The sequence below is a fragment of the Oncorhynchus tshawytscha genome, linkage group LG20 (genome assembly GCF_018296145.1).
Source record: "Oncorhynchus tshawytscha isolate Ot180627B linkage group LG20, Otsh_v2.0, whole genome shotgun sequence".
Classification (NCBI taxonomy): domain Eukaryota; kingdom Metazoa; phylum Chordata; class Actinopteri; order Salmoniformes; family Salmonidae; genus Oncorhynchus; species Oncorhynchus tshawytscha.
Genome location: NC_056448.1, coordinates 29,723,554 through 29,787,154, shown reverse-complemented (window position 1 = coordinate 29,787,154; position 63,601 = coordinate 29,723,554). Strand labels below are relative to the sequence as shown.

At 43.7% G+C, this 63,601-nt stretch overlaps 4 protein-coding genes across 5 annotated transcripts; all 4 read left to right on the top strand.

Annotated features, from left to right (window-relative positions):
- Positions 1 to 7,755: 7,755 nt before the first annotated feature.
- Positions 7,756 to 13,437, top strand: LOC121840203 (astacin-like metalloprotease toxin 5). The gene is made up of 11 exons (XM_042302467.1): positions 7,756 to 7,923; positions 8,069 to 8,134; positions 8,300 to 8,356; positions 8,504 to 8,572; positions 8,697 to 8,746; positions 11,139 to 11,220; positions 11,314 to 11,428; positions 11,579 to 11,751; positions 12,579 to 12,660; positions 12,941 to 13,062; positions 13,172 to 13,437. The coding sequence occupies exons 1-11, from the start codon at positions 7,890 to 7,892 to the stop codon at positions 13,174 to 13,176; spliced, it is 855 nt and encodes a 284-aa protein (XP_042158401.1). The 5' UTR covers positions 7,756 to 7,889; the 3' UTR covers positions 13,177 to 13,437.
- Positions 13,438 to 25,411: 11,974 nt separating this feature from the next.
- On the top strand, positions 25,412 to 27,624 carry LOC121840156 (zinc metalloproteinase nas-6-like). The gene is given in 6 exon segments (XM_042302026.1): positions 25,412 to 25,541; positions 25,720 to 25,892; positions 26,882 to 26,963; positions 27,250 to 27,286; positions 27,289 to 27,370; positions 27,480 to 27,624. Coding segments are annotated over 6 exon segments (459 nt in total). The 5' UTR covers positions 25,412 to 25,461; the 3' UTR covers positions 27,485 to 27,624.
- Positions 27,625 to 40,914: 13,290 nt separating this feature from the next.
- On the top strand, positions 40,915 to 46,520 carry LOC121840202 (low choriolytic enzyme-like). 2 transcript variants are annotated; one of them, XM_042302466.1, is made up of 11 exons: positions 40,982 to 41,007; positions 41,153 to 41,218; positions 41,384 to 41,439; positions 41,587 to 41,655; positions 41,782 to 41,831; positions 44,221 to 44,302; positions 44,396 to 44,510; positions 44,661 to 44,833; positions 45,662 to 45,743; positions 46,024 to 46,145; positions 46,255 to 46,520. In XM_042302466.1, exons 4-11 carry the CDS (start codon positions 41,601 to 41,603, stop codon positions 46,257 to 46,259), a joined length of 684 nt encoding a protein of 227 aa, XP_042158400.1. In that variant the 5' UTR covers positions 40,982 to 41,007; positions 41,153 to 41,218; positions 41,384 to 41,439; positions 41,587 to 41,600; the 3' UTR covers positions 46,260 to 46,520. The 2 variants fall into 2 exon arrangements, with proteins under 2 accessions (XP_042158399.1, XP_042158400.1); XM_042302465.1 differs by lacking the exon at positions 41,384 to 41,439 and having other exon boundaries at positions 40,915 to 41,007.
- An 8,377-nt stretch (positions 46,521 to 54,897) lies between these two features.
- On the top strand, positions 54,898 to 60,601 carry LOC121840201 (astacin-like metalloprotease toxin 5). Its single transcript, XM_042302464.1, has 10 exons — positions 54,898 to 55,086; positions 55,232 to 55,297; positions 55,666 to 55,734; positions 55,859 to 55,908; positions 58,309 to 58,390; positions 58,484 to 58,598; positions 58,749 to 58,921; positions 59,749 to 59,830; positions 60,106 to 60,226; positions 60,336 to 60,601. Exons 1-9 carry the CDS (start codon positions 55,053 to 55,055, stop codon positions 60,197 to 60,199), a joined length of 765 nt encoding a protein of 254 aa, XP_042158398.1. The 5' UTR covers positions 54,898 to 55,052; the 3' UTR covers positions 60,200 to 60,226; positions 60,336 to 60,601.
- Positions 60,602 to 63,601: the final 3,000 nt, after the last annotated feature.

Here is a 63,601-nt window from a genome sequence, read left to right as displayed (position 1 = left end):
AAATGACTTCATTAGTCCCTAATCGATGGATTTCGCATGACAGTGCAAGGGTGCAGCCATGGGGTGGGCCTTGGAGGGCTCTTGCAGCCAGGCCCGGCCAATCAGAATGAGTTCGTCCCCACAAAAGGGGCAATATTAGATGGAAATAGTAGCCAGCGGGGTTACAACTTCTCTAAAACGATGTTTGAGGCAGCTTATGGTAGAGAAATGAACATTCAATTCTCTAGCAACCGCTCTGGTGGGCCTTCCTGCAGTCAGCATGCCAATTGCACACTCAACTTGAGACATCTGTGGCTTTTTATTGTCCCCAGCATAAGGTGCACCTGTGTAATGACCATGCTATTTAAGTTTCTTGATATGCCACACCTGTCAGGTGGAAGGATTATCTTGGCAAGGAGAAATCCTCACTAACAGCAATGTAAACATGTGTGCACAAAAGATGGCAAAGTACTTAAGTAAAAATAATTTAAAGTAGTACTAAAGTCATTTTTTGGGGGTATCTGTACTTTACTATTTATATTTTTGACAATTGACTTTTCCTCCACTACATTTCTAAAGAAAATATGTACTTTTACACCCGTACAATTTCCCTGACACCAAAAGTACTTGTTATTGAGAATGTTCATGCAGGAAAGCATTATGGTCCGATTCAAGCGCCTATCAATATGTATGTTGTCATACTTTATTTTTTATTTCACCTTTATTTAACCAGGTAGGCTTGTTGAGAACAAGTTCTCGTTTGCAAATGCGACCTGGCTAAGATAAAGCATAGCAATTCAACACATATAACAACACAGAGTTACACATGGAGTAAACAAAACATACAGTCAATAATACATTAGAAAAATGAAAAGTCTGTATACAGTGAGTGCAAATGACGTAAGACAAGGGAGTTAAGGCAATAAATAGGCCATGGTGGCAAAGTAATTACAATATGGCAATTAAAAACTGGAATGGTAAATGTGTAGAAGATCAATGTGCAAGTCGAGATACTGGGGTGCAAAGGAGCAAAATAAATAAATACACTATGGGGATGAGGTAGATAGATGGTCTGTTTACAGATGGGCTATGTACAGGTGCAGTGATCTGTGAGCTGCTCTGACAGCTGGTGCTTAAAGCTAGTGAGGGAGATATGAGTCTTCAGCTTCAGTGATTTTCGCAGTTCGTTCCAGTCATTGGCAGCAGAGAACTGTAAGGAAAGGCGACCAAAGGAGGAATTGGCTTTGGGAGTGACCAGTGAGATATACCTGCTGGAGCGCGTGCTGCTATGGTGACCAGTGAGCTGAGATAAGGTGGGCCTTTACCTAGCAGAGACTTGTAGATGACCTGTAGCCAGTGGGTTTGGCGACGAGTATGAAGCGAGGGCCAACCAACGAGAGTGTACAGGTCGAAGCGGTGGGTAGTTGTTAAAGGAATTTCATTCCTATATGTTCAACCAATTCAATTAAAACACTCTGCCCATTTCTAAGAATTTGTAAGATACTTATTTGCATAAAATGGACAGAAACCAGTCTCCAAATCAATCAATAGCGTTTATTCTCGAGAGTACTACATATAAATCATGTACATTACTTTATATACCTCCTATTTTGTCATAAATGCTCAAGGTACTAAAAGATATAACGCCATCGATAAAAGACAGTACTGTGCAGCCGTCTTCATCGACCTTGCCAAGGCTTTTGACTCTGTCCATCACCATATTCTTATCGGCAGACTCAGTAGCCTCGGTTTTTCTGATGACTGCCTTGCCTGGTTCACCAACTACTTTGCAGACAGAGTTCAGTGTGTCAAATCGGAGGGCATGCTGTCCGGTCCACAGGGTTCAATTCTCGGGCCGACTCTGTTCTCTGTATATATCAATGATGTTGCTCTTGCTGCGGGCGATTCCCTGATCCACCTCTATGCAGACGACACCATTCTGTATACTTCCGGCCCGTCCTTGGATACTGCTATCTAACCTCCAAACGAGCTTCAATGCCATACAACACTCCTTCCGTGGCCTCCAACTGCTCTTAAACGCTAGTAAAACCAAATGCATGCTTTTCAACCGTTCGCTGCCTGCACCCGCACGCCCGACTAGCATCACCACCCTGGATGGCTCCGACCTAGAATATGTGGACATCTATCAGTACCTAGGTGTCTGGCTAGACTGTAAACTCTCCTTCCAGACTCATATCAAACATCTCCAATCTAAAATCAAATCTAGAGTCGGCTTTCTATTCCGCAACAAAGCCTCCTTCACTCACGTCGCCAAACTTACCATAGGAATACTGACTATCCTACCGATCCTCGACTTCGGCGATGTCATCTACAAAATAGCTTCCAATACTCTACTCAGCAAACTGGATGCAGTTTATCACAGTGCCATCCGTTTTGTTCTTAAAGCACCTTATACCACCCACCACTGCGACCTGTATGCTCTAGTCGGCTGGCCCTCGCTACATATTCGTTGCCAGACCCACTGGCTCCATTTCATCAACAAGTCCATGCTAGGTAAAGCTCCGCCTTATCTCAGTTCACTGGTCACGATGGCAACACCCACCCGTAGCACGCGCTCCAGCAGGTGTATCTCACTGATCATCCCTAAAGCCAACACCTCATTTGGCCACCTTTCGTCCCAGTTCTCTGCTGCCTGTGACTGGAACAAATTGCAAAAATCGCTGAAGTTGGAGACTTTTATCTCCCTCACCAACTTCAAACATCTGCTATCTTAGCAGCTAACCGATCGCTGCAGCTGTACATAGTCTATCGGTAAATAGCCCACCCAATTTTACCTACCTCATCCCCATACTGTTTATATTTATTTACTTTTCTGCTCTTTTGCACACCAATATCTCTACCTGTACATGACCATCTGATCATTTATCACTCCAGTGTTAATCTGCAAAATTGTAATTATTCGCCTACCTCCTCATGCCTTTTGCACACAATGTATATAGACTCTCTTTTTGTCTACTGTGTTATTGACTTGTTAATTGTTTACTCCATGTGTAACTCTGTGTTGTCTGTTCACACTGCTATGCTTTATCTTGGCCAGGTCGCAGTTGCAAATGAGAACTTGTTCTCAACTAGCCTACCTGGTTAAATAAAGGTGAAATAAAAAATAAAGTATGACAACTTGTGACAATATACATATTGATAGGTAAATTGATAGGCGCTTGAATCAGACCATAATAAAAAATAATAAAAATAATAAAAATGTATCTCCTCCTCTCAGATACAATGGCAATATACACTGCTCAAAAGAATAAAGGGAAGGAGGAGGAGGCCGTAGGAGGGCAACAACCCAGCAGCAGGACCGCTACCTCCGCCTTTGTGCAAGGAGGAGCAGGCGGAGCACTGCCAGAGCCCTGCAAAATGACCGCCAGCAGGCCACAAATGTGCATGTGTCTGCTCAAACGGTCAGAAACAGACTCCATGAGGGTGGTAAGAGGGCCCGACGTCCACAGGTGGGGGTTGTGCTTACAGCCCAACACCGTGCAGGACGTTTGGCATTTGTCAGAGAACACCAAGATTGGCAAATTCGCCACTGGCGCCCTGTGCTCTTCACAGATGAAAGCAGGTTCACACTGAGCATGTGACAGACGTGACAGAGTCTGGAAATGACGTGGAGAACGTTCTGCTGCCTGCAACATCCTCCAGCATGACCGGTTTGGCGATGGATCAGTCATGGTGTGGGGTGGTATTTCTTTGGGGGGCCGCACTGCCCTCCATGTGCTCGCCAGAGGTAGCCTGACTGCCATTAGGTACCGAGATGAGATCCTCAGACCCCTTGTGAGACCATATGCTGGTGTGGTTGGCCCTGGGTTCCTCCTAATGCAAGACAATGCTAGACCTCATGTGGCTGGAGTGTGTCAGCAGTTCCTGCAAGAGGAAGGCATTGATGCTATGGACTGGCCCGCCCGTTCCCCAGACCTGAATCCAAATGAGCACATCTGGGGCATCATGTCTCGCTCCATCCACCAACGCCACGTTGCACCACAGATTGTCCAGGATTTGGCGGATGCTTTAGTCCAGGTCTGGGAGGAGATCCCTCAGGAGACCATCCGCCACCTCATCAGGAGCATGCCCAGGCATTGTAGGGAGGTCATACAGGCACGTGGAGGCCACACACACACACTACTGAGCCTAATTTTGACTTGTTTTAAGGACATTACATCAAAGTTGGATCAGCCTGTAGTGTGGTTTTCCACTTTAACTTTGAGTGTGACTCCAAATCCAGACCTCCATGGGTTGATAAATTTGATTTCCATTGATAATTTTTGTGTGATTTTGTTGTCAGCACATTCAACTATGTAAAGAAAAAAAAGTATTTAGTAAGAATATTTCATTCATTCAGATCTAGGAAGTGTTATTTTAGTGTTCCCTTTATTTTTTTTAGCAGTGTAGTTCACAAGCCTTCCCACATTGTCTGCCACCTGTTAAACAATCTACTACTAGCCCAAGGTCTCTCCCTCCCTGGATAGAGACAGGATGTCCTGTAAGGAATACAGCATTCCAGCCTGTCTGACTATAGTTCCATTAGTTTCCAACAAGGAACAGAAAGTCCTTCTAAATCTTGACGAAAACTACACACATTACATTCAGTATTATGATTATAATAAATTTCATACATCCATACAGTAACATAGTAGTATTCTGTTTAGTTATAGTTCTGATTTAAATGTATTTTTTATTTTTTATTTCACCTTTATTTAACCAGGTAGGCTAGTTGAGAACAATTCTCATTTACAACTGCGACCTGGCCAAGATAAAGCATAGCAGTGTGAACAGACAGCAACACAGAGTTACACATGGAGTAAACAATAAACAAGTCAATGACACAGTAGAATTATTATTTTTATTTTTATTTAAAAAAGCGTCTATATACATTGTGTGCAAAAGCATGAGGAGGTAGGCGAATAATTACAATTTAGCAGATTAACACTGGAGTGATAAATGATCAGATGGTCAGGTGCAGGTAGAGATACTGGTGTGAAAAAGAGCAGAAAAGTACATAAATAAAAACAGTATGGGGATGAGGTAGGTAAATTGGGTGGGCTATTTACCGATGGACTATGTACAGCTGTAGCGATTGATTACCTGCTCAGATAGCAGATGTTTAAAGTTGGTGAGGGAGATAAAAGTCTCCAACTTCAACGATTTTTGCAATTCGTTCCAGGCAGCAGAGAACTGGAAGGAAAGGCGGCCAAATGAGGTGTTGGCTTTAGGGATGATCAGTGAGATACACCTGCTGGAGTGCGTGCTACGGGTGGGTGTTGCCATCGTGACCAGTGAACTGAGATAAGGCGGAGCTTTACCTAGCATGGACTTGTTGATGACCTGGAGCCAGTGGGTCTGGCGACGAATATGTAGCGAGGGCCAGCCGACTAGAGCATACAGGTCGCAGTGGTGGGTGGTATAAGGTGCTTTAGTAACAAAGCGGATGGCACTTTGATAAACTGCTTCCAGTTTGCTGAGTAGAGTATTGGAAGTCATTTTGTAGATGACATCGCCGAAGTCGAGGATCGGTAGGATAGTCAGTTTTACTAGGGTAAGTTTGGCGGCGTGAGTGAAGGAGGCTTTGTTGCGAAATAGAAAGCCGATTCTAGATTTGATTTTGGATTGGAGATGTTTGATATGTATATGTATACATAATTTAGTCATTATTCATAAAAATCCCTTAACATATCCACCCTATGACTAAATCTTATACATCCAATCACACCTCTATTTGTATTAGAATATTAAAAAGCACACATCTATTTTTATTAGAAATATTTCTTGTTATCCAAATACAACCTAATAGAAACCAATATATGCATTTACACTAGCTTCTCTAGGCCTACATCAGAATCATAACTCTTCTGGTCGCAGTGGTGGGTAGTATATGGGGCTTTGGTGACAAACTGTATGGCACTGTGATAGACTGCATCCAATTTGTTGAGTAGAGTGTTGGAGGCTATTTTAAAGATGACATCGCCGAAGTCGAGGATCGGTAGGATGGTCAGTTTTACGAGGGTATGTTTGGCAGCATGAGTGAAGGACGCTGTGTTGCGATATAGGAAGCCGATTCTAGATTTCATTTTGGATTGGAGATGCTTAATGTGAGTCTGGAAGGAGAGTTTACAGTCTAACCAGACACCTAGGTATTTGTAGTTGTCCACGTATTCTAAGTCAGAGCCGTCCAGAGTAGTGATGCTGGACGGGCGGGCAGGTTCCGGGGGTGGCCGATTGAATAGCATGCATTTAGTTTTACTTGCATTTGAGAGCAGTTGGAGGCCACGGAAGGAGAGTTGTATGGCATTGAAGCTCATCTGGAGGTTAGTTAACACAGTGTCCAAAGAGGGGCCAGAAGTATACAGAATGGTGTCGTCTGCGTCGAGGTGGATCAGAGAATCACCAGCAGCAAGAGCGACATCATTGATGTATACAGAGAAGAGAGTCGGCCCGAGAATTGAACCCTGTGGCACCCCCATAGAGACTGCCAGAGGTCCGGATAACAGGCCCTCCGATTTGACACACTGAACTCTATCAGAGAAGTAGTTGGTAAACCAGGCGAGCCAATCATTTGAGAAACCAGGGCTGTCGAGTCTGCCAATAAGAATGTGGTGATTGACAGAGTCGAAAGCCTTGGCCAGGTCAATGGATACGGCTGCACAGTAATGTCTCTTATCTATGGCGGTTATGATATAATTTAGGTCCTTGAGCGTGGCTATGGTGCACCCATGACCAGCTCTGAAACCAGATTGCATAGCGGAGAAGGTACGGTGGGATTCGAAATGGTCGGTAATCTGTTTGTTAACTTGGCTTTCGAAGACCTTAGAAAGACAGGGTAGGATAGATATAGGTCTGTAGCAGTTTGGGTCTAGAGTGTCACCCCATTTGAAGCGGGGGATGACTGCGGCAGCATTCCAATCTTTGGGAATCTCAGACGATACGAAAGAGAGGTTTAACAGGCTAGTAATAGGGGTTGCAACAGTTTCGGAAGATCATTTTAAAAAGCGAGGGTCCAGATTGTCTAGCCCGGCTGATTTGTAGGGGTCCAGATTTTGCAGCTTTTTCAGAACATCAGCTATCTGGATTTGGGTGAAGGAGGGCTTGGGCGGGTTGCTGTTGAGGGTGCCGGGTAGTTGACCGGGGTAAGGGCAGCCAGGTGGAAAGCATGGCCAGCCGTAGAGGAATGCTTATTGAAATTCTCAATTATAGTGGATTTATCGGTGGTAACAGTGTTTCCTAGCCTCAGAGCAGTGGGCAGCTGGGAGGAGGTGCTCTTATTCTCCATGGACTTTACAGTGTCCCAGATCTGAGTGCACCCTGTCAGTCCATAAATACATTTTTAAAAACATGCGGCCTTATAAGGAATTTGATGTATAACATTTACTTTTGACCTCTGGCAGTCTCTATGGGGGTGCCACAGGGTTCAATTTTCCACCACTGTACTTAAGTACAATTAAAACCAGATACTTTTAGACTTTTACTCAAGTAGTGTTTCACTGGGTTACTGTTACTTGAGTCTATTGAAGTATCTTTACTTTGACTCAAGAATGACTATTGCGTACTTTTTCCTTTTAACTACAACCAGTTCGCATGTCTGACATTTCAGAGTTTCCTAGTTCCGAGTAGCACTTGAACACGGCATATCACTGCCACGTTTTTACTGTTTAACAGCGAGGCACATTCTTCTTCTTCCTTAGGTCGAAATGGCAGGAAAATGAGTCGAGAGACACTTAGCGCCATATGTTGTTGAGGTTGAGAACTTAAAAGCAAGTGACCACACCAGCACCTGTTACTTTGTGATTGCTGCCCCACCCACTCTTTGACTGGAAAGAGAGCAAGTGTGTGAATTTGTTTGTGCCGTTTCTTTGGTTCTTTTCTCCCAAATCCTGGGGGACGATCATCGTTGCAACATGGTTTGGCTTTTGATTCTCTGGGTTGTCCAAGGTAGGACCAGTAATTTTGTTGTGACGTCCTACTTTTGAGTGTTTTCCAATTGAGGTACTGTAGGCCAGGCCAATTTCACAGAGGCCAATTGGTTGACCATGTTATTATTATGTCACATGTATTATGTTTCCCTTGTGTGTTTCAGTGGGCAGTGTTCCCATAGCCAATTTCACAAATGCTACTACTTCAAATGCTACTTTCCCTGCCACAGGTAGGCAGGCCTGCATTGGGGACCAGTCATTTTGTTAGGTGATAGTCTGAAAGCTAGGCCTCTTTCCTGTTTTTCACTTTTTTATTTAATGTATGCCAGCCGTACTGCAAAACTATGTTATTGTACTGTTCTGCTTAGTAATATTTTTCTTCTTCTGTGTTTCAGTGGACAACTCTAAAAACCCCATCAACAATTCTACAAATGTGACTTTCTCTGCCACAGGTAGGCCTATACTGTGATTTATCAAGTCAGTCTCTTGGGGTGATGGGGCCCAAAGAAACAACTCAATCTGTTGTCTTCAAGTTTATGCCTTATCTATCAATAAACAATGATATATTATAAATGTAGTTTGTTCACAATTCCCTTCAGGTTCTACTGCCTCGATGGGGCCACGTCACAGACAAAATGATTGGTATAAAACACCTGAAACCAGAGAAGGTAACGCATTCATTAGATGAAGCGTGCAATCCTGGACCTCTATCATGAGGTCTGGACTTTAATGGTACTGGAGGTAGTGACTTGTAACCAGTACATGTTGTTTCAGACCCTCTCTCTGTTACAGAGGACTTACAGTTCGACCTTGCTATCATGGAGGGAGACATTCTGGTTTCGGTGAGTCTATGATCTCTGCTTTCTCTCCTGTTACTTGCGTCTTTTAAGCTGATGAATCCAATTGATACCACCTTCTGGTATACACAGCCTGAAGCTAATGACTGCAAAATAATTCAAGCCAGATTGTTGACTAGAAGTACATTTGAATTTGCTCTACCGGTTGGTTGTCCATGGTGTTGGTCCTTCAGATGGTCAAAATTTGAGACCCAAAATATCCACAGGAAAATACACAATGCCGGCATACTACTAAGTGATAGAAATTTCAACTTCAGTACCGCCACTCTAAAAAGTTGTGTTAACAGTACTTTCCTGTGGATATTTTGACCATCTGAAGGATCAACACCACGGACCACCAGTAGAGTAAGTTTCAATGTCATTTTATTTAACATTCTGCCTTTTTTTGCAATCATTAGTTTCAGTCTGTATACCAGAAGGTGGTAAGTGCCTTCCCGAAAGCATTCATACCCCTTGACCTATTTCACTTTTTTTTTTGACAGCCTGAATTCAAAACGGATGAAATAAAAATTCTAACCTGTCTACACAAAATACCCCATAATATTTTTGGAAATATTTGCGTGATAAATGAAATGCAAAAATATATGTCAACTATTCGCATCCCAGAGTCAATTCTTTGTAGAAGCACCTTAGGCAGTGATTACAGCTGTGAGTCTCTCTAGGTAAGTCTAAGAGCTTTCCACACCTGGGTTGTGCAACAGTTGCCCACTTAATTCTTCTCAATTATTTAAGCTGTCAAATTGGTTGTTCATTACCAAACAACTATTTTCAGGTCTTGCTGTAGATTTGTCAAAACTGTAACTCGGCCACTCTGGAACATTCTGTCTTGGTAAACGACTCCAGTGCAGATTTGCCCTTGTGTTTTAGGTTATTGTTCTGCTGAAAGGTGAATTATTGTTGCAAACAGGATGCATGTTTTGGAATTGTATTCTATACAGGCTTCCTTTTCACTGTCAATCAGGTTAGTATTGTAGAGTAACTACAATGTTGTTCCATTCTCAGTTTTCTCCTATCACAGCCATTAAAGTCACCATTGGGCTCGTGGTGAAATCCCTGAGCGGTTTCCTTCTTCTCCGGCAACTGACTCAGGAAAGATACCTGTGTGTTTGTAGGGACTGGGTGATTAGATTAGGATCACCTAGTATTGAGTTGCACCCCCCTTTGCCCTCAGAAAAGCCTCAATTCGTCAGGGCATGGACTCTACAAGATGTCGAGCGTTCCACATGAATGCTGGCCCCATGATTTCCCCAATGCTTCCCATCGTTGTGCCCAGTTGGCTGGTAGTGGATCTCTAATCCGAAATGGCTCGTTCCATCTCATCCCACAGATGCTTAATTGGATTGAGATCTGGTGACTGGGCAGGCCACTGCATTAAGCTGAATTCACTGTCATGTTTGTGGAACCATTCCTGGCCTTGTGGCATGGGGCATTATCCTGCTGAAAAAAAATCCCTTCACAGATGGATACACTACTGCCATGAAGGGATGCACCTGGTTTTCAATTATGTTCAGAAATCCTGTGGCGTTCAAACGTTGCTCCACTTTTATCATGTGTGCCGTGAACGCGTCACACTGCCTCTCACCAGCCTGCAATGTTGCCTCACGGCATGATGGATGCATGTGGTTTTCTCCATACCCTAGTCCTCCCATCAGCGTGAAATTGCAAAAAAACGGGATTCATCAGATGTTTATCCCGTTCTCCTGTGTCCACTGCAACAAGTTATTTGCTGAAAGAAGTGGAACTCTGTAAGGTTGTTGGCTGCCATTTGTGTCAAGGTACTTCGAGTTGTGCGTTTTTATGATCTCAGGGCACAAATGTTTTCCTGGACTGTCAATTGACTAACTGTAGCCCGTCTGTTGCTCTGCACAATTCGTATCACCAATTTTTGACCATTGGCTGGATGTCCTTTGGGTGGTGGACCCTTCTTCACACACACATGGGGGAAACTGGGTGTGAAATGCCCAGCAACGTTGCAGTTCTTGACACACTCAAACTGGTGAGCCTGGCACCTACCATACCCTGTTCAAAGGTACTTCAATATTTTGTCCTGCCCATTCACCCTCTGAATGACATATATACATGATCCATGTCGCAAGGCTTAACAATCCTCCTTTAACCGGTCTCTTCATATACACTGATTGAACAGGTGACCTCTGTAAGGATCATAGCATTCACCTGGTCAGTCTGTCATGGAAAGTACACTGTATATCTTTTCTACATACTTAGTCTGGTTTTAGTCATTTAAGTTTACTTTGAAATAGTTTTACCATTTTAGAATTTAAAAAAATTCATAGGGGAAATGCTGAAATAACAATTTTAATTTGAGGCCTATACTCTAGCGACAGCTGGATTTAAGACTAGGTGTTTTGTTCTACAGGAAGACCGATTAGCTGTGAAGTCACTTTGGCCGGAGAATGAAGGCGTCACTTCTATCCCCTACAAGATCAACGGTGATCTGGGTGAGTGTCGAATACAGTAGGAGAGATGAGCACTAACACTAGATGATTTCTAATACAGTGAGAATGATATGCATTGTCTCTGATCCCCCACAGTGGACAGAAAGGAAACTATGCTAGCAGCGTTCAAGATGATTTCAGACCAGACGTGTATCCTCTTCCACGAATACACCAATGAGATTAACTACATAGAGTTAATCTCTGGGACAGGGTGAGTCCAAAATGGTCACATTAACACACTCTCCTTCCCAGCAGTTTACAGTTAACTCACAACCGCTCCTTCATTTTCCTTTATTTTTCTCTCTTCCTGTCATATCCACTCTTTCTCCCCCTTCTCTCACCTTTCTTCCCTTAACTCTAGCTGTGCGTCGTATGTAGGTTTTCAGGGCGGGGCCCAGCCTCTGTACTTCGGTAGAGCCTGTAACGTGGGGAACCTGTGTCATGAGCTGATGCATGCCCTGGGCCTGCACCACGAGCACACACGGCCAGACCGTGACCAATACATCACCATACAGTGGGACAACGTGGTCTCAGGTAACTCACACCAACACATGCTAAACCGAAGAGCTGCAGTGTGCAGGCATTTGTACCAGCCCAACACTAGCACACCTTGTTGAGCTTTTTGTAGTCTGGAGTGAAGACCGTATAGAATAACTATTGACATTAGGTACTGCTAAAGCAGCAGCTGCTCTTCCTGGGGTCCAGACACCATGAAACCCTACATAACAAAAATAGACAGTACACCACAAGGACAGAACAGGCGTTCATATATTTATGCCTAAATGTTCCATTTATCATGTACTCATTCCTGCAGCCATTAATTTCCCCATACATTGCAACCCTGTTCTCTACTGTTAAAATTGCTTTGTCTAAGCAGGTCCTGATAGCCTAATATCATAGTAACCTTGAATCCTGATATCCTAATCTCACAGCACCAGCTCTATAACCATCAGTGTTCTTCAGTTTGAAACCAATACTATGTATTTCATAGACTAATTTCCAATTATGTGGAATATAACTGAATTCGTTAACTCCTGCGAATTTCCCCTGGTGTGAACGCAGCAACCTTGTTCGCTAAATTCCCCTTACATGAATAGCACCACATTGTCATCTACAGTTGCCACCCGTAATGGGTATCCTGGGATAACATGTAAGCTCTTGAACTTGAAGGCCACCCGCTATGGGTTTCCTTAGGTAAGATGCAATAGTCATGCCTTGAATCGTGTAGAGTTTCCTCCTGCTAGAGGTTCAACTTAATGGTTTCCATCTCAACAACTTGTCTAGATTTCCACTTTCATTCCCTATATCACAATCACACCCAGCAGTGTCCACCAGTCACGTCTGCCTCTTTTAACTTCCAGGAAAAGAAGATAACTTTAAGGTGAAGGAAGGAGACACTCAGGATCTGCCCTATGACTACGACTCCATAATGCACTACGGAACGTCAGTCACACTCCTCTCCTCCTTATTCCCAATGAAGTCTCAATTTTCCTCGCCTTGTTTTTAAACTGCTAGCAATAAGTAAAGATGAGTTGTATCATCAGTATCCAGCTCCAGTAACATTTCTCTGTGTGTCCCAAATGGCTCCCTATTTAAGTCACTACTTTTGACCTGGGCTCTGGTCAAACTAGGTGCACTATATTGGGAATAGGGTGACATTGTGATGCAGTCCTTGTTAAAGTAGCATTTCCTCAAATCCCCATTGTTGGGTTTCTCCTGGCAGTTATTACTTCTCATCAAACCGGAACCCCACTATTGACTCCAAGAAGAGTGGAGTCCAGATTGGACAGAGAAATCACCTGAGCCCCCTGGACATAGCACGCCTTAACAAACTCTATCAATGTGGTAAAGACGTGTGCACACAGACAGGAAAAATATCAGAATTGGGCTGCCTTTGTAAATGTAGTCATTATCACACTGTATTCTAACCATGTTCCTGTCCTGTCTTTCCCAGAATAACAATGCACAGTTTAGCATTTATTACACCATCGAAGAAGATTCCAACACCACTGCTGCCGACTGATTCCAACACACATGGCACTGACATCCTAACTTCTCTTCACAACAATGAATAAGTTGGACAAGTCCCTTAAAGCTTTCTGATGTATTATACGTGTGGCTGGCTGCAGGCAGTGGTTTTATTTCTCCTGTGTACACTTGCTGCCTTGAATTCGGCCTATACCACTGCACTTGTCTTGGAAATAAATAACATGACCTAGACTGAAAAGAATCCACTGTGTGATGTTGCTTGCAGTGTTCTATTTCATTCTAAAATGGACCTTCTCAGCTATGCTCATCATACGTCCAGGGTGGGATCAGAGAGGAAGTAGATCTAGTGTACCAGGAGAGACGACTTAAATTAATGGTGGTTTATACCTTGAACTTGGCCGACTAGCTAGGCAACAAATTATTTAAACGATGACTCTAACTCAGGACTTAGACAGCAGGGCTCATAGATTCACCAAAATCTGAATGTTGCCCTCTAGGAGGGTGTACTACGAAACAGGTTTGAGGAGTTGGTGAGGTAAATTCGGTGAGCTCAACTCAGGATAACCGGTAGCATTAAAAGTGGCTCACCTTTTAGCAAGGAATATATTTGTTTTTTTAACTTGGCAAGTGAGTTAAGAATAAATTCTTATTTACAATGACGGCCAAACCTGGATGACCCTGGGACAATTGTGAGCCGCCCTATGGGACTCCCAGTCACGGCCGAATGTGATGCAGCCTGGATTCAAACCAGGGACTGTGGTGACGCCTCTTGCACGGAGATGCAGTGCTTCAAACCTCTGCGCCACTCGGGAGGCCAATATAAAGGTAACTTCAAAGAATTTACTGAGTTAGTCCACATAATGAAGTCAGTCAATTGAAATGACTTCATTAGTCCCTAATCGATGGATTTCGCATGACAGTGCAAGGGTGCAGCCATGGGGTGGGCCTTGGAGGGCTCTTGCAGCCAGGCCCGGCCAATCAGAATGAGTTCGTCCCCACAAAAGGGGCAATATTAGATGGAAATAGTAGCCAGCGGGGTTACAACTTCTCTAAAACGATGTTTGAGGCAGCTTATGGTAGAGAAATGAACATTCAATTCTCTAGCAACCGCTCTGGTGGGCCTTCCTGCAGTCAGCATGCCAATTGCACACTCAACTTGAGACATCTGTGGCTTTTTATTGTCCCCAGCATAAGGTGCACCTGTGTAATGACCATGCTATTTAAGTTTCTTGATATGCCACACCTGTCAGGTGGAAGGATTATCTTGGCAAGGAGAAATCCTCACTAACAGCAATGTAAACATGTGTGCACAAAAGATGGCAAAGTACTTAAGTAAAAATAATTTAAAGTAGTACTAAAGTCATTTTTTGGGGTATCTGTACTTTACTATTTATATTTTTGACAATTGACTTTTCCTCCACTACATTTCTAAAGAAAATATGTACTTTTTACACCCGTACAATTTCCCTGACACCAAAAAGTACTTGTTATTGAGAATGTTCATGCAGGAAAGCATTATGGTCCGATTCAAGCGCCTATCAATATGTATGTTGTCATACTTTATTTTTTATTTCACCTTTATTTAACCAGGTAGGCTTGTTGAGAACAAGTTCTCGTTTGCAAATGCGACCTGGCTAAGATAAAGCATAGCAATTCAACACATATAACAACACAGAGTTACACATGGAGTAAACAAAACATACAGTCAATAATACATTAGAAAAATGAAAAGTCTGTATACAGTGAGTGCAAATGACGTAAGACAAGGGAGTTAAGGCAATAAATAGGCCATGGTGGCAAAGTAATTACAATATGGCAATTAAAAACTGGAATGGTAAATGTGTAGAAGATCAATGTGCAAGTCGAGATACTGGGGTGCAAAGGAGCAAAATAAATAAATACACTATGGGGATGAGGTAGATAGATGGTCTGTTTACAGATGGGCTATGTACAGGTGCAGTGATCTGTGAGCTGCTCTGACAGCTGGTGCTTAAAGCTAGTGAGGGAGATATGAGTCTCCAGCTTCAGTGATTTTTGCAGTTCGTTCCAGTCATTGGCAGCAGAGAACTGTAAGGAAAGGTGACCAAAGGAGGAATTGGCTTTGGGAGTGACCAGTGAGATATACCTGCTGGAGCGCGTGCTGCTATGGTGACCAGTGAGCTGAGATAAGGTGGGCCTTTACCTAGCAGAGACTTGTAGATGACCTGTAGCCAGTGGGTTTGGTGACGAGTATGAAGCGAGGGCCAACCAACGAGAGTGTACAGGTCGAAGCGGTGGGTAGTTGTTAAAGGAATTTCATTCCTATATGTTCATCAACCAATTCAATTAAAACACTGCCCATTTCTAAGAATTTGTAAGATACTTATTTGCATAAAATGGACAGAAACCAGTCTCCAAATCAATCAATAGCGTTTATTCTCGAGAGTACTACATATAAATCATGTACATTACTTTATATACCTCCTATTTTGTCATAAATGCTCAAGGTACTAAAAGATATAACGCCATCGATAAAAGACAGTACTGTGCAGCCATCTTCATCGACCTTGCCAAGGCTTTTGACTCTGTCCATCACCATATTCTTATCGGCAGACTCAGTAGCCTCGGTTTTTCTGATGACTGCCTTGCCTGGTTCACCAACTACTTTGCAGACAGAGTTCAGTGTGTCAAATCGGAGGGCATGCTGTCCGGTCCACAGGGTTCAATTCTCGGGCCGACTCTGTTCTCTGTATATATCAATGATGTTGCTCTTGCTGCGGGCGATTCCCTGATCCACCTCTATGCAGACGACACCATTCTGTATACTTCCGGCCCGTCCTTGGATACTGCTATCTAACCTCCAAACGAGCTTCAATGCCATACAACACTCCTTCCGTGGCCTCCAACTGCTCTTAAACGCTAGTAAAACCAAATGCATGCTTTTCAACCGTTCGCTGCCTGCACCCGCACGCCCGACTAGCATCACCACCCTGGATGGCTCCGACCTAGAATATGTGGACATCTATCAGTACCTAGGTGTCTGGCTAGACTGTAAACTCTCCTTCCAGACTCATATCAAACATCTCCAATCTAAAATCAAATCTAGAGTCGGCTTTCTATTCCGCAACAAAGCCTCCTTCACTCACGTCGCCAAACTTACCATAGGAATACTGACTATCCTACCGATCCTCGACTTCGGCGATGTCATCTACAAAATAGCTTCCAATACTCTACTCAGCAAACTGGATGCAGTTTATCACAGTGCCATCCGTTTTGTTCTTAAAACACCTTATACCACCCACCACTGCGACCTGTATGCTCTAGTCGGCTGGCCCTCGCTACATATTCGTTGCCAGACCCACTGGCTCCATTTCATCAACAAGTCCATGCTAGGTAAAGCTCCGCCTTATCTCAGTTCACTGGTCACGATGGCAACACCCACCCGTAGCACGCGCTCCAGCAGGTGTATCTCACTGATCATCCCTAAAGCCAACACCTCATTTGGCCACCTTTCGTCCCAGTTCTCTGCTGCCTGTGACTGGAACAAATTGCAAAAATCGCTGAAGTTGGAGACTTTTATCTCCCTCACCAACTTCAAACATCTGCTATCTTAGCAGCTAACCGATCGCTGCAGCTGTACATAGTCTATCGGTAAATAGCCCACACAATTTTACCTACCTCATCCCCATACTGTTTATATTTATTTACTTTTCTGCTCTTTTGCACACCAATATCTCTACCTGTACATGACCATCTGATCATTTATCACTCCAGTGTTAATCTGCAAAATTGTAATTATTCGCCTACCTCCTCATGCCTTTTGCACACAATGTATATAGACTCTCTTTTTTGTCTACTGTGTTATTGACTTGTTAATTGTTTACTCCATGTGTAACTCTGTGTTGTCTGTTCACACTGCTATGCTTTATCTTGGCCAGGTCGCAGTTGCAAATGAGAACTTGTTCTCAACTAGCCTACCTGGTTAAATAAAGGTGAAATAAAAAATAAAGTATGACAACTTGTGACAATATACATATTGATAGGTAAATTGATAGGCGCTTGAATCAGACCATAATAAAAAATAATAAAAATAATAAAAATGTATCTCCTCCTCTCAGATACAATGGCAATATACACTGCTCAAAAGAATAAAGGGAAGGAGGAGGAGGCCGTAGGAGGGCAACAACCCAGCAGCAGAACCGCTACCTCCGACTTTTTGCAAGGAGGAGCAGGCGGAGCACTGCCAGAGCCCTGCAAAATGACCGCCAGCAGGCCACAAATGTGCATGTGTCTGCTCAAACCGTCAGAAACAGACTCCATGAGGGTGGTAAGAGGGCCCGACGTCCACAGGTGGGGGTTGTGCTTACAGCCCAACACCGTGCAGGACGTTTGGCATTTGTCAGAGAACACCAAGATGGGCAAATTCGCCACTGGCGCCCTGTGCTCTTCACAGATGAAAGCAGGTTCACACTGAGCATGTGACAGACGTGACAGAGTCTGGAAATGACGTGGAGAACGTTCTGCTGCCTGCAACATCCTCCAGCATGACCGGTTTGGCGATGGATCAGTCATGGTGTGGGTTGGTATTTTTTGGGGGGGCCGCACTGCCCTCCATGTGCTCGCCAGAGGTAGCCTGACTGCCATTAGCTACCGAGATGAGATCCTCAGACCCCTTGTGAGACCATATGCTGGTGTGGTTGGCCCTGGGTTCCTCCTAATGCAAGACAATGCTAGACCTCATGTGGCTGGAGTGTGTCAGCAGTTCCTGCAAGAGGAAGGCATTGATGCTATGGACTGGCCCGCCCGTTCCCCAGACCTGAATCCAAATGAGCACATCTGGGGCATCATGTCTCGCTCCATCCACCAACGCCACGTTGCACCACAGATTGTCCAGGAGTTGGCGGATGCTTTAGTCCAGGTCTGGGAGGAGATCCCTCAGGAGACCATCCGCCACCTCATCAGGAGCATGCCCAGGCGTTGTAGGGAGGTCATACAGGCACGTGGAGGCCACACACACACACTACTGAGCCTAATTTTGACTTGTTTTAAGGACATTACATCAAAGTTGGATCAGCCTGTAGTGTGGTTTTCCACTTTAACTTTGAGTGTGACTCCAAATCCAGACCTCCATGGGTTGATAAATTTGATTTCCATTGATAATTTTTGTGTGATTTTGTTGTCAGCACATTCAACTATGTAAAGAAAAAAAAGTATTTAGTAAGAATATTTCATTCATTCAGATCTAGGAAGTGTTATTTTAGTGTTCCCTTTATTTTTTTAGCAGTGTAGTTCACAAGCCTTCCCACATTGTCTGCCACCTGTTAAACAATCTACTACTAGCCCAAGGTCTCTCCCCTCCCTGGATAGAGACAGGATGTCCTGTAAGGAATACAGCATTCCAGCCTGTCTGACTATAGTTCCATTAGTTTCCAACAAGGAACAGAAAGTCCTTCTAAATCTTGACGAAAACTACACACATTACATTCAGTATTATGATTATAATAAATTTCATACATCCATACAGTAACATAGTAGTATTCTGTTTAGTTATAGTTCTGATTTAAATGTATTTTTTATTTTTATTTCACCTTTATTTAACCAGGTAGGCTAGTTGAGAACAATTCTCATTTACAACTGTGACCTGGCCAAGATAAAGCATAGCAGTGTGAACAGACAGCAACACAGAGTTACACATGGAGTAAACAATAAACAAGTCAATGACACAGTAGAATTATTATTTTTATTTTTATTTAAAAAGCGTCTATATACATTGTGTGCAAAAGCATGAGGAGGTAGGCGAATAATTACAATTTAGCAGATTAACACTGGAGTGATAAATGATCAGATGGTCAGGTGCAGGTAGAGATACTGGTGTGAAAAAGAGCAGAAAAGTACATAAATAAAAACAGTATGGGGATGAGGTAGGTAAATTGGGTGGGCTATTTACCGATGGACTATGTACAGCTGTAGCGATTGATTACCTGCTCAGATAGCAGATGTTTAAAGTTGGTGAGGGAGATAAAAGTCTCCAACTTCAACGATTTTTGCAATTCGTTCCAGGCAGCAGAGAACTGGAAGGAAAGGCGGCCAAATGAGGTGTTGGCTTTAGGGATGATCAGTGAGATACACCTGCTGGAGTGCGTGCTACGGGTGGGTGTTGCCATCGTGACCAGTGAACTGAGATAAGGCGGAGCTTTACCTAGCATGGACTTGTTGATGACCTGGAGCCAGTGGGTCTGGCGACGAATATGTAGCGAGGGCCAGCCGACTAGAGCATACAGGTCGCAGTGGTGGGTGGTATAAGGTGCTTTAGTAACAAAGCGGATGGCACTTTGATAAACTGCTTCCAGTTTGCTGAGTAGAGTATTGGAAGTCATTTTGTAGATGACATCGCCGAAGTCGAGGATCGGTAGGATAGTCAGTTTTACTAGGGTAAGTTTGGCGGCGTGAGTGAAGGAGGCTTTGTTGCGAAATAGAAAGCCGATTCTAGATTTGATTTTGGATTGGAGATGTTTGATATGTATATGTATACATAATTTAGTCATTATTCATAAAAATCCCTTAACATATCCACCCTATGACTAAATCTTATACATCCAATCACACCTCTATTTGTATTAGAATATTAAAAAGCACACATCTATTTTTATTAGAAATATTTCTTGTTATCCAAATACAACCTAATAGAAACCAATATATGCATTTACACTAGCTTCTCTAGGCCTACATCAGAATCATAACTCTTCTGGTCGCAGTGGTGGGTAGTATATGGGGCTTTGGTGACAAACTGTATGGCACTGTGATAGACTGCATCCAATTTGTTGAGTAGAGTGTTGGAGGCTATTTTAAAGATGACATCGCCGAAGTCGAGGATCGGTAGGATGGTCAGTTTTACGAGGGTATGTTTGGCAGCATGAGTGAAGGACGCTGTGTTGCGATATAGGAAGCCGATTCTAGATTTCATTTTGGATTGGAGATGCTTAATGTGAGTCTGGAAGGAGAGTTTACAGTCTAACCAGACACCTAGGTATTTGTAGTTGTCCACGTATTCTAAGTCAGAGCCGTCCAGAGTAGTGATGCTGGACGGGCGGGCAGGTTCCGGGGGTGGCCGATTGAATAGCATGCATTTAGTTTTACTTGCATTTGAGAGCAGTTGGAGGCCACGGAAGGAGAGTTGTATGGCATTGAAGCTCATCTGGAGGTTAGTTAACACAGTGTCCAAAGAGGGGCCAGAAGTATACAGAATGGTGTCGTCTGCGTCGAGGTGGATCAGAGAATCACCAGCAGCAAGAGCGACATCATTGATGTATACAGAGAAGAGAGTCGGCCCGAGAATTGAACCCTGTGGCACCCCCATAGAGACTGCCAGAGGTCCGGATAACAGGCCCTCCGATTTGACACACTGAACTCTATCAGAGAAGTAGTTGGTAAACCAGGCGAGCCAATCATTTGAGAAACCAGGGCTGTCGAGTCTGCCAATAAGAATGTGGTGATTGACAGAGTCGAAAGCCTTGGCCAGGTCAATGGATACGGCTGCACAGTAATGTCTCTTATCTATGGCAGTTATGATATAATTTAGGTCCTTGAGCGTGGCTATGGTGCACCCATGACCAGCTCTGAAACCAGATTGCATAGCGGAGAAGGTACGGTGGGATTCGAAATGGTCGGTAATCTGTTTGTTAACTTGGCTTTCGAAGACCTTAGAAAGACAGGGTAGGATAGATATAGGTCTGTAGCAGTTTGGGTCTAGAGTGTCACCCCCTTTGAAGAGGGGGATGACTGCGGCAGCATTCCAATCTTTGGGAATCTCAGACGATACGAAAGAGAGGTTTAACAGGCTAGTAATAGGGGTTGCAACAGTTTCGGAAGATCATTTTAAAAAGCGAGGGTCCAGATTGTCTAGCCCGGCTGATTTGTAGGGGTCCAGATTTTGCAGCTTTTTCAGAACATCGGCTATCTGGATTTGGGTGAAGGAGGGCTTGGGCGGGTTGCTGTTGACGGTGCTGGGTAGTTGACCGGGGTAAGGGCAGCCAGGTGGAAAGCATGGCCAGCCGTAGAGGAATGCTTATTGAAATTCTCAATTATAGTGGATTTATCGGTGGTAACAGTGTTTCCTAGCCTCAGAGCAGTGGGCAGCTGGGAGGAGGTGCTCTTATTCTCCATGGACTTTACAGTGTCCCAGATCTGAGTGCACCCTGTCAGTCCATAAATACATTTTTAAAAACATGCGGCCTTATAAGGAATTTGATGTATAACATTTACTTTTGACCTCTGGCAGTCTCTATGGGGGTGCCACAGGGTTCAATTTTCCACCACTGTACTTAAGTACAATTAAAACCAGATACTTTTAGACTTTTACTCAAGTAGTGTTTCACTGGGTTACTGTTACTTGAGTCTATTGAAGTATCTTTACTTTGACTCAAGAATGACTATTGCGTACTTTTTCCTTTTAACTACAACCAGTTCGCATGTCTGACATTTCAGAGTTTCCTAGTTCCGAGTAGCACTTGAACACGGCATATCACTGCCACGTTTTTACTGTTTAACAGCGAGGCACATTCTTCTTCTTCCTTAGGTCGAAATGGCAGGAAAATGAGTCGAGAGACACTTAGCGCCATATGTTGTTGAGGTTGAGAACTTAAAAGCAAGTGACCACACCAGCACCTGTTACTTTGTGATTGCTGCCCCACCCACTCTTTGACTGGAAAGAGAGCAAGTGTGTGAATTTGTTTGTGCCGTTTCTTTGGTTCTTTTCTCCCAAATCCTGGGGACGATCATCGTTGCAACATGGTTTGGCTTTTGATTCTCTGGGTTGTCCAAGGTAGGACCAGTAATTTTGTTGTGACGTCCTACTTTTGAGTGTTTTCCAATTGAGGTACTGTAGGCCAGGCCAATTTCACAGAGGCCAATTGGTTGACCATGTTATTATTATGTCACATGTATTATGTTTCCCTTGTGTGTTTCAGTGGGCAGTGTTCCCATAGCCAATTTCACAAATGCTACTACTTCAAATGCTACTTTCCCTGCCACAGGTAGGCAGGCCTGCATTGGGGACCAGTCATTTTGTTAGGTGATAGTCTGAAAGCTAGGCCTCTTTCCTGTTTTTCACTTTTTTATTTAATGTATGCCAGCCGTACTGCAAAACTATGTTATTGTACTGTTCTGCTTAGTAATATTTTTCTTCTTCTGTGTTTCAGTGGACAACTCTAAAAACCCCATCAACAATTCTACAAATGTGACTTTCTCTGCCACAGGTAGGCCTATACTGTGATTTATCAAGTCAGTCTCTTGGGGTGATGGGGCCCAAAGAAACAACTCAATCTGTTGTCTTCAAGTTTATGCCTTATCTATCAATAAACAATGATATATTATAAATGTAGTTTGTTCACAATTCCCTTCAGGTTCTACTGCCTCGATGGGGCCACGTCACAGACAAAATGATTGGTATAAAACACCTGAAACCAGAGAAGGTAACGCATTCATTAGATGAAGCGTGCAATCCTGGACCTCTATCATGAGGTCTGGACTTTAATGGTACTGGAGGTAGTGACTTGTAACCAGTACATGTTGTTTCAGACCCTCTCTCTCTGTTACAGAGGACTTACAGTTCGACCTTGCTATCATGGAGGGAGACATTCTGGTTTCGGTGAGTCTATGATCTCTGCTTTCTCTCCTGTTACTTGCGTCTTTTAAGCTGATGAATCCAATTGATACCACCTTCTGGTATACACAGCCTGAAGCTAATGACTGCAAAATAATTCAAGCCAGATTGTTGACTAGAAGTACATTTGAATTTGCTCTACCGGTTGGTTGTCCATGGTGTTGGTCCTTCAGATGGTCAAAATTTGAGACCCAAAATATCCACAGGAAAATACACAATGCCGGCATACTACTAAGTGATAGAAATTTCAACTTCAGTACCGCCACTCTAAAAAGTTGTGTTAACAGTACTTTCCTGTGGATATTTTGACCATCTGAAGGATCAACACCACGGACCACCAGTAGAGTAAGTTTCAATGTCATTTTATTTAACATTCTGCCTTTTTGCAATCATTAGTTTCAGTCTGTATACCAGAAGGTGGTAAGTGCCTTCCCGAAAGCATTCATACCCCTTGACCTATTTCACTTTTTTTTTTTGACAGCCTGAATTCAAAACGGATGAAATAAAAATTCTAACCTGTCTACACAAAATACCCCATAATATTTTTGGAAATATTTGCGTGATAAATGAAATGCAAAAATATATGTCAACTATTTGCATCCCAGAGTCAATTCTTTGTAGAAGCACCTTAGGCAGTGATTACAGCTGTGAGTCTCTCTAGGTAAGTCTAAGAGCTTTCCACACCTGGGTTGTGCAACAGTTGCCCACTTAATTATTCTCAATTATTTAAGCTGTCAAATTGGTTGTTCATTACCAAACAACTATTTTCAGGTCTTGCTGTAGATTTGTCAAAACTGTAACTCGGCCACTCTGGAACATTTGTCTTGGTAAACGACTCCAGTGCAGATTTGCCCTTGTGTTTTAGGTTATTGTTCTGCTGAAAGGTGAATTATTGTTGCAAACAGGATGCATGTTTTGGAATTGTATTCTATACAGGCTTCCTTTTCACTGTCAATCAGGTTAGTATTGTAGAGTAACTACAATGTTGTTCCATTCTCAGTTTTCTCCTATCACAGCCATTAAAGTCACCATTGGGCTCGTGGTGAAATCCCTGAGCGGTTTCCTTCTTCTCCGGCAACTGACTCAGGAAAGATACCTGTGTGTTTGTAGGGACTGGGTGATTAGATTAGGATCACCTAGTATTGAGTTGCACCCCCCTTTGCCCTCAGAAAAGCCTCAATTCGTCAGGGCATGGACTCTACAAGATGTCGAGCGTTCCACAGGAATGCTGGCCCCATGATTTCCCCAATGCTTCCCATCGTTGTGCCCAGTTGGCTGGTAGTGGATCTCTAATCCGAAATGGCTCGTTCCATCTCATCCCACAGATGCTTAATTGGATTGAGATCTGGTGACTGGGCAGGCCACTGCATTAAGCTGAATTCACTGTCATGTTTGTGGAACCATTCCTGGCCTTGTGGCATGGGGCATTATCCTGCTGAAAAAAAATCCCTTCACAGATGGATACACTACTGCCATGAAGGGATGCACCTGGTTTTCAATTATGTTCAGAAATCCTGTGGCGTTCAAACGTTGCTCCACTTTTATCATGTGTGCCGTGAACGCGTCACACTGCCTCTCACCAGCCTGCAATGTTGCCTCACGGCATGATGGATGCATGTGGTTTTCTCCATACCCTAGTCCTCCCATCAGCGTGAAATTGCAAAAAAAACGGGATTCATCAGATGTTTATCCCTGTTCTCCTGTGTCCACTGCAACAAGTTATTTGCTGAAAGAAGTGGAACTCTGTAAGGTTGTTGGCTGCCATTTGTGTCAAGGTACTTCGAGTTGTGTTTTTATGATCTCAGGGCACAAATGTTTTCCTGGACTGTCAATTGACTAACTGTAGCCCGTCTGTTGCTCTGCACAATTCGTGTCACCCATTTTCGACCACTGGACTGCCATTGGCTGGATGTCCTTTGGGTGGTGGACCATTCTTCACACACACTGGAAACTGAGTGAAATACCCAGCAACGTTGCAGTTATTGACACACTCAAACTGGTGAGCCTGGTACCTACCATACCCTGATCAAAGGTACTTCAATATTTTGTCCTGCCTTTTCACCCTCTGAATGGCATATATACATGATCCATGTCGCAAGGCTTAACAATCCTCCTTTAACCGGTCTCTTCATATACACTGATTGAACAGGTGACCTCTGTAAGGATCATAGCATTCACCTGGTCAGTCTGTCATGGAAAGTACACTGTATATTGCTCCATTGTTTTTCCTACATACTTAGTCTGGTTTTAGTCATTTAAGTTTACTGAAATAGTTTTACCATTTTAGAATTTAAAAAAATTCATAGGGGAAATGCTGAAATAACAATTTTAATTTGAGGCCTATGCTGTCTCGCGACAGCTGGATTTAAGACTAGGTGTTTTGTCCTACAGGAAGACCGATTAGCTGTGAAGTCACTTTGGCCTGAGAAAGATGGGCGTCGCTTCTATCCCCTACAAGATCAACGATGATCTGGGTGAGTGTCGAATACAGTAGGAGAGATGAACACTAACACTAGATGTTTTCTAATACAGTGAGAATGATATGCACCGTTAATGGTAGATTGTCTCTGATCCACACAGTGGACAGAAAGGTAACTATACTAGCAGCGTTCAAGATGATTTCAGACCAGACGTGTATCCTCTTCCATGAATACACCAATGAGATTAACTACATAAACATCATCTCTGGGACAGGGTGAGTCCAAAGTGGACACATTAACACTCTCTCCTTCCCAGCAGTTTACAGTTAACTCACAACCTCTCCTTCCTTTTTCCTGTGTTCAATCCTTTTATTTTCTCTCTTCCTGTCAAATCCCCTCTTTCTCCTCCATTTCTCTCCTCCTCTCACCTTTCTCTTTCTTCCTCAACTCTAGCTGTGCGTCGTATGTAGGTTTTCAGGGCGGGGCCCAGTCTCTGTACTTCGGTAGAGCCTGTAACGTGGGGAACCTGTGCCATGAGCTGATGCATGCCCTGGGCCTGCACCACGAGCACACACGGCCAGACCGTGACCAATACGTCACCATACAGTGGGACAACGTGGTCCCAGGTTACTCACACCAACACAACATACTAAACCACCTCACGGGCATTACATGTGGATCAGGGGCAGGGCTGGTCAATTTGTCCCCTGAAGAGCTGCAGTGTAGGATTTAGTACTAGCCCAACACTAACATACCTGATTCAGCTTTTTGTGGTCTGGAGTGAAGACTGTACAGAACTAACTATTGACATTTAGTATTTTATTAGGTACTGCCTAAGCAGCAGCTACTCTTCCTGGGCTCCACACATGAAACACTACATAATATTTAATAGACTGCACCACAAGGACAGAACAACATGAGTTTAAAATAAGAATAGTCTTTCATACATTTATGCCTTAACGTTCCATTTATCATGTACTTATTATAACAGAAATACTGCAGCCAGTCATTTCCCCATACATTGCAACCCTTTTCTCTACTGTTGCAATTGCTTTGTCTAAGCAGGTCCTGATAGCCTAACCATAGCAACCTTGAATCCTGATCTCCTAATCTCACAGTACCAGTTCTGTCAACACCAGAGAGAATCTTACACCAGTAACCATCAGTGTTCTTCAGTTTGAGACCAATACTATGTATTTCATAGACTAACTTCCAATTATGTAGAATATAACTGAATTAACTCCTGCGAATTTCCCCTGGCATGATTGCAGCAACCTTGTTGGCTAAATTTGCCAGACGCGAATAACGACATTGTCATCTATTACCGCACCACATCCTGTCAAAATATCTACAGTTGCCACCCGTAATGGGTATCCTGGGATAACATGTAAGCTCTTTTGAACAGTTTTGTTAATTACCACCCGCAATGGGTTTCATTAGGTAAGATGAAATATTCATGCCTTGAATCATGTAGAGTTTCCTCCTGCTAGAGGTTCAACTTAATGGTTTCCATCTCAACAACTTGTATACATTTCCATTTTCATTCCCCTATATCACATTCACACCCAGCAGTGTCCACCAGTCACATCTGCCTCTTTAACTCTTTTAACTTCAGGAAAACAAGATAACTTTAAGGTGAAGGAAGGAGACACTCAGGACCTGCCCTATGACTACGACTCCATAATGCACTACGGAACGTCAGTCACACTGCTCTGCTCCTTATTCCCAATGAAGTCTCAATTTTCCTCGCCTTGTTTTTAAACTGCTAGCAATAAGTAAAGATGAGTTTTACTGTGATCATCAGTATCCAGCTCCAGTAACATTTCTCTGTGTGTCCCAAATGGCTCCCTATTTAAGTCACTACTTTTGACCTGGGCTCTGGTCAAACTAGGTGCACTATATTGGGAATAGGGTGACATTGTGATGCAGTCCTTGTTAAAGTAGCAAGTCCTCAAATCCCCATTGTTGGGTTTCTCCTGGCAGTTATTACTTCTCATCAAACCGGAACCCCACTATTGACTCCAAGAAGAGGGAGTCCAGATTGGACAGAGAAATCACCTGAGCCCCCTGGACATAGCACGCCTTAACAAACTCTATCAATGTGGTAAAGACGTGTGCACACAGACAGGAAAAATATCAGAATTGGGCTGCCTTTGTAAATGTAGTCATTATCACACTGTATTCTAACCATGTTCCTGTCCTGTCTTTCCCAGAATAACAATGCACAGTTTAGCATTTATTACACCATCGAAGAAGATTCCAACACCACTGCTGCCGACTGATTCCAACACACATGGCACTGACATCCTAACTTCTCTTCACAACAATGAATAAGTTGAACAAGTCCCTTAAAGCTTTCTGATGTATTATACGTGTGGCTGGCTGCAGGCAGGTGGTTTTATTTCTCCTGTGTACTCTTGCTGCCTTGAATTCGGCCTATACCACTGCACTTGTCTTGGAAATAAATAACATGACCTAGACTGAAAAGAATCCACTGTGTGATGTTGCTTGCAGTGTTCTATTTCATTCTAAAATGGACCTTCTCAGCTATGCTCATCACACGTCCAGGGTGGGATCAGAGAGGAAGTAGATCTAGTGTACCAGGAGAGACGACTTAAATTAATGGTGGTTTATACCTTGAACTTGGCCGACTAGCTAGGCAACAAATTATTTAAACGATGACTCTAACTCAGGACTTAGACAGCAGGGCTCATAGATTCACCAAAATCTGAATGTTGCCCTCTAGGAGGGTGTACTACGAAACAGGTTTGAGGAGTTGGTGAGGTAAATTCGGTGAGCTCAACTCAGGATAACCGGTAGCATTAAAAGTGGCTCACCTTTTAGCAAGGAATATATTTGTTTTTTTTTTTAACTTGGCAAGTGAGTTAAGAATAAATTCTTATTTACAATGACGGCCAAACCTGGATGACCCTGGGACAATTGTGAGCCGCCCTATGGGACTCCCAGTCACGGCCGAATGTGATGCAGCCTGGATTCAAACCAGGGACTGTGGTGACGCCTCTTGCACGGAGATGCAGTGCTTCAAACCTCTGCGCCACTCGGGAGGCCAATATAAAGGTAACTTCAAAGAATTTACTGAGTTAGTCCACATAATGAAGTCAGTCAATTGAAATGACTTCATTAGTCCCTAATCGATGGATTTCGCATGACAGTGCAAGGGTGCAGCCATGGGGTGGGCCTTGGAGGGCTCTTGCAGCCAGGCCCGGCCAATCAGAATGAGTTCGTCCCCACAAAAGGGGCAATATTAGATGGAAATAGTAGCCAGCGGGGTTACAACTTCTCTAAAACGATGTTTGAGGCAGCTTATGGTAGAGAAATGAACATTCAATTCTCTAGCAACCGCTCTGGTGGGCCTTCCTGCAGTCAGCATGCCAATTGCACACTCAACTTGAGACATCTGTGGCTTTTTATTGTCCCCAGCATAAGGTGCACCTGTGTAATGACCATGCTATTTAAGTTTCTTGATATGCCACACCTGTCAGGTGGAAGGATTATCTTGGCAAGGAGAAATCCTCACTAACAGCAATGTAAACATGTGTGCACAAAAGATGGCAAAGTACTTAAGTAAAAATAATTTAAAGTAGTACTAAAGTCATTTTTTGGGGGTATCTGTACTTTACTATTTATATTTTTGACAATTGACTATTTTTGACAATAAACAAAACATACAGTCAATAATACATTAGAAAAATGAAAAGTCTGTATACAGTGAGTGCAAATGAGGTAAGACAAGGGAGTTAAGGCAATAAATAGGCCATGGTGGCAAAGTAATTACAATAGGGCAATTAAAAACTGGAATGGTAGATGTGCAGAAGATCAATGTGCAAGTCGAGATACTGGGGTGCAAAGGAGCAAAATAAATAAATACACTATGGGGATGAGGTAGATAGATGGTCTGTTTACAGATGGGCTATGTACAGGTGCAGTGATCTGTGAGCTGCTCTGACAGCTGGTGCTTAAAGCTAGTGAGGGAGATAATATGAGTCTCCAGCTTCAGTGATTTTTGCAGTTCGTTCCAGTCATTGGCAGCAGAGAACTGTAAGGAAAGACCAAAGGAGGAATTGGCTTTGGGGGTGACCAGTGAGATATACCTGCTGGAGTGCGTGCTACGAGTGAGTGCTGCTATGGTGACCAGTGAGCTGAGAAAAGGTGGGCCTTTACCTAGCAGAGACTTGTAGATGACCTGTAGCCAGTGGGTTTGGCGATGAGTATGAAGCGAGGGCCAACCAACGAGAGCGTACAGGTCGAAGCGGTGGGTAGTTGTTAAAGGAATTTCATTCCTATATGTTCATCAACCAATTCAATTAAAACACTGCCCATTTCTAAGAATTTGTAAGATACTTATTTGCATAAAATAGACAGAAACCAGTCTCCAAATCAATCAATAGTGTTTATTTTCGAGAGTACTACATATAAATCATGTACATTACTTTATATCTCCTATTTTGTCACAAATGCTCAAGGTACTAAAAGATATAACGCCATCGATAAAAGACAGTACTGTGCAGCCGTCTTCATCGACCTTGCCAAGGCTTTTGACTCTGTCAATCACCATATTCTTATTGGCAGACTCAGTAGCCTCGGTTTTTCTGATGACTGCCTTGCCTGGTTCACCAACTACTTTGCAGACAGAGTTCAGTGTGTCAAATCGGAGGGCATGCTGTCCGGTCCACAGGGTTCAATTCTCGGGCCGACTCTTTTCTCTGTATATATCAATGATGTTGCTCTTGCTGCGGGCGATTCCCTGATCCACCTCTATGCAGACGACACCATTCTGTATACTTCCGGCCCGTCCTTGGACACTGCTATCTAACCTCCAAACGAGCTTCAATGCCATACAACACTCCTTCCGTGGCCTCCAACTGCTCTTAAACGCTAGTAAAACCAAATGCATGCTTTTCAACCGTTCGCTGCCTGCACCCGCACGCCCGACTTATATCACCACCCTGATGGCTCCGACCTAGAATATGTGGACATCTATCAGTACCTAGGTGTCTGGCTAGACTGTAAACTCTCCTTCCAGACTCATATCAAACATCTCCAATCTAAAATCAAATCTAGAGTCGGCTTTCTATTCCGCAACAAAGCCTCCTTCACTCACGCCGCCAAACTTACCATAGGAATACTGACTATCCTACCGATCATCGACTTCGGCGATGTCATCTACAAAATAGCTTCCAATACTCTACTCAGCAAACTGGATGCAGTTTATCACAGTGCCATCCGTTTTGTTACTAAAGCACCTTATACCACCCACCACTGCGACCTGTACGCTCTAGTCGGCTGGCCCTCGCTACATATTCGTCGCCAGACCCACTGGCTCCAGGTCATCAACAAGTCCATGCTAGGTAAAGCTCCGCCTTATCTCAGTTCACTGGTCACGATGGCAACACCCACCCGTAGCATGCGCTCCAGCAGGTGTCACTCACTGATCTCACTGATCATCCCTGAAGCCAACACCTCATTTGGCTGCCTTTCGTTCCAGTTCTCTGCTGCCTGTGACTGGAACAAATTGCAAAAATCGCTGAAGTTGGAGACTTTTATCTCCCTCACCAACTTCAAACATCTGCTATCTTAGCAGCTAACCGATCGCTGCAGCTGTACATAGTCTATCGGTAAATAGCCCACCCAATTTTACCTACCTCATCCCCATACTGTTTGTATTTATTTACTTTTCTGCTCTTTTGCACACCAATATCTCTACCTGTACATGACCATCTGATAATTTATCACTCCAGTGTTAATCTGCAAAATTGTAATTATTCGCCTACCTCCTCATGCCTTTTGCACACAATGTATATAGACTCTCTTTTTTTGTCTACTGTGTTATTGACTTGTTAATTGTTTACTCCATGTGTAAATCTGTGTTGTCTGTTCACACTGCTATGCTTTATCTTGGCCAGGTCGCAGTTGCAAATGAGAACTTGTTCTCAACTAGCCTACCTGGTTAAGTACTTGAAATAAATTAAGTATGACAACTTGTGACAATATACATATTGATAGGTAAATTGATAGGCGCTTGAGTCGCACCATAAAAAAAATAAAATAAAAAAAAATGTCTCTCCTCCTCTCAGATACAATGGCAATATACACTGCTCAAAAGAATAAAGGGAACACTTAAACAACACAATGTATCTCTAAGTCAATCACACTTCTGTGAAATCAAACTGTCCACTTAGGAAGCAACACTGATTGACAATAAATTTCACATGCTGTTGTGCAAATGAAATAGACAACAGGTGGAAATGATAGGCAATTAGCAAGACACCCCCAATAAAGGAGTGGTTCTGCAAATGGTAACCACAGACCACTTCTCACTTCCTATGCTTCCTGGCTGATGTTTTGGTCACTTTTGAATGCTGGCGGTGCTTTCACTCTAGTGGTAGCATGAGACGGAGTCTACAACCCACACAAGTGGCTCAGCATGTGTTTCAGACATAAGGAAGTGGATGGCTGCAAGGACGCCAGAGGACAAAAATTACTTAACCACCTAACTGAGGAACTCAATTTAACCTTGCACAATACCCTAGATGCAGTTGCACCCCTAAAAACTAAAAACATTTCTCATAAGAAACTAGCTCCCTGGTACACAGAAAATACCCGAGCTCTGAAGCAAGCTTCCAGAAAATTGGAACGGAAATGGCGCCACACCAAACTGGAAGTTTTCCGACTAGCTTGGAAAGACAGTACCATGCAGTCCCGAAGAGCCCTTACTGCTGCTCGATCATCCTATTTTTCTAACTTAATTGAGGAAAATAAGAACAATCCGAAATTCCTTTTGGATACTGTCGCAAAGCTAACTAAAAAGCAGCATTCCCCAAGAGAGGATGACTTTCACTTTAGCAGTGATAAATCCATGAACTTCTTTGAGGAAAAGATTATGATTATTAGAAAGCAAATTACGGACTCCTCTTTAAATCTGCGTATTCCTTCAAAGCTCAGTTGTCCTGAGTCTGCACAACTCTCCCAGGACCTAGGATCAAGAGAGACGCTCAAGTGTTTTAGTACTATATCTCTTGACACAATGATGAAAATAATCATGGCCTCTAAACCTTCAAGCTGCATACTGGACCCTATTCCAACTAAACTACTGAAAGAGCTGCTTCCTGTGCTTGGCCCTCCTATGTTGAACATAATAAACAGCTCTCTATCCACCGGATGTGTACCAAACTCACTAAAAGTGGCAGTAATAAAGCCTCTCTTGAAAAAGCCAAACCTTGACCCAGAAAATATAAAAACTATCGGCCAATATCGAATCTTCCATTCCTCTCAACATTTTTAGAAAAGGCTGTTGCGCAGCAACTTACTGCCTTCCTGAAGACAAACAATGTATACGAAATGCTTCAGTCTGGTTTTAGACCCCATCATAGCACTGAGCCGGCATTTGTGAAGGTGGTAAATGACATTTTAATGGCATCGGACCGAGGCTCTGCATCTGTCCTCGTGCTCCTAGACTTTAGTGCTGCTTTTGATACCATCGATCACCACATTCTTTTGGAGAGATTGGAAACCCAAATTGGTCTACACGGACAAGTTCTGGACTGGTTTAGATCTTATCTGTCGGAAAGATATCAGTTTGTCTCTGTGAATGGTTTGTCCTCTGACAAATCAACTGTAAATTTCGGTGTTCCTCAAGGTTCCGTTTTAGGACCACGATTGTTTTCACTATATATTTTACCTCTTGGGGATGTTATTCGAAAACATAATGTTAACTTTCACTGCTATGCGGATGACACACAGCTGTACATTTCAATGAAACATGGTGAAGCCCCAAAATTGCCCTTGCTAGAAGCATGTGTTTCAGACCTAAGGAAGTGGATGGCTGCAAACTTTCTACTTTTAAACAGAGATGCTTGTTCTAGGTCCCAAGAAACAAAGAGATCTTCTGTTGAATCTGACAATTAATCTTAATGGTTGTACAGTCGTCTCAAATAAAACTGTAAAGGACCTCGGCGTTACTCTGGACCCTGATCTCTCTTTTGAAGAACATATCAAGACCATTTCAAGGACAGCTTTTTTCCATCTACGTAACATCGCAAAAATCAGAAACTTTCTGTCCAAAAATGATGCAGAAAAATTAATCCATGCTTTTGTCACTTCTAGGTTAGACTACTACAATGCTCTACTTTCCGGCTACCCGGATAAAGCACTAAATAAACTTCAGTTGGTACTAAATACGGCTGCTAGAATCCTGACTAGAACCAAAAAATTTGATCATATTACTCCAGTGCTAGCCTCTCTACACTGGCTTCCTGTCAAAGCAAGGGCTGATTTCAAGGTTTTACTGCTAACCTACAAAGCATTACATGGGCTTGCTCCTACCTATCTCTCTGATTTGGTCCTGCCGTACATACCTACACGTACGCTACGGTCACAAGACGCAGGCCTCCTAATTGTCCCTAGATTTTCTAAGCAAACAGCTGGAGGCAGGGCTTTCTCCTATAGAGCTCCATTTTTATGGAACGGTCTGCCTACCCATGTCAGAGACGCAAACTCGGTCTCAACCTTTAAGTCTTTACTGAAGACTCATCTCTTCAGTGGGTCATATGATTGAGTGTAGTCTGGCCCAGGAGTGGGAAGGTGAACGGAAAGGCTCTGGAACAACGAACCGCCCTTGCTGTCTCTGCCTGGCCGGTTCCCCTCTTTCCACTGGGATTCTCTGCCTCTAACCCTATTACAGGGGCTGAGTCACTGGCTTACTGGGGCTCTCTCATGCCGTCCCTGGAAGGGGTGCGTCACCTGAGTGGGTTGATTCACTGATGGGGTCATCCTGTCTGGGTTGGCGCCCCCCTTGGGTTGTGCCATGGCAGAGATCTTTGTGGGCTATACTCAGCCTTGTCTCAGGATGGTAAGTTGGTGGTTGAAGATATCCTTCTAGTGGTGTGGGGGCTGTGCTTTGGCAAAGTGGGTGGGGTTATATCCTTCCTGTTTAGCCCTGTCCGGGGGTGTCCTCGGATGAGGCCACAGTGTCTCCTGACCCCTCCTGTCTCAGCCTCCAGTATTTATGCTGCAGTAGTTTATGTGTCTGGGGGCTAGGGGCTCAACTTCCGGCGCCGACAGAGATGGCTGCCTCGCTTCGCGTTCCTAGGAAACTATGCAGTTTTTTGTTTTTTTTACGTGTTATTTCTTACATTAGTACCCCAGGTCATCTTAGGTTTCATTACATACAGTCGAGAAGAACTACTGAATATAAGATCAGCGTCAACTCACCATCAGTACGACCAAGAATATGTTTTTCGCGACGCGGATCCTGTGTTCTGCCTTACAAACAGGACAACGGAGTGGATTCCATGCAGCGACCCAAAAAAAAAACGACTCCGAAAAGAGGGAAACGAGGCGGTCTTCTGGTCAGACTCCGGAGACGGGCACACCGTGTACCACTCCCTAGCATTCTTCTTGCCAATGTCCAGTCTCTTGACAACAAGGTTGATGAAATCCGAGCAAGGGTAGCATTCCAGAGGGACATCAGAGACTGTAACGTTCTTTGTTTCACGGAAACATGGCTCACTGGAGAGACGCTATCCGAGGCGGTGCAGCCAACGGGTTTCTCCACGCATCGCGCCGACAGAAACAAACATCTTTCTGGTAAGAAGAGGGGCGGGGGCGTATGCCTTATGACTAACGTGACATGGTGTGATGAAAGAAACATACAGGAACTCAAATCCTTCTGTTCACCTGATTTAGAACTCCTCACAATCAAATGTAGACCGCATTATCTACCAAGAGAATTCTCCTCGATTATAATAACAGCCGTATATATCCCCCCAAGCAGACACATCGATGGCTCTGAACAAACTTTATTTAACTCTCTGCAAACTGGAAACGATTTATCCGGAGGCTGCATTCATTGTAGCTGGGGATTTTAACAAGGCTAATCTGAAAACAAGACTCCCTACATTTTATCAGCATATCGATTGCACAACCAGGGGTGGAAAGACCTTGGATCATTGTTACTCTAACTTCCGCGACGCATATAAGGCCCTGCCCCGCCCCCTTTCGGAAAAGCTGACCACGACTCCATTTTGTTGATCCCTGCCTACAGACAGAAACTAAAACAAGAGGCTCCCACGCTGAGGTCTGTTCAACGCTGGTCTGACCAAGCTGACTCCACACTCCAAGACTGCTTCCATCACGTGGACTGGGAGATGTTTCGTATTGCGTCAGATAACAACATTGACGAATACGCTGATTCGGTGTGCGAGTTCATTAGAACGTGCGTTGAAGATGTCGTTTCCATAGCAACGATTAAAACATTCCCTAACCAGAAACCGTGGATTGATGGCAGCATTCGTGTGAAACTGAAAGCACGAACCACTGCTTTTAATCAGGGCAAGGTGTCTGGTAACATGACTGAATACAAACAGTGCAGCTATTCCCTCCGCAAGGCTATTAAACAAGCTAAGCGTCAGTACAGAGACAAAGTAGAATCTCAATTCAACGGCTCAGACACAAGAGGCATGTGGCAGGGTCTACAGTCAATCACGGACTACAGGAAGAAATCCAGCCCAGCCACGGACCAGGATGTCTTGCTCCCAGGCAGACTAAATAACTTTTTGCGCAGACCAGCTGGCCGGTGTGTTTACGGACATATTCAATCAATCCCTATACCAGTCTGCTGTTCCCACATGCTTCAAGAGGGCCACCATTGTTCCTGTTCCCAAGAAAGCTAAGGTAACTGAGCTAAACGACTACCGCCCCGTAGCACTCACATCCGTCATCATGAAGTGCTTTGAGAGACTAGTCAAGGACCATATCACCTCCACCCTACCTGACACCCTAGACCCACTCCAATTTGCTTACCGCCCAAATAGGTCCACAGACGATGCAATCTCAACCACACTGCACACTGCCCTAACCCATCTGGACAAGAGGAATACCTATGTGAGAATGCTGTTCATCGACTACAGCTCGGCATTCAACACCATAGTACCCTCCAAGCTCGTCATCAAGCTCGAGACCCTGGGTCTCGACCCCGCCCTGTGCAACTGGGTACTGGACTTCCTGACGGGCCGCCCCCAGGTGGTGAGGGTAGGCAACAACATCTCCTCCCCGCTGATCCTCAACACTGGGGCCCCACAAGGGTGCGTTCTGAGCCCTCTCCTGTACTCCCTGTTCACCCACGACTGCGTGGCCACGCACGCCTCCAACTCAATCATCAAGTTTGCAGACGACACAACAGTGGTAGGCTTGATTACCAACAACGACGAGACGGCCTACAGGGAGGAGGTGAGGGCCCTCGGAGTGTGGTGTCAGGAAAATAACCTCACACTCAACGTCAACAAAACTAAGGAGATGATTGCGGACTTCAGGAAACAGCAGAGGGAACACCCCCTATCCACATCGATGGAACAGTAGTGGAGAGGGTAGCAAGTTTTAAGTTCCTCGGCATACACATCACAGACAAACTGAATTGGTCCACTCACACAGACAGCATCGTGAAGAAGAAGCAGCAGCGCCTCTTCAACCTCAGGAGGCTGAAGAAATTCGGCTTGTCACCAAAAGCACTCACAAACTTCTACAGATGCACAATCGAGAGCATCCTGGCGGGCTGTATCACCGCGTGGTACGGCAACTGCTCCGCCCTCAACCGTAAGGCTCTCCAGAGGGTAGTGAGGTCTGCACAACGCATCACCGGGGGCAAACTACCTGCCCTCCAGGACACCTACACCACCCGATGTTACCGGAAGGCCATAAAGATCATCAAGGACATCAACCACCCGAGCCACTGCCTGTTCACCCCGCTATCATCCAGAAGGCGAGGTCAGTACAGGTGCATCAAAGCTGGGACCGAGAGACTGAAAAACAGCTTCTATCTCAAGGCCATCAGACTGTTAAACAGCCACCACTAACATTGAGTGGCTGCTGCCAACACACTGACACTGACACTGACTCAACTCCAGCCACTTTAATAATGGGAATTGATGGGAAATTATGTAAATATATCACTAGCCACTTTAAACAATGCTACCTTATATAATGTTTACATACCCTACATTATTCATCTCATATGCATACGTATATACTGTACTCTATATCATCGACTGCATCCTTATGTAATACATGTATCACTAGCCACTTTAACTATGCCACTTTGTTTACATACTCATCTCATATGTATATACTGTACTCGATATCAGCTACTGTATCTTGCCTATGCTGCTCTGTACCATCACTCATTCATATATCCTTATGTACATATTCTTTATCCCCTTACACTGTGTATAAGACAGTAGTTTTGGAATTGTTAGTTAGATTACTTGTTGGTTATTACTGCATTGTCGGAACTAGAAGCACAAGCATTTCGCTACACTCGCATTAACATCTGCTTACCATGTGTATGTGACAAATAAAATTTGATTTGATTTGATTTGATTTATATCTGGAGTACTTCTCCTGTCCTATTCGGTGTCCTGTGTGAATCTAAGTGTGCGTTCTCTAATTCTCTCCTTCTCTCTTTCTTTCTCTCTCTCGGAGGACCTGAGCCCTAGGACCATGCCCCAGGACTGCCTGACATGATGACTCCTTGCTGTCCCCAGTCCACCTGGCCGTGCTGCTGCTCCAGTTTCAACTGTTCTGCCTTATTATTATTCGACCATGCTGGTCATTTATGAACATTTGAACATCTTGGCCATGTTCTGTTAAAATCTCCACCCGGCACAGCCAGAAGAGGACCTTGCCACCCCACATATGCTCTCTCTAATTCTCTCTTTCTTTCTCTCTCTCTCGGAGGACCTGAGCCCTAGGACCATGCCCCAGGACTACCTGACATGATGAATCCTTGCTGTCCCCAGTCCATCTGACCGTGCTGCTGCTCGACCATGCTGGTCATTTATGAACATTTGAACATCTTGGCCATGTTCTGTTATAATCTCCACCCGGCACAGCCAGAAGAGGACTGGCCACCCCACATAGCCTGGTTCCTCTCTAGGTTTCTTCCTAGGTTTTGGTCTTTCTAGGGAGTTTTTCCTAGCCACCGTGCTTCTACACCTGCATTGCTTGCTGTTTGGGGTTTTAGCCTGGGTTTCTGTACAGCACTTTGAGATATCAGCTGATGTACGAAGGGCTATATAAATAAATTTGATTTGATTTGAGGTAGTGCAGCTCATCCAGGATGGCACATCAATGCGAGCTGCGGCAAGAAGGTTTGCTGTGTCTGTCAGCGAAGTGTCCAGAGCATGGAGCCGCTACCAGGAGACAGGCCAGTACATCAGGAGACGTCGTGGAGGCTGTAGGAGGGCAACAACCCAGCAGCAGGACCGCTACCTCCACCTTTGTGCAAGGAGGAGCAGGAGGAGCACTGCCAGAGCCCTGCAAAATGACCGCTAGCAGGCCACAAATGTGCATGTGTCTGCTCAAACGGTCAGAAACAGACTCCATGAGGGTGGTATGAGGGCCAGACATCCACAGGTGGGGGTTGTGCTTACAGCCCAACACCGTGCAGGACGTTGGCATTTGTCAGAGAACACCAAGATTGGCAAATTCGCCACTGGCGCCCTGTGCTCTTCACAGATGAAAGCAGGTTCACACTGAGCACGTGACAGACGTGACAGAGTCTGGAAACGCCGTGGAGAACGTTCTGCTGCCTGCAACATCCTCCAGCATGACCGGTTTGGCGATGGATCAGTCATGGTGTGGGGTGGTATTTCTTTGGGGGGCCGCACTGCCCTCCATGTGCTCGCCAGAGGTAGCCTGACTGCCATTAGGTACCGAGATGAGATCCTCAGACCCCTTGTGAGAGCATATGCTGGTGTGGTTGGCCCTGGGTTCCTCCTAATGCAAGACAATGCTAGACCTCATGTGGCTGGAGTGTGTCAGCAGTTCCTGCAAGAGGAAGGCATTGATGCTATGGACTGGCCCGCCCGTTCCCCAGACCTGAATCCAAATGAGCACATCTGGGACATCATGTCTCGCTCCATCCACCAACGCCACGTTGCCCCACAGACTGTCATCAGGAGCATGCCCAGGCGTTGTAGGGAGGTCATACAGGCACGTGGAGGCCACACACACACACTACTGAGCCTCATTTTGGTTCCGGGGGTGACCGATTGAATAGCATGCATTTAGTTTTACTTGCATTTGAAAGCAGTTGGAGGCCACGTAAGGAGAGTTGTATGGCATTGAAGCTCATCTGGAGGTTAGTTAACACAGTGTCCAAAGAGGGGCCAGAAGTATACAGAATGGTGTCGTCTGTGTCGTCTATACAGAGAAGAGAGTCGGCCCGAGAATTGAACCCTGTGGCACCCCCATAGAGACTGCCAGAGGTCCGGATAACATGCCCTCCGATTTGACACACTGAACTCTATCAGAGAAGTAGTTGGTAAACCAGGCGAGCCAATCATTTGAGAAACCAAGGCTGTCGAGTCTGCCAATAAGAATGTGGTGATTGACAGAGTCGAAAGCCTTGGCCAGGTCAAAGAATACGGCTGCACAGTAATGTCTCTTATCCATGGCGGTTATGATATAATTTAGGTACTTGAGCGTGGCTGTGGTGCACCCATGACCAGCTCTGAAACCAGATTGCATAGCGGAGAAGGTACGGTGGGATTCGAAAGGGTCTGTAATCTGTTTGTTAACTTGGCTTTCGAAGACCTTAGAAAGACAGGGTAGGATAGATATAGGTCTGTAGCAGTTTGGGTCTAGAGTGTCACCCCTTTGAAGAGGGGGATGACTGCGGCAGCATTCCAATCTTTGGGAATCTCAGACGATACGAAAGAGAGGTTTAACAGGCTAGTAATAGGGGTTGCAACAGTTTCGGAAGATCATTTTAAAAAGCGAGGGTCCAGATTGTCTAGCCCGGCTGATTTGTAGGGGTCCAGATTTTGCAGCTTTTTCAGAACATCAGCTATCTGGATTTGGGTGAAGGAGGGCTTGGGCGGGTTGCTGTTGAGGGTGCCGGGTAGTTGACCGGGGTAGGGGTAGCCAGGTGGAAAGCATGGCCAGCCGTAGAGGAATGCTTATTGAAATTCTCAATTATAGTGGATTTATCGGTGGTAACAGTGTTTCCTAGCCTCAGAGCAGTGGGCAGCTGGGAGGAGGTGCTCTTATTCTCCATGGACTTTACAGTGTCCCGGATCTGAGTGCACCCTGTCAGTCCATAAATACATTTTTAAAAACATGCGGCCTTATAAGGAATTTGATGTATAACATTTACTTTTGACTTCTGGCAGTCTCTATGGGGGTGCCACAGGGTTCAATTTTCCACCACTGTACTTAAGTACATTTAAAACCAGATACGTTTAGACTTTTACTCAAGTAGTGTTTCACTGGGTTACTGTTACTTGAGTCTATTAAATTATCTTTACTTTGACTCAAGAATGACTATTGCGTACTTTTTCCTGCACTGCGTGTTTAACTACAACCAGTTTGCATGTCTGACATTTCAGAGTTTCCTAGTTCCGAGTAGCACTTGAACATGGCATATCACTGCCACGTTTTTACTGTTTAACAGCGAGGCACATTCTTCTTCTTCCTTAGGTCGAAATGGCAGGAAAATGAGTCGAGAGACACTTAGCGCCATATGTTGTTGAGGTTGAGAACTTAAAAGCAAGTGACCACACCAGCACCTGTTACTTTGTGATTGCTGCCCCACCCACTCTTTGACTGGAAAGAGAGCAAGTGTGTGAATTTGTTTGTGCCGTTTCTTTGGTTCTTTTCTCCCAAATCCTGGGGACGATCATCGTTGCAACATGGTTTGGCTTTTGATTCTCTGGGTTGTCCAAGGTAGGACCAGTAATTTTGTTGTGACGTCCTACTTTTGAGTGTTTTCCAATTGAGGTACTGTAGGCCAGGCCAATTTCACAGAGGCCAATTGGTTGACCATGTTATTATTATGTCACATGTATTATGTTTCCCTTGTGTGTTTCAGTGGGCAGTGTTCCCATAGCCAATTTCACAAATGCTACTACTTCAAATGCTACTTTCCCTGCCACAGGTAGGCAGGCCTGCATTGGGGACCAGTCATTTTGTTAGGTGATAGTCTGAAAGCTAGGCCTCTTTCCTGTTTTTCACTTTTTTATTTAATGTATGCCAGCCGTACTGCAAAACTATGTTATTGTACTGTTCTGCTTAGTAATATTTTTCTTCTTCTGTGTTTCAGTGGACAACTCTAAAACCCCATCAACAATTCTACAAATGTGACTTTCTCTGCCACAGGTAGGCCTATACTGTGATTTATCAAGTCAGTCTCTTGGGGTGATGGGGCCCAAAGAAACAACTCAATCTGTTGTCTTCAAGTTTATGCCTTATCTATCAATAAACAATGATATATTATAAATGTAGTTTGTTCACAATTCCCTTCAGGTTCTACTGCCTCGATGGGGCCACGTCACAGACAAAATGATTGGTATAAAACACCTGAAACCAGAGAAGGTAACGCATTCATTAGATGAAGCGTGCAATCCTGGACCTCTATCATGAGGTCTGGACTTTAATGGTACTGGAGGTAGTGACTTGTAACCAGTACATGTTGTTTCAGACCCTCTCTCTCTGTTACAGAGGACTTACAGTTCGACCTTGCTATCATGGAGGGAGACATTCTGGTTTCGGTGAGTCTATGATCTCTGCTTTCTCTCCTGTTACTTGCGTCTTTTAAGCTGATGAATCCAATTGATACCACCTTCTGGTATACACAGCCTGAAGCTAATGACTGCAAAATAATTCAAGCCAGATTGTTGACTAGAAGTACATTTGAACTTGCTCTACCGGTTGGTTGTCCATGGTGTTGGTCCTTCAGATGGTCAAAATTTGAGACCCAAAATATCCACAGGAAAATACACAATGCCGGCATACTACTAAGTGATAGAAATTTCAACTTCAGTACCGCCACTCTAAAAGTTGTGTTAACAGTACTTTCCTGTGGATATTTTGACCATCTGAAGGATCAACACCACGGACCACCAGTAGAGTAAGTTTCAATGTCATTTTATTTAACATTCTGCCTTTTTTGCAATCATTAGTTTCAGTCTGTATACCAGAAGGTGGTAAGTGCCTTCCCGAAAGCATTCATACCCCTTGACCTATTTCACTTTTTTTTTTGACAGCCTGAATTCAAAACGGATGAAATAAAAATTCTAACCTGTCTACACAAAATACCCCATAATATTTTTGGAAATATTTGCGTGATAAATGAAATGCAAAAATATATGTCAACTATTCGCATCCCAGAGTCAATTCTTTGTAGAAGCACCTTAGGCAGTGATTACAGCTGTGAGTCTCTCTAGGTAAGTCTAAGAGCTTTCCACACCTGGGTTGTGCAACAGTTGCCCACTTAATTCTTCTCAATTATTTAAGCTGTCAAATTGGTTGTTCATTACCAAACTACTATTTTCAGGTCTTGCTGTAGATTTGTCAAAACTGTAACTCGGCCACTCTGGAACATTCTGTCTTGGTAAACGACTCCAGTGCAGATTTGCCCTTGTGTTTTAGGTTATTGTTCTGCTGAAAGGTGAATTATTGTTGCAAACAGGATGCATGTTTTGGAATTGTATTCTATACAGGCTTCCTTTTCACTGTCAATCAGGTTAGTATTGTAGAGTAACTACAATGTTGTTCCATTCTCAGTTTTCTCCTATCACAGCCATTAAAGTCACCATTGGGCTCGTGGTGAAATCCCTGAGCGGTTTCCTTCTTCTCCGGCAACTGACTCAGGAAAGATACCTGTGTGTTTGTAGGGACTGGGTGATTAGATTAGGATCACCTAGTATTGAGTTGCACCCCCCTTTGCCCTCAGAAAAGCCTCAATTCGTCAGGGCATGGACTCTACAAGATGTCGAGCGTTCCACATGAATGCTGGCCCCATGATTTCCCCAATGCTTCCCATCGTTGTGCCCAGTTGGCTGGTAGTGGATCTCTAATCCGAAATGGCTCGTTCCATCTCATCCCACAGATGCTTAATTGGATTGAGATCTGGTGACTGGGCAGGCAACTGCATTAAGCTGAATTCACTGTCATGTTTGTGGAACCATTCCTGGCCTTGTGGCATGGGGCATTATCCTGCTGAAAAAAAATCCCTTCACAGATGGATACACTACTGCCATGAAGGGATGCACCTGGTTTTCAATTATGTTCAGAAATCCTGTGGCGTTCAAACGTTGCTCCACTTTTATCATGTGTGCCGTGAACGCGTCACACTGCCTCTCACCAGCCTGCAATGTTGCCTCACGGCATGATGGATGCATGTGGTTTTCTCCATACCCTAGTCCTCCCATCAGCGTGAAATTGCAAAAAACGGGATTCATCAGATGTTTATCCCGTTCTCCTGTGTCCACTGCAACAAGTTATTTGCTGAAAGAAGTGGAACTCTGTAAGGTTGTTGGCTGCCATTTGTGTCAAGGTACTTCGAGTTGTGCGTTTTTATGATCTCAGGGCACAAATGTTTTCCTGGACTGTCAATTGACTAACTGTAGCCCGTCTGTTGCTCTGCACAATTCGTATCACCAATTTTTGACCATTGGCTGGATGTCCTTTGGGTGGTGGACCCTTCTTCACACACACATGGGGGAAACTGGGTGTGAAATGCCCAGCAACGTTGCAGTTCTTGACACACTCAAACTGGTGAGCCTGGCACCTACCATACCCTGTTCAAAGGTACTTCAATATTTTGTCCTGCCCATTCACCCTCTGAATGACATATATACATGATCCATGTCGCAAGGCTTAACAATCCTCCTTTAACCGGTCTCTTCATATACACTGATTGAACAGGTGACCTCTGTAAGGATCATAGCATTCACCTGGTCAGTCTGTCATGGAAAGTACACTGTATATCTTTTCTACATACTTAGTCTGGTTTTAGTCATTTAAGTTTACTTTGAAATAGTTTTACCATTTTAGAATTTAAAAAAATTCATAGGGGAAATGCTGAAATAACAATTTTAATTTGAGGCCTATACTCTAGCGACAGCTGGATTTAAGACTAGGTGTTTTGTTCTACAGGAAGACCGATTAGCTGTGAAGTCACTTTGGCCGGAGAATGAAGGCGTCACTTCTATCCCCTACAAGATCAACGGTGATCTGGGTGAGTGTCGAATACAGTAGGAGAGATGAGCACTAACACTAGATGATTTCTAATACAGTGAGAATGATATGCATTGTCTCTGATCCCCCACAGTGGACAGAAAGGAAACTATGCTAGCAGCGTTCAAGATGATTTCAGACCAGACGTGTATCCTCTTCCACGAATACACCAATGAGATTAACTACATAGAGTTAATCTCTGGGACAGGGTGAGTCCAAAATGGTCACATTAACACACTCTCCTTCCCAGCAGTTTACAGTTAACTCACAACCGCTCCTTCATTTTCCTTTATTTTTCTCTCTTCCTGTCATATCCACTCTTTCTCCCCCTTCTCTCACCTTTCTTCCCTTAACTCTAGCTGTGCGTCGTATGTAGGTTTTCAGGGCGGGGCCCAGCCTCTGTACTTCGGTAGAGCCTGTAACGTGGGGAACCTGTGTCATGAGCTGATGCATGCCCTGGGCCTGCACCACGAGCACACACGGCCAGACCGTGACCAATACATCACCATACAGTGGGACAACGTGGTCTCAGGTAACTCACACCAACACATGCTAAACCGAAGAGCTGCAGTGTGCAGGCATTTGTACCAGCCCAACACTAGCACACCTTGTTGAGCTTTTTGTAGTCTGGAGTGAAGACCGTATAGAATAACTATTGACATTAGGTACTGCTAAAGCAGCAGCTGCTCTTCCTGGGGTCCAGACACCATGAAACCCTACATAACAAAAATAGACAGTACACCACAAGGACAGAACAGGCGTTCATATATTTATGCCTAAATGTTCCATTTATCATGTACTCATTCCTGCAGCCATTAATTTCCCCATACATTGCAACCCTGTTCTCTACTGTTAAAATTGCTTTGTCTAAGCAGGTCCTGATAGCCTAATATCATAGTAACCTTGAATCCTGATATCCTAATCTCACAGCACCAGCTCTATAACCATCAGTGTTCTTCAGTTTGAAACCAATACTATGTATTTCATAGACTAATTTCCAATTATGTGGAATATAACTGAATTCGTTAACTCCTGCGAATTTCCCCTGGTGTGAACGCAGCAACCTTGTTCGCTAAATTCCCCTTACATGAATAGCACCACATTGTCATCTACAGTTGCCACCCGTAATGGGTATCCTGGGATAACATGTAAGCTCTTGAACTTGAAGGCCACCCGCTATGGGTTTCCTTAGGTAAGATGCAATAGTCATGCCTTGAATCGTGTAGAGTTTCCTCCTGCTAGAGGTTCAACTTAATGGTTTCCATCTCAACAACTTGTCTAGATTTCCACTTTCATTCCCCTATATCACAATCACACCCAGCAGTGTCCACCAGTCACGTCTGCCTCTTTTAACTTCCAGGAAAAGAAGATAACTTTAAGGTGAAGGAAGGAGACACTCAGGATCTGCCCTATGACTACGACTCCATAATGCACTACGGAACGTCAGTCACACTCCTCTCCTCCTTATTCCCAATGAAGTCTCAATTTTCCTCGCCTTGTTTTTAAACTGCTAGCAATAAGTAAAGATGAGTTGTATCATCAGTATCCAGCTCCAGTAACATTTCTCTGTGTGTCCCAAATGGCTCCCTATTTAAGTCACTACTTTTGACCTGGGCTCTGGTCAAACTAGGTGCACTATATTGGGAATAGGGTGACATTGTGATGCAGTCCTTGTTAAAGTAGCATTTCCTCAAATCCCCATTGTTGGGTTTCTCCTGGCAGTTATTACTTCTCATCAAACCGGAACCCCACTATTGACTCCAAGAAGAGTGGAGTCCAGATTGGACAGAGAAATCACCTGAGCCCCCTGGACATAGCACGCCTTAACAAACTCTATCAATGTGGTAAAGACGTGTGCACACAGACAGGAAAAATATCAGAATTGGGCTGCCTTTGTAAATGTAGTCATTATCACACTGTATTCTAACCATGTTCCTGTCCTGTCTTTCCCAGAATAACAATGCACAGTTTAGCATTTATTACACCATCGAAGAAGATTCCAACACCACTGCTGCCGACTGATTCCAACACACATGGCACTGACATCCTAACTTCTCTTCACAACAATGAATAAGTTGGACAAGTCCCTTAAAGCTTTCTGATGTATTATACGTGTGGCTGGCTGCAGGCAGTGGTTTTATTTCTCCTGTGTACACTTGCTGCCTTGAATTCGGCCTATACCACTGCACTTGTCTTGGAAATAAATAACATGACCTAGACTGAAAAGAATCCACTGTGTGATGTTGCTTGCAGTGTTCTATTTCATTCTAAAATGGACCTTCTCAGCTATGCTCATCATACGTCCAGGGTGGGATCAGAGAGGAAGTAGATCTAGTGTACCAGGAGAGACGACTTAAATTAATGGTGGTTTATACCTTGAACTTGGCCGACTAGCTAGGCAACAAATTATTTAAACGATGACTCTAACTCAGGACTTAGACAGCAGGGCTCATAGATTCACCAAAATCTGAATGTTGCCCTCTAGGAGGGTGTACTACGAAACAGGTTTGAGGAGTTGGTGAGGTAAATTCGGTGAGCTCAACTCAGGATAACCGGTAGCATTAAAAGTGGCTCACCTTTTAGCAAGGAATATATTTGTTTTTTTAACTTGGCAAGTGAGTTAAGAATAAATTCTTATTTACAATGACGGCCAAACCTGGATGACCCTGGGACAATTGTGAGCCGCCCTATGGGACTCCCAGTCACGGCCGAATGTGATGCAGCCTGGATTCAAACCAGGGACTGTGGTGACGCCTCTTGCACGGAGATGCAGTGCTTCAAACCTCTGCGCCACTCGGGAGGCCAATATAAAGGTAACTTCAAAGAATTTACTGAGTTAGTCCACATAATGAAGTCAGTCAATTGAAATGACTTCATTAGTCCCTAATCGATGGATTTCGCATGACAGTGCAAGGGTGCAGCCATGGGGTGGGCCTTGGAGGGCTCTTGCAGCCAGGCCCGGCCAATCAGAATGAGTTCGTCCCCACAAAAGGGGCAATATTAGATGGAAATAGTAGCCAGCGGGGTTACAACTTCTCTAAAACGATGTTTGAGGCAGCTTATGGTAGAGAAATGAACATTCAATTCTCTAGCAACCGCTCTGGTGGGCCTTCCTGCAGTCAGCATGCCAATTGCACACTCAACTTGAGACATCTGTGGCTTTTTATTGTCCCCAGCATAAGGTGCACCTGTGTAATGACCATGCTATTTAAGTTTCTTGATATGCCACACCTGTCAGGTGGAAGGATTATCTTGGCAAGGAGAAATCCTCACTAACAGCAATGTAAACATGTGTGCACAAAAGATGGCAAAGTACTTAAGTAAAAATAATTTAAAGTAGTACTAAAGTCATTTTTTGGGGGTATCTGTACTTTACTATTTATATTTTTGACAATTGACTTTTCCTCCACTACATTTCTAAAGAAAATATGTACTTTTTACACCCGTACAATTTCCCTGACACCAAAAAGTACTTGTTATTGAGAATGTTCATGCAGGAAAGCATTATGGTCCGATTCAAGCGCCTATCAATATGTATGTTGTCATACTTTATTTTTTATTTCACCTTTATTTAACCAGGTAGGCTTGTTGAGAACAAGTTCTCGTTTGCAAATGCGACCTGGCTAAGATAAAGCATAGCAATTCAACACATATAACAACACAGAGTTACACATGGAGTAAACAAAACATACAGTCAATAATACATTAGAAAAATGAAAAGTCTGTATACAGTGAGTGCAAATGACGTAAGACAAGGGAGTTAAGGCAATAAATAGGCCATGGTGGCAAAGTAATTACAATATGGCAATTAAAAACTGGAATGGTAAATGTGTAGAAGATCAATGTGCAAGTCGAGATACTGGGGTGCAAAGGAGCAAAATAAATAAATACACTATGGGGATGAGGTAGATAGATGGTCTGTTTACAGATGGGCTATGTACAGGTGCAGTGATCTGTGAGCTGCTCTGACAGCTGGTGCTTAAAGCTAGTGAGGAAGATATGAGTCTCCAGCTTCAGTGATTTTGCAGTTCGTTCCAGTCATTGGCAGCAGAGAACTGTAAGGAAAGGCGACCAAAGGAGGAATTGGCTTTGGGAGTGACCAGTGAGATATACCTGCTGGAGCGCGTGCTGCTATGGTGACCAGTGAGCTGAGATAAGGTGGGCCTTTACCTAGCAGAGACTTGTAGATGACCTGTAGCCAGTGGGTTTGGCGACGAGTATGAAGCGAGGGCCAACCAACGAGAGTGTACAGGTCGAAGCGGTGGGTAGTTGTTAAAGGAATTTCATTCCTATATGTTCATCAACCAATTCAATTAAAACACTGCCCATTTCTAAGAATTTGTAAGATACTTATTTGCATAAAATGGACAGAAACCAGTCTCCAAATCAATCAATAGCGTTTATTCTCGAGAGTACTACATATAAATCATGTACATTACTTTATATACCTCCTATTTTGTCATAAATGCTCAAGGTACTAAAAGATATAACGCCATCGATAAAAGACAGTACTGTGCAGCCGTCTTCATCGACCTTGCCAAGGCTTTTGACTCTGTCCATCACCATATTCTTATCGGCAGACTCAGTAGCCTCGGTTTTTCTGATGACTGCCTTGCCTGGTTCACCAACTACTTTGCAGACAGAGTTCAGTGTGTCAAATCGGAGGGCATGCTGTCCGGTCCACAGGGTTCAATTCTCGGGCCGACTCTGTTCTCTGTATATATCAATGATGTTGCTCTTGCTGCGGGCGATTCCCTGATCCACCTCTATGCAGACGACACCATTCTGTATACTTCCGGCCCGTCCTTGGATACTGCTATCTAACCTCCAAACGAGCTTCAATGCCATACAACACTCCTTCCGTGGCCTCCAACTGCTCTTAAACGCTAGTAAAACCAAATGCATGCTTTTCAACCGTTCGCTGCCTGCACCCGCACGCCCGACTAGCATCACCACCCTGGATGGCTCCGACCTAGAATATGTGGACATCTATCAGTACCTAGGTGTCTGGCTAGACTGTAAACTCTCCTTCCAGACTCATATCAAACATCTCCAATCTAAAATCAAATCTAGAGTCGGCTTTCTATTCCGCAACAAAGCCTCCTTCACTCACGTCGCCAAACTTACCATAGGAATACTGACTATCCTACCGATCCTCGACTTCGGCGATGTCATCTACAAAATAGCTTCCAATACTCTACTCAGCAAACTGGATGCAGTTTATCACAGTGCCATCCGTTTTGTTCTTAAAACACCTTATACCACCCACCACTGCGACCTGTATGCTCTAGTCGGCTGGCCCTCGCTACATATTCGTTGCCAGACCCACTGGCTCCATTTCATCAACAAGTCCATGCTAGGTAAAGCTCCGCCTTATCTCAGTTCACTGGTCACGATGGCAACACCCACCCGTAGCACGCGCTCCAGCAGGTGTATCTCACTGATCATCCCTAAAGCCAACACCTCATTTGGCCACCTTTCGTCCCAGTTCTCTGCTGCCTGTGACTGGAACAAATTGCAAAAATCGCTGAAGTTGGAGACTTTTATCTCCCTCACCAACTTCAAACATCTGCTATCTTAGCAGCTAACCGATCGCTGCAGCTGTACATAGTCTATCGGTAAATAGCCCACCCAATTTTACCTACCTCATCCCCATACTGTTTATATTTATTTACTTTTCTGCTCTTTTGCACACCAATATCTCTACCTGTACATGACCATCTGATCATTTATCACTCCAGTGTTAATCTGCAAAATTGTAATTATTCGCCTACCTCCTCATGCCTTTTGCACACAATGTATATAGACTCTCTTTTTTGTCTACTGTGTTATTGACTTGTTAATTGTTTACTCCATGTGTAACTCTGTGTTGTCTGTTCACACTGCTATGCTTTATCTTGGCCAGGTCGCAGTTGCAAATGAGAACTTGTTCTCAACTAGCCTACCTGGTTAAATAAAGGTGAAATAAAAAATAAAAAGTATGACAACTTGTGACAATATACATATTGATAGGTAAATTGATAGGCGCTTGAATCAGACCATAATAAAAAATAATAAAAATAATAAAAATGTATCTCCTCCTCTCAGATACAATGGCAATATACACTGCTCAAAAGAATAAAGGGAAGGAGGAGGAGGCCGTAGGAGGGCAACAACCCAGCAGCAGGACCGCTACCTCCGCCTTTGTGCAAGGAGGAGCAGGCGGAGCACTGCCAGAGCCCTGCAAAATGACCGCCAGCAGGCCACAAATGTGCATGTGTCTGCTCAAACGGTCAGAAACAGACTCCATGAGGGTGGTAAGAGGGCCCGACGTCCACAGGTGGGGGTTGTGCTTACAGCCCAACACCGTGCAGGACGTTTGGCATTTGTCAGAGAACACCAAGATGGGCAAATTCGCCACTGGCGCCCTGTGCTCTTCACAGATGAAAGCAGGTTCACACTGAGCATGTGACAGACGTGACAGAGTCTGGAAATGACGTGGAGAACGTTCTGCTGCCTGCAACATCCTCCAGCATGACCGGTTTGGCGATGGATCAGTCATGGTGTGGGGTGGTATTTTTTTGGGGGGCCGCACTGCCCTCCATGTGCTCGCCAGAGGTAGCCTGACTGCCATTAGGTACCGAGATGAGATCCTCAGACCCCTTGTGAGACCATATGCTGGTGTGGTTGGCCCTGGGTTCCTCCTAATGCAAGACAATGCTAGACCTCATGTGGCTGGAGTGTGTCAGCAGTTCCTGCAAGAGGAAGGCATTGATGCTATGGACTGGCCCGCCCGTTCCCCAGACCTGAATCCAAATGAGCACATCTGGGGCATCATGTCTCGCTCCATCCACCAACGCCACGTTGCACCACAGATTGTCCAGGAGTTGGCGGATGCTTTAGTCCAGGTCTGGGAGGAGATCCCTCAGGAGACCATCCGCCACCTCATCAGGAGCATGCCCAGGCGTTGTAGGGAGGTCATACAGGCACGTGGAGGCCACACACACACACTACTGAGCCTAATTTTGACTTGTTTTAAGGACATTACATCAAAGTTGGATCAGCCTGTAGTGTGGTTTTCCACTTTAACTTTGAGTGTGACTCCAAATCCAGACCTCCATGGGTTGATAAATTTGATTTCCATTGATAATTTTTGTGTGATTTTGTTGTCAGCACATTCAACTATGTAAAGAAAAAAAAGTATTTAGTAAGAATATTTCATTCATTCAGATCTAGGAAGTGTTATTTTAGTGTTCCCTTTATTTTTTTTAGCAGTGTAGTTCACAAGCCTTCCCACATTGTCTGCCACCTGTTAAACAATCTACTACTAGCCCAAGGTCTCTCCCCTCCCTGGATAGAGACAGGATGTCCTGTAAGGAATACAGCATTCCAGCCTGTCTGACTATAGTTCCATTAGTTTCCAACAAGGAACAGAAAGTCCTTCTAAATCTTGACGAAAACTACACACATTACATTCAGTATTATGATTATAATAAATTTCATACATCCATACAGTAACATAGTAGTATTCTGTTTAGTTATAGTTCTGATTTAAATGTATTTTTTATTTTTTATTTCACCTTTATTTAACCAGGTAGGCTAGTTGAGAACAATTCTCATTTACAACTGCGACCTGGCCAAGATAAAGCATAGCAGTGTGAACAGACAGCAACACAGAGTTACACATGGAGTAAACAATAAACAAGTCAATGACACAGTAGAATTATTATTTTTATTTTTATTTAAAAAAGCGTCTATATACATTGTGTGCAAAAGCATGAGGAGGTAGGCGAATAATTACAATTTAGCAGATTAACACTGGATTGATAAATGATCAGATGGTCATGTGCAGGTAGAGATACTGGTGTGAAAAAGAGCAGAAAAGTACATAAATAAAAACAGTATGGGGATGAGGTAGGTAAATTGGGTGGGCTATTTACCGATGGACTATGTACAGCTGTAGCGATTGCTCAGATAGCAGATGTTTAAAGTTGGTGAGGGAGATAAAAGTCTCCAACTTCAACGATTTTTGCAATTCGTTCCAGGCAGCAGAGAACTGGAAGGAAAGGCGGCCAAATGAGGTGTTGGCTTTAGGGATGATCAGTGAGATACACCTGCTGGAGTGCGTGCTACGGGTGGGTGTTGCCATCGTGACCAGTGAACTGAGATAAGGCGGAGCTTTACCTAGCATGGACTTGTTGATGACCTGGAGCCAGTGGGTCTGGCGACGAATATGTAGCGAGGGCCAGCCGACTAGAGCATACAGGTCGCAGTGGTGGGTGGTATAAGGTGCTTTAGTAACAAAGCGGATGGCACTTTGATAAACTGCTTCCAGTTTGCTGAGTAGAGTATTGGAAGTCATTTTGTAGATGACATCGCCGAAGTCGAGGATCGGTAGGATAGTCAGTTTTACTAGGGTAAGTTTGGCGGCGTGAGTGAAGGAGGCTTTGTTGCGAAATAGAAAGCCGATTCTAGATTTGATTTTGGATTGGAGATGTTTGATATGTATATGTATACATAATTTAGTCATTATTCATAAAAATCCCTTAACATATCCACCCTATGACTAAATCTTATACATCCAATCACACCTCTATTTGTATTAGAATATTAAAAAGCACACATCTATTTTTATTAGAAATATTTCTTGTTATCCAAATACAACCTAATAGAAACCAATATATGCATTTACACTAGCTTCTCTAGGCCTACATCAGAATCATAACTCTTCTGGTCGCAGTGGTGGGTAGTATATGGGGCTTTGGTGACAAACTGTATGGCACTGTGATAGACTGCATCCAATTTGTTGAGTAGAGTGTTGGAGGCTATTTTAAAGATGACATCGCCGAAGTCGAGGATCGGTAGGATGGTCAGTTTTACGAGGGTATGTTTGGCAGCATGAGTGAAGGACGCTGTGTTGCGATATAGGAAGCCGATTCTAGATTTCATTTTGGATTGGAGATGCTTAATGTGAGTCTGGAAGGAGAGTTTACAGTCTAACCAGACACCTAGGTATTTGTAGTTGTCCACGTATTCTAAGTCAGAGCCGTCCAGAGTAGTGATGCTGGACGGGCGGGCAGGTTCCGGGGGTGGCCGATTGAATAGCATGCATTTAGTTTTACTTGCATTTGAGAGCAGTTGGAGGCCACGGAAGGAGAGTTGTATGGCATTGAAGCTCATCTGGAGGTTAGTTAACACAGTGTCCAAAGAGGGGCCAGAAGTATACAGAATGGTGTCGTCTGCGTCGAGGTGGATCAGAGAATCACCAGCAGCAAGAGCGACATCATTGATGTATACAGAGAAGAGAGTCGGCCCGAGAATTGAACCCTGTGGCACCCCCATAGAGACTGCCAGAGGTCCGGATAACAGGCCCTCCGATTTGACACACTGAACTCTATCAGAGAAGTAGTTGGTAAACCAGGCGAGCCAATCATTTGAGAAACCAGGGCTGTCGAGTCTGCCAATAAGAATGTGGTGATTGACAGAGTCGAAAGCCTTGGCCAGGTCAATGGATACGGCTGCACAGTAATGTCTCTTATCTATGGCGGTTATGATATAATTTAGGTCCTTGAGCGTGGCTATGGTGCACCCATGACCAGCTCTGAAACCAGATTGCATAGCGGAGAAGGTACGGTGGGATTCGAAATGGTCGGTAATCTGTTTGTTAACTTGGCTTTCGAAGACCTTAGAAAGACAGGGTAGGATAGATATAGGTCTGTAGCAGTTTGGGTCTAGAGTGTCACCCCTTTGAAGAGGGGGATGACTGCGGCAGCATTCCAATCTTTGGGAATCTCAGACGATACGAAAGAGAGGTTTAACAGGCTAGTAATAGGGGTTGCAACAGTTTCGGAAGATCATTTTAAAAAGCGAGGGTCCAGATTGTCTAGCCCGGCTGATTTGTAGGGGTCCAGATTTTGCAGCTTTTTCAGAACATCGGCTATCTGGATTTGGGTGAAGGAGGGCTTGGGCGGGTTGCTGTTGACGGTGCTGGGTAGTTGACCGGGGTAAGGGCAGCCAGGTGGAAAGCATGGCCAGCCGTAGAGGAATGCTTATTGAAATTCTCAATTATAGTGGATTTATCGGTGGTAACAGTGTTTCCTAGCCTCAGAGCAGTGGGCAGCTGGGAGGAGGTGCTCTTATTCTCCATGGACTTTACAGTGTCCCAGATCTGAGTGCACCCTGTCAGTCCATAAATACATTTTTAAAAACATGCGGCCTTATAAGGAATTTGATGTATAACATTTACTTTTGACCTCTGGCAGTCTCTATGGGGGTGCCACAGGGTTCAATTTTCCACCACTGTACTTAAGTACAATTAAAACCAGATACTTTTAGACTTTTACTCAAGTAGTGTTTCACTGGGTTACTGTTACTTGAGTCTATTGAAGTATCTTTACTTTGACTCAAGAATGACTATTGCGTACTTTTTCCTTTTAACTACAACCAGTTCGCATGTCTGACATTTCAGAGTTTCCTAGTTCCGAGTAGCACTTGAACACGGCATATCACTGCCACGTTTTTACTGTTTAACAGCGAGGCACATTCTTCTTCTTCCTTAGGTCGAAATGGCAGGAAAATGAGTCGAGAGACACTTAGCGCCATATGTTGTTGAGGTTGAGAACTTAAAAGCAAGTGACCACACCAGCACCTGTTACTTTGTGATTGCTGCCCCACCCACTCTTTGACTGGAAAGAGAGCAAGTGTGTGAATTTGTTTGTGCCGTTTCTTTGGTTCTTTTCTCCCAAATCCTGGGGGACGATCATCGTTGCAACATGGTTTGGCTTTTGATTCTCTGGGTTGTCCAAGGTAGGACCAGTAATTTTGTTGTGACGTCCTACTTTTGAGTGTTTTCCAATTGAGGTACTGTAGGCCAGGCCAATTTCACAGAGGCCAATTGGTTGACCATGTTATTATTATGTCACATGTATTATGTTTCCCTTGTGTGTTTCAGTGGGCAGTGTTCCCATAGCCAATTTCACAAATGCTACTACTTCAAATGCTACTTTCCCTGCCACAGGTAGGCAGGCCTGCATTGGGGACCAGTCATTTTGTTAGGTGATAGTCTGAAAGCTAGGCCTCTTTCCTGTTTTTCACTTTTTTATTTAATGTATGCCAGCCGTACTGCAAAACTATGTTATTGTACTGTTCTGCTTAGTAATATTTTTCTTCTTCTGTGTTTCAGTGGACAACTCTAAAACCCCATCAACAATTCTACAAATGTGACTTTCTCTGCCACAGGTAGGCCTATACTGTGATTTATCAAGTCAGTCTCTTGGGGTGATGGGGCCCAAAGAAACAACTCAATCTGTTGTCTTCAAGTTTATGCCTTATCTATCAATAAACAATGATATATTATAAATGTAGTTTGTTCACAATTCCCTTCAGGTTCTACTGCCTCGATGGGGCCACGTCACAGACAAAATGATTGGTATAAAACACCTGAAACCAGAGAAGGTAACGCATTCATTAGATGAAGCGTGCAATCCTGGACCTCTATCATGAGGTCTGGACTTTAATGGTACTGGAGGTAGTGACTTGTAACCAGTACATGTTGTTTCAGACCCTCTCTCTGTTACAGAGGACTTACAGTTCGACCTTGCTATCATGGAGGGAGACATTCTGGTTTCGGTGAGTCTATGATCTCTGCTTTCTCTCCTGTTACTTGCGTCTTTTAAGCTGATGAATCCAATTGATACCACCTTCTGGTATACACAGCCTGAAGCTAATGACTGCAAAATAATTCAAGCCAGATTGTTGACTAGAAGTACATTTGAACTTGCTCTACCGGTTGGTTGTCCATGGTGTTGGTCCTTCAGATGGTCAAAATTTGAGACCCAAAATATCCACAGGAAAATACACAATGCCGGCATACTACTAAGTGATAGAAATTTCAACTTCAGTACCGCCACTCTAAAAAGTTGTGTTAACAGTACTTTCCTGTGGATATTTTGACCATCTGAAGGATCAACACCACGGACCACCAGTAGAGTAAGTTTCAATGTCATTTTATTTAACATTCTGCCTTTTTTGCAATCATTAGTTTCAGTCTGTATACCAGAAGGTGGTAAGTGCCTTCCCGAAAGCATTCATACCCCTTGACCTATTTCACTTTTTTTTTTGACAGCCTGAATTCAAAACGGATGAAATAAAAATTCTAACCTGTCTACACAAAATACCCCATAATATTTTTGGAAATATTTGCGTGATAAATGAAATGCAAAAATATATGTCAACTATTCGCATCCCAGAGTCAATTCTTTGTAGAAGCACCTTAGGCAGTGATTACAGCTGTGAGTCTCTCTAGGTAAGTCTAAGAGCTTTCCACACCTGGGTTGTGCAACAGTTGCCCACTTAATTCTTCTCAATTATTTAAGCTGTCAAATTGGTTGTTCATTACCAAACAACTATTTTCAGGTCTTGCTGTAGATTTGTCAAAACTGTAACTCGGCCACTCTGGAACATTCTGTCTTGGTAAACGACTCCAGTGCAGATTTGCCTGTGTTTTAGGTTATTGTTCTGCTGAAAGGTGAATTATTGTTGCAAACAGGATGCATGTTTTGGAATTGTATTCTATACAGGCTTCCTTTTCACTGTCAATCAGGTTAGTATTGTAGAGTAACTACAATGTTGTTCCATTCTCAGTTTTCTCCTATCACAGCCATTAAAGTCACCATTGGGCTCGTGGTGAAATCCCTGAGCGGTTTCCTTCTTCTCCGGCAACTGACTCAGGAAAGATACCTGTGTGTTTGTAGGGACTGGGTGATTAGATTAGGATCACCTAGTATTGAGTTGCACCCCCCTTTGCCCTCAGAAAAGCCTCAATTCGTCAGGGCATGGACTCTACAAGATGTCGAGCGTTCCACATGAATGCTGGCCCCATGATTTCCCCAATGCTTCCCATCGTTGTGCCCAGTTGGCTGGTAGTGGATCTCTAATCCGAAATGGCTCGTTCCATCTCATCCCACAGATGCTTAATTGGATTGAGATCTGGTGACTGGGCAGGCCACTGCATTAAGCTGAATTCACTGTCATGTTTGTGGAACCATTCCTGGCCTTGTGGCATGGGGCATTATCCTGCTGAAAAAAAATCCCTTCACAGATGGATACACTACTGCCATGAAGGGATGCACCTGGTTTTCAATTATGTTCAGAAATCCTGTGGCGTTCAAACGTTGCTCCACTTTTATCATGTGTGCCGTGAACGCGTCACACTGCCTCTCACCAGCCTGCAATGTTGCCTCACGGCATGATGGATGCATGTGGTTTTCTCCATACCCTAGTCCTCCCATCAGCGTGAAATTGCAAAAAACGGGATTCATCAGATGTTTATCCCGTTCTCCTGTGTCCACTGCAACATGTTTTTTGCTGAAAGAAGTGGTACTCTGTAAGGTTGTCGGCTGCCATACCCCATTTGTGTCACGATTCTACGAGTTGAGCATTCTTTGGGCACAAATGTTTTACTGGACGGTCAATTGAATATAACTGTAGCCCGTCTGTTGCTCTGCACAATTCGTGTCACCCATTTTCGACCACTGGACTGCCATTGGCTGGATGTCCTTTGGGTGGTGGACCATTCTTCACACACACATGGGGGAAACTGGGTGTGAAATGCCCAGCAACGTTGCAGTTCTTGACACACTCAAACTGGTGAGCCTGGCACCTACCATACCCTGTTCAAAGGTACTTCAATATTTTGTCCTGCCCATTCACCCTCTGAATGACATATATACATGATCCATGTCGCAAGGCTTAACAATCCTCCTTTAACCGGTCTCTTCATATACACTGATTGAACAGGTGACCTCTGTAAGGATCATAGCATTCACCTGGTCAGTCTGTCATGGAAAGTACACTGTATATCTTTTCTACATACTTAGTCTGGTTTTAGTCATTTAAGTTTACTTTGAAATAGTTTTACCATTTTAGAATTTAAAAAAATTCATAGGGGAAATGCTGAAATACCAATTTTAATTTGAGGCCTATACTCTAGCGACAGCTGGATTTAAGACTAGGTGTTTTGTTCTACAGGAAGACCGATTAGCTGTGAAGTCACTTTGGCCGGAGAATGAAGGCGTCACTTCTATCCCCTACAAGATCAACGGTGATCTGGGTGAGTGTCGAATACAGTAGGAGAGATGAGCACTAACACTAGATGATTTCTAATACAGTGAGAATGATATGCATTGTCTCTGATCCCCCACAGTGGACAGAAAGGAAACTATGCTAGCAGCGTTCAAGATGATTTCAGACCAGACGTGTATCCTCTTCCACGAATACACCAATGAGATTAACTACATAGAGTTAATCTCTGGGACAGGGTGAGTCCAAAATGGTCACATTAACACACTCTCCTTCCCAGCAGTTTACAGTTAACTCACAACCGCTCCTTCATTTTCCTTTATTTTTCTCTCTTCCTGTCATATCCACTCTTTCTCCCCCTTCTCTCACCTTTCTTCCCTTAACTCTAGCTGTGCGTCGTATGTAGGTTTTCAGGGCGGGGCCCAGCCTCTGTACTTCGGTAGAGCCTGTAACGTGGGGAACCTGTGTCATGAGCTGATGCATGCCCTGGGCCTGCACCACGAGCACACACGGCCAGACCGTGACCAATACATCACCATACAGTGGGACAACGTGGTCTCAGGTAACTCACACCAACACATGCTAAACCGAAGAGCTGCAGTGTGCAGGCATTTGTACCAGCCCAACACTAGCACACCTTGTTGAGCTTTTTGTAGTCTGGAGTGAAGACCGTATAGAATAACTATTGACATTAGGTACTGCTAAAGCAGCAGCTGCTCTTCCTGGGGTCCAGACACCATGAAACCCTACATAACAAAAATAGACAGTACACCACAAGGACAGAACAGGCGTTCATATATTTATGCCTAAATGTTCCATTTATCATGTACTCATTCCTGCAGCCATTAATTTCCCCATACATTGCAACCCTGTTCTCTACTGTTAAAATTGCTTTGTCTAAGCAGGTCCTGATAGCCTAATATCATAGTAACCTTGAATCCTGATATCCTAATCTCACAGCACCAGCTCTATAACCATCAGTGTTCTTCAGTTTGAAACCAATACTATGTATTTCATAGACTAATTTCCAATTATGTGGAATATAACTGAATTCGTTAACTCCTGCGAATTTCCCTGGTGTGAACGCAGCAACCTTGTTCGCTAAATTCCCCTTACATGAATAGCACCACATTGTCATCTACAGTTGCCACCCGTAATGGGTATCCTGGGATAACATGTAAGCTCTTGAACTTGAAGGCCACCCGCTATGGGTTTCCTTAGGTAAGATGCAATAGTCATGCCTTGAATCGTGTAGAGTTTCCTCCTGCTAGAGGTTCAACTTAATGGTTTCCATCTCAACAACTTGTCTAGATTTCCACTTTCATTCCCCTATATCACAATCACACCCAGCAGTGTCCACCAGTCACGTCTGCCTCTTTTAACTTCCAGGAAAAGAAGATAACTTTAAGGTGAAGGAAGGAGACACTCAGGATCTGCCCTATGACTACGACTCCATAATGCACTACGGAACGTCAGTCACACTCCTCTCCTCCTTATTCCCAATGAAGTCTCAATTTTCCTCGCCTTGTTTTTAAACTGCTAGCAATAAGTAAAGATGAGTTGTATCATCAGTATCCAGCAGTAACATTTCTCTGTGTCCCAAATGGCTCCCTATTTAAGTCACTACTTTTGACCTGGGCTCTGGTCAAACTAGGTGCACTATATTGGGAATAGGGTGACATTGTGATGCAGTCCTTGTTAAAGTAGCATTTCCTCAAATCCCCATTGTTGGGTTTCTCCTGGCAGTTATTACTTCTCATCAAACCGGAACCCCACTATTGACTCCAAGAAGAGTGGAGTCCAGATTGGACAGAGAAATCACCTGAGCCCCTGGACATAGCACGCCTTAACAAACTCTATCAATGTGGTAAAGACGTGTGCACACAGACAGGAAAAATATCAGAATTGGGCTGCCTTTGTAAATGTAGTCATTATCACACTGTATTCTAACCATGTTCCTGTCCTGTCTTTCCCAGAATAACAATGCACAGTTTAGCATTTATTACACCATCGAAGAAGATTCCAACACCACTGCTGCCGACTGATTCCAACACACATGGCACTGACATCCTAACTTCTCTTCACAACAATGAATAAGTTGGACAAGTCCCTTAAAGCTTTCTGATGTATTATACGTGTGGCTGGCTGCAGGCAGTGGTTTTATTTCTCCTGTGTACTCTTGCTGCCTTGAATTCGGCCTATACCACTGCACTTGTCTTGGAAATAAATACAATGACCTAGACTGAAAAGAATCTACTGTGTGATGTTGCTTGCAGTGTACTATTTCATTCTAGTGTACCAGGAGAGATTACTTAAATTAATTGTGGTTTATACCTTAAACTTGGCAGAACTGCTATGCGGTAGATGCAACAAATGATTTAGAAACGTAGACGCTGTAACACAGGACTTAGACAGGGATCATTGACTCAATCTGAATGTCAACCTCCAGAAGGGTACGCTATGAAACAGTTTTGAGGAGTTGACCAACTCTTGAGCTTAACTCAGGATAATAGGTACCACACAAGTGGCTCAACTTTTAGCCAGGTTTACTCAACAAAAATATAAATTCAACAATTTCAAAGATTTTACTGAGTTACAGTTCTGGGGAAGTTACTCAATTGAAATGAATTCATTAGGCCCCAATCTATGGATTTCACATGACTGGGCAGGGGTGTAGCCATGGGTGGGCCTTGGATAGGTGGATAGGCTCACCCACTCGGGCACCAACTCCAACCAATCATGAGTTTTTCCCTTAACTCTCATTTGATCAAGAAATTATCACAAGTCAGAGTTACACTTAAATAATCTTTATTACTTAAGGGAGCAGGTCATTACATCACACACACACAAAGTTAATTGAGTGCTCTAGGATAATCATGGCTGGTCAATGAATCTCACTCGCATGATTTGAGAGCCCTGAGACAAAAGTACAATGGTCTTTTATAGCCAAGATACACCCCTTTCAGTCTACATGACAAACAGCGTTATGGAATGGGTCACAATGTTAAGATTTGTATGAAAGATACTTATAAATCACAGAACACAGGATCTGCTGTAAAAACATTTCTCTTTGTATAGAAACCAAGGTCTGGCCCTGGTGGTCATCTCTCCCTAGTACCTTTAATAGAACAGAAACATTAACTCGTGCTCTGGAATGCGGTCTCCGTTTTATCACCCAAAAGACATTGTAAATATCCTGTCAGTTTTTTCTCAGAGGCCCACTTTCAGCTCACACAGACACACTAGAGTTATAAGAACCCTATATTCTGTTGCATAAAACAACCATTTGATGCAATGAAAGTATAATAATCTTGCAATTTTACTCTCACATCCTACAAAAAGGCCATTATTACAGACAGAAATACTCCTCAGCACCACCCACCCCCACTGCAGGTGAAGAAGCTGGATGTGGAGGTCCTGGGCTGGAATGGTTACACGTGGTCTGCGGGTTGCAGATACTGCAAAATTATCTAAAACAACATTCGGGGCAGCTTATGTTAGAAAATTAACAAAATTCTCTTGCTACAGTGTAGGACATAACTGCAGTCGGCATGCCAATTGCACACTCAAAACTTGAGGCATCTTTGGCATTGTGTTATGTGACAACTGCACATTTTAAAGTGGCCTTTCATGAACCTATGTAATGACCCTGCCTCATGGCCATACCGTATTAGAGAGAGGGTAAACTTTCACAGAGGACAAAGGAAATCCTTCCACCTCACAGAAATTGAGGTACAAACAAATGTCATGTTCCAGAGAAAGTGTAAAAGATCGGTGAAGAATCCAGCTATGAATTGGTCCGTTTGGCACAACTTCGGAAGCTCAAGAGAGACGGTGTGGCCACATTACCATAACGTTGTTTATATAATAGCCACAGATGTATAAGATGAATGAGTGAGTATGATACTGTTTGTATAATGGTGTAATATGATTGTGGACTGTTTAATGAAGAAAAATACAATTCCCAATTGGATTTGAACTAAATCAAACCCAACTTTGAGAAATTATCAGCAGACCATGTTTTTCTCCATTAGGAGGGGGACAAATGTTTGAGACCAAGCTTACCTCAATTACGAGAGGGCTAAAGGTGTAGACCATTGCTGAATCTTTTTAACCATACCACGTGGTTAAACTCTTAGACTATCGATACCGACAGAATGAGAACAAGTCTTTGATACTAATTACTAGTCTGCAGCTAGGAATTCGGCATAATTGAACGCGAAGAACGACAACCGCCGAAACATCCATTCTATAACGAATGTCACTTTGAACTATCCCCTCTAACCAAGACAGAGAGAGAGAGGGAGAGAGATGGACAATTCTCCAAAAGAAAGACTTTTCACCAGCGATCAAGACGACACACTGAGCGTACATATATTGATTGCAATTGTTCCCGAATGAGTGAGTGTTCATGTGTAAGGGATTAGTATTTTAATTGTTATAATTAACTCTATAGGGACTTCTTAGTCGACCCCCCATTGCCCCTTTGTCTAACAAGCTGCCATGCCGGTTCAGCCCACTAGGGCACATTCTATCATTTCATGTAACCATATTTACTGTTTGTTTATGCATTTCTGTGAATTATTTAGTTAGTAATAAATAAATTATTTAAGACAATTGATGTATGGATGACTCATAGTGAAGACTGAATTCGTGCAGATAACCAACAATTTACGATGTTTGGAATGAGACTAACGTGAGGTAAAATAAATTAATCATGAATCAGAAGACTATTGATCAGATATGAAAATATCTGAAAGGTTATATTGGGAAATTATAACTTTGTAATCTGAATACTTTCCTTGGTGCCCCAACTTCCTAGTTAATTACAGTTACATGATTATTCAGTTTAATTGAGTAACTAATTACAGAGTATCGTTAATAAAAACGAAGTCTTCAGTTTAATGATAATAAAGACACGACAATATTCCAGTCTGTGCTAGCAAAACAGTCCTGTAGCTTAGCATCTACTTCATCTGACCACTTTTTTATTGACCAAGTCACTGGTGCTTCCTGCTTGAATTTTTTGCTTGTAGGCAGGAATCAGGAGGATAGAATTATGGTCAGATTTGCAAAATTAAGACCGAGGGAGAGCTTTGTACGCATCTCTGTGTGTGGAGTAAAGGGGGCCTAGAGTTTTTTTAACCTCATTTAACATGCTGGTTGCACATTTAACATGCTGGTAGAAATGAGGTAAAACGGATTTATGTTTCCCTGCATTAAAGACCCCGGCCACTAGGAG

Coding starts and splice junctions, on each gene's coding strand:
- LOC121840203 (XM_042302467.1), top strand. CDS start 7,890: ATGGTTTGGCTTTTGATTCTCTGGGTTGTCCAAG. Junction 8,357..8,503: donor TGTGACTTTCTCTGCCACAG/GTAGGCCTATAC, acceptor AATTCCCTTCAG/GTTCTACTGCCTCGATGGGG. Junction 11,221..11,313: donor CAAGATCAACGGTGATCTGG/GTGAGTGTCGAA, acceptor GATCCCCCACAG/TGGACAGAAAGGAAACTATG.
- LOC121840202 (XM_042302465.1), top strand. CDS start 40,974: ATGGTTTGGCTTTTGATTCTCTGGGTTGTCCAAG. Junction 44,834..45,661: donor GTGGGACAACGTGGTCTCAG/GTAACTCACACC, acceptor TTTAACTTCCAG/GAAAAGAAGATAACTTTAAG. Junction 45,744..46,023: donor TCCATAATGCACTACGGAAC/GTCAGTCACACT, acceptor TTCTCCTGGCAG/TTATTACTTCTCATCAAACC.
- LOC121840201 (XM_042302464.1), top strand. CDS start 55,053: ATGGTTTGGCTTTTGATTCTCTGGGTTGTCCAAG. Junction 58,599..58,748: donor GAGTTAATCTCTGGGACAGG/GTGAGTCCAAAA, acceptor CCTTAACTCTAG/CTGTGCGTCGTATGTAGGTT. Junction 58,922..59,748: donor GTGGGACAACGTGGTCTCAG/GTAACTCACACC, acceptor TTTAACTTCCAG/GAAAAGAAGATAACTTTAAG.